Source organism: Bos javanicus, chromosome 8 (genome assembly GCF_032452875.1).
Source record: "Bos javanicus breed banteng chromosome 8, ARS-OSU_banteng_1.0, whole genome shotgun sequence".
Lineage (NCBI taxonomy): Eukaryota > Metazoa > Chordata > Mammalia > Artiodactyla > Bovidae > Bos > Bos javanicus.
Window position 1 is genome coordinate 101,576,983 of NC_083875.1, and position 65,360 is coordinate 101,642,342.

Consider the following 65,360-nt stretch of genomic DNA (forward strand, 5'->3'; position numbering starts at 1 on the left):
GGTGGACTGCCGTCTATGGGGTCGCTCAGAGTTGGACACGACTGAAGCAACTTAGCAGCAGCAGCAGCAGCAGCAGCAGCATGTTAATACTGGTTATCTTTGAGGAATTACATTTTTTCTTTATTCTTCTCTTTCTTAAACTTTAATAATAAATCTTAACTAGATTTTTAAAAATTATAATAAGTGATTATTTATACATCAGTTGGGCTTCCCTAGTGGCTCAGACAGTAAAGAATCTACACCTACAATGCAGGGGACCCAGGTATGATCCCAGCATCAGGAAGATCCCCTCGAGGAGGGAATCTATCCACTCCAGCATTTTTGCCTGGAGAATTCCATGGACAAAGAAGCTTGGTGGGCCACAGTCCGTGGGGTCTCAAAGAGCAGGACACAACTGAGTGACTAACGCTTACACTTTCACTATGTATCAATACTTTAGTTTAAGAAAAAACAGTAATTTGCTTTGCTTTTTGTTGTTCAGTTGCTCATTCCTGTCCGATTCTGCTACCCCTCGGACTGCAGCATGCCAAACTTCCCTGTCCTTCACCATCTCCTGGAGCTTGCTCAGACTCATCTTTTGTGTCAGTGATGTCATCCAACCATCTCATCCTCTGTCCTCCCCTTTTCCTCTTGCCTTTAATCTTCCCCAGCATCAGGGTCTTTTCCAATGAGTTGGCTCTGTGCATCAGGTGGCCAAAGTATTGGAGCTTCAGCATCAGTCCTTCCAATGAATATTTAGGGTTTATTTCCTTTTGGATTGATTGGTTTTATCTCCTTGCAGTCCAAGGGACTCTCAAGAGCCTTCTTCAACACTTTTCTCTAGTCCATCTTCCTTTTTTTTTTTTTATTTGCCATGAGCTTTAATTTTGGATCTAACTGGCACCCCTTCTTCAGTTACAATGAAAGTGAAAGTTGCTCAGTCATGTCCAACTCTCCGAGGCCATGGACTGTATATCCATGGAATTCTCCAGGCCAGAATACTGGAGTGGGTAACCTTTCTCTTCTCCAGGGAGTCTTTACAGCCCAGGGATGGAACCCAGGTCTCCCACATTGCAGGTGGATTCTTTTATCAGCTGAGCCACAGGGAGGCCCAAGAATACTGGAGTGTGTAGCCTATCCTTTCTCCAGCAGATCTTCCCGACCCAGGAATAGAACTGGGGTCTCCTGCACTGCAGGCAGATTCTTTACCAACTCAGCTATCAGAGAAGCCCCCCTTCTTCAGTTAAATTGCCAGTAAAGAAGGTCAGGAAAACAGCTTTAGAATTTGGGTTGGGAGAGACATATGCATGGAGAAACTGGGATAGTGGAGGGAGGTTCAGGGCTGAACCCCTCAGGAGTAACTGCCTGGCCCTCACAGGAAGATGATGAAGACTTAAATGTCATCTCTAGAAGCCATCTTGTTGTTGGGGAGATGCCAACCACAGTCCCGGGTGCGGGGGGTGCCCTGGGCCTCCAGGACCAGACCTTGGGCCAGAGCCGTGTACCTGCTGGGCTCATTGGGCTCATAGACTGACAGTACCCTCTCCACAATTAGCCCTTCGTTTAAGTCAACCTCTTGGCTGTTTACAGTGTGATTACATGAATAAAGGAAAGCAGTTGTCTTCTTATGTTTAAGTAACATCTGGGAGAGTAGTTTTGAAAATGGAATCTAAAACTGTTCTGAGAAAAATTTAGCAGCATTGGTATAAATACATGCCTCTCCCCCCAAGCTGCTTATGTAAAAGAAGTATCATTTAGATGTGTAATTTATTTCAGTTCAGTTCAGTCGCTCAGTTGTGTCTCTTTGCAACCCCATGAACCACAGCTTGCCAGGCCTCCCTGTCCATCACCAGCTCCCAGAGTTTACTCAAACTAATGTCCACTGAGTCGGTGATGCCATCCAACCATCTCATCCTCTGTTGTCCCCTTCTCCTCCTGCTCTCAATCTTTTCTCAGCATTAGCTCTCCTCTTTTCCAGTGAGTCAGCCCTTCGAATCAGGTGGCCAAAGTATTGGAGTTTCAGCTTCAGCATCAGTCCTTCCAGTGAACACTCAGGACTGATTTCCTTTAGGATGGACTGGTTGGATCTCCTTGCGTTCCAAGGGACTCTCAAGAGTCTTCTCCAACACCACAGTTCAAAAGCATCAGTTCTTTGGCACTCAGCTTTCTTTATAGTCCAACTCTCACATCCATACATGACTACTGGAAAAACCACAGCCTTGACTAGATAGACTTTTGTTGACAAAGTAATGTCTTTGCTTTTTAATATGCTGTCTAGGTTGGTCATAACTTTCTCTTCTAAGGGGTAAGTGTCTTTTAATTTCGTGGCTGCAGTCACCGTCTGCAGTGATTTTGGAGCCCCCAAAAATAAAAGTCAACCACTGTTTCCACTGTTTCCCCATCTATTTGCCATGATGTGATGGGACTGGATGAAAAGTCATTTATAACTTACTGGAGGAAAAGTTTTTGACAGACAAAGCCATAATCAATAGCCATGATTTATAAAAAGGTCATGCAGATCAGTAAGGAACCCTGAGTCTGTTAGAAAAATAAGCAAAGAACTTCAACAGATAGCTGACCAGAGTAACTGACAGAAAGTTTAAATAGCTATGAACATGAAAAAAATGTTCCAAGTCACTTGTTAGCAATGTAAATTACATTTAAAGAATAACACTATTTATTATGAATCAAATTTGCAAAGGTTTAGAGAAAAAGCATTTGACCAGAGATGAGTAATCAAGTACTTTTAATCATGTATTGTCTGGTGATATAACTTTTCTACCCTTTGGTTCAGTCACTTTTATGACTCACTTCTGAGGAAATATTAATCATTTGATAAACATTCCATACAGAAATAATTAGTAACATTGATATGATGGATTATTATATAACTCATAAAAATTGTCTTTATGAAGAATTAACCAATGAGATGGGAAAGAATTATGAAAAAAGTAACTACATATTACATATGTAGATTTTCTATCCTAAAATATGTAGAAAATTTCTAGAAAAAAATCAGAATTTTTAATAATGGCTAACTTCCAGGTTATAGGATTTTGTATTTTATCTTCTTTTATTTTTTTTGAAAAGCACTCGCTGGCACTTGATGAACCTCCATCCATGTAGCGTCGAGCTATCAGGACAACACCCTTAGTCTTCTCCTCAGCTCTTCTGCTAAAGAATTTGGCCTTTAGTGTGATAGGCTGCTTTGGGAGCTTTCTCTTCCCAGAACTCAATATAGTAGCCCCAGTGTACCACATCATGTGAAGAGCAACTCCAGTTTTTTTGACAGCATTTACCATATCAACTCACTCACTGAGGTCCATAGTTTATCCAGGCTGACATTTGGGCAAAAGCTCTGGTTCCTTGCTAAGTGGTAATGCCTCATACCAACTTGCCCAAAATTAGTGTAGTGTAACATTTGTCCTTTAGTTGTGTCTGACTCTTTGCTACCCCCGTGGACTGTAGCCCACCAGGCTTCTCTGTCCATGGAATTCTCCAGGCAAGAATACTGAAGTGGGTAGCCATTGCCTTCTCCAGGTGGTCTTCCCAACCCAGGGATCAAACCTGGGTCTCCCACATTGCAGGCAGAGTCTTTACTGTCTGAGCCACCAGGAAAGCCCAACGTTACCTGGGTGATATTTGTCAAAATTGATCCTGTGGTGACGCATGCCACCAGTGTTACCCTGATCTCCAGGAGGTTTCCAGTGTCTACTGTGCCCGTGGCTCATGTGGCCCTTAAGTTTCCAGATCTTCCTTAGTCTGGATGGCGTGTCAGCAACTGACACCATAGAGGGAAGGCCCCCATGAAGTCTTCAGAGCTGCCCAGCGTTTTGTATTTTATAGTTGACTGGTTAAAAGTCAATCTTACGAAAGTGAAACTGTAAGCTCATGATTAAGAGCCAAGATGAAAGAAAAAATAAAAAAGAGCCAAGATGAATGATAAATAAAAGAATTAATAAAGGAATTCAAGGTTCAGACCTTATTTTCTTGGGCTCCAAAACCATTGCAGATGGTGACTGCAGCCATGAAATTAAAAGATGCTTGCTCCTTGAAAGAAAAGCTATGACAGCATATTAAAAAGCAGAGACATGACATTACTGACAAAGGTCTGTATAGTCAAAGCTTTGGTTTGTCCAGTAGTCATATATGGATGTGAGAGTTGGGCCATAAAGCTGAGCACTGAAGAATTGATGCTTTTGAACTGTGGTGTTGGAGAACACTCTTGAGAGTCCCTTGGACAGCAAGGAGATCCAACCAGTCCATCCTAAAGGAAATCAGTCCTGAATGCTCATTGAAAGGGCTGATGCTGAAGCTGAAACTCCAGTACTTTGGCCACCTGATGCGAAGAACTGACTCATTTGAAAAGATGCTAATTCTGGGAAAGATTGAAGACAGGAGGAGAAGGGGACAACAGAGGATGAACTGGTTAGATGGCATCACCAACTCCGTGGACATGAGTTGGAGCAAGCTTTGGGAGTTGGTGATGGACAGGGAAGCCTTTTGTGCTGCAGTCCAGGGGTCACAAAGAGTCAGATTAAACTGAGCAACTGAACTGAACTGAAGATTCAGAGAGGAGCACACACCTTGAGAATATGGTGTTAGAGACTCTGGGACTTGAACCCTAGGCCTTACCAGATTTTTATATTCGTGATAGTGAAGGTGCACCAGGGTCGAATTCTAGGCAGTCTGAAGCATTAAGACTGAGAAAACAGGACTGAAAATGCAGTCCTGTCATGGACAATAAATAGATGCCTGGTTAGAGTATCTGCAAGGTTGGTAGGGGGCTGGTGGCTCAGTGGTAAAGAATCCGTCTGCCAGTTCAGGAGATGCAGGTTTGGTTCCTGGATTGAGAAGATTCCCTGGAGAAGGAAATGGAAACCCACTTCGTTATTCTTGCCTGGAAAATCCCATGGACAGAGGAGCACAGTCCATGGGGTGCAAAAGAGTTAGACACAACTTAGGAACTAAACAACAAGGTTGGTAGGGCCAGATGGGTGGTAACCTTTGAAAGTCTAACATAGGTGGTGTTGCATGTTTGTGATGTGATTAACATTGTCTATAAACTTAGTGGTATTAGGCTGCTTTGAGGAGAGGCAGTGTGGTATATGGATCAAAAGAGTGGGCTTTGATGTCAGACTGGGTGGCTCTAGCACTTACATGTGACCTTGGATAGGCTAATTATATCCACTCTGTGTGATTAGTTGTCATATCTATAAACCAGGGATGATGACAGGTCCTCCTTCATAGGGTTATTGTGAAAATTAAGTGACATTCAAGTAAATTGCTTGGTATGGGACCTGGCCTTTTGTAATTATTCAATAAACACTTGCACTGTCATATTTCTATTTGGAAAGAGAATAAATTGATGTAAGGAGAGTAAGTTTGAACCTATCACAGAAATTTGAAACAAGGGTGAGAACTTGTATTTCTAACTATAAAGCACAAACCTATCATCTTCCTCAGTATTTTTCCTAAACTCTCAGTTCCCCCAGTTTCCCCATGTCACTTTTCCCTTCCCTGCTTTATGAGACTCTGAAAATTTTCCAGGCCCGGTTTCTTAAAGTTTCTGTTGTCTCTGTTCCTAGTCCCAAATGCAGCAGCTTTCTTCATTGCATATAGGAAATACTCTGTTATTTCTTTCAGAGTGTGAACTTGGTGGTGGATTGAAAGAATCTGGCGGAAGTCAAGATGTTCTTATGGAAGAATCGACTTTAGATAAAATAATAGAAAGGTATCTAATGAGTGGCGATTGTGACTCTATGGGAGAATCCTGGAAACGTTATGGCAGATTCGAGGATGGTTGTAGCAATAGGGAACATTCACAAGGACAAATCACACAGAAGAAAACTCATGGGAGAGGCAGTAAGGGTGAGGAGTTTGACCCAGAAAGGAGTCCCTTTGGAAGTAGCTTCAAACCACCTTCAGATCTAATTAAACATCTGAGAGTCTATTTAAGGAAGAAATCTCGGAGGTACAATGAAGGCAAGAAACCCTTTAGTTTTCATTCAGACCTTGTTCCGAACCGCAAAGAACACAGTGGTGAAAAGCCAAGGAAAGGTAACGAAGGCAGGAAGGTCTTAAGTCACTCTTCCTCTCGGACTGAACATCAGAAACATCAGAAAAGCCGTGGGGGGGAGAAGTCTCAGAAATGTAGTAACTGTGGAGTAGCCTTTACTCGAAGCTCATCCCTCAGTAAGAAAAATCCCTCTACATGTGAAAAATGTTGGAAAGGTTTAGGTCAAGGTACATCCATAGATAAAGACGAGGGAACTGAGACTGGAGAAGGAACACATAAATGCAGCAAATGTGGAAAAGCCTTTGGCTATAGTGCCTCACTGACCAAGCATAGGAGAATTCACACTGGGGAGAAACCCTACCTGTGCAATGACTGTGGGAAAGCCTTCAGTGACAGCTCATCTCTCACGCCACACCACCGAACTCACAGTGCAGAGAAGCCCTTCAAGTGTGATGACTGTGGGAAATCTTTCACCCTAAGCGCCCACCTCATTAAACATCAGAGAGTTCACACTGGTGAAAAACCCTATAAATGTAAAGACTGTGGGAGGCCCTTCAGTGACAGTTCATCTCTTATTCAGCATCAGCGAATTCACACTGGAGAAAAACCCTACACATGTAACAACTGTGGAAAATCCTTCAGTCACAGCTCATCCCTTTCCAAACATCAGAGAATTCATACCGGAGAGAAACCCTATAAATGTGGTGAGTGTGGGAAAGCCTTCAGACAGAATTCTTGCCTTACCCGACATCAGAGGATTCACACTGGAGAAAAACCATATTTGTGTAATGATTGTGGGATGACTTTTAGCCATTTTACATCTGTAATTTATCATCAGAGACTTCATTCAGGAGAAAAACCCTACAAGTGTACCCAGTGTGAGAAAGCCTTCCCTACCCATTCACTCCTCAGCCGTCATCAGAGAATTCATACGGGTGTCAAGCCTTATAAATGTAAGGACTGTGGAAAATCCTTCAGTCAGAGTTCATCTCTCAATGAACATCATCGGATTCATACTGGAGAGAAACCCTATGAATGTAACTACTGTGGGGCAACCTTTAGCCGGAGCTCAATCCTTGTAGAACACCTGAAAATTCATACTGGAAGGAGGGAGTATGAATGCAATGAGTGCGAGAAGACATTCAAAAGTAATTCTGGCCTAATCAGGCATCGGGGATTTCACTCTTCAGAATAATTCTTGGAAATATAGTAAGGTGCAGGGTGTGGGTTTACACAGTTCTCCCTCATTAAAAACAAGGTGTAAACTACCACTGCATTAATTAGTAGGAAATTTAGTCACAGTGGTCCCTTATTAAAAACCTGGGGTGTATACTGCCACAGCATTGATTAGTAGCTGCAGCTTTGGTGGGTTGGCAGCTAGGAAAAGTATTGTTTTGTCATTTACCCTTCTTTGCAAGGATGTCAACTTTTGGTAGGGAGTGATGAAGGGTTGGTAAAGTCTGTGGAAAGAAGAGAAACTAGCATGTGAAATAATCCTAAAAGGCCAAATGTGAATATAAAAATCAGGGGAGGGGTGCAGGGGACCCACCTTACTAACCTGTTTTTTTCAGACTTCTTTCTCTCCTAGCTTCCCCTTCTACTGCCATGCAGTGTTACAGAAGGAGGACCTGACTGCAGTCAGGTAACTTGAGTTCTGTCCCAGTTTGCCAACTAACTCACTGTATAACCTTGGACAAATCATTTGACCTTTCTGAATTTTCGTTTCTTTACTGGTAAAATGAAGGAGTGGGACTAATGATTTCTGTGGTTTCTTTCACTCTCTCCCTCCCTCTCTCCCTTCTTTTTCTACCTCTGATAACCTCTGAAGCTGTGGTAATAAGTTAAAACATTTTTTTTTAAGTTAAAACATTTTTGATTCATTGGCATTTCAAGTTTCTCTAGTGTAATAGAAAATAACTCATTTAAACTACTGAACTTCTGGTATAGTGAGAATGCAGTATGCTTTTAAAATATTTGATGCTGGAACTGCTCCAAAGCTATGCATAGAATCAAGTCAGTAGAGGTCAAACAAGTTTGCCATCAGGGAATGTCTTGATTGGACAAAGCACTCCAACCCCTGTGTTTGCTCTGGACGTTGGCCATGGGGACTGGGAAATTAAATGGCATATTCCAGGCTGTCTCAGCCATGAGAGTGTAACTGTCCTAGGAAAACAGACAAAGGACTGGTTGGGGGGGGGGTGTTGGGAAACGGGTACTGAAAACAGCTATTTTGGACGGATTGTCTTTTGCAAGATAGAGTTCTATTTTTAAAAGTTTGTCTATAGTAAGAACAGTTTCCTGTAATCAGAGTGTAAACATTCTGTGTGGCAAAGGTCACAAGCTGAGATTGGGCCTTTTGACGTGTCTTAGTTGGTCTGCGTGGTGTGTGTGTGCGTGCGTGTGTAAGTAGTTGTCACCATTTAAAAATTAGGAAATTTCATACCAAAAAGAAATTTGTCTTGAAAAGTTACAGGGCTGACAACAATGGGCCCATATTTCTGTGGGGCAGTCAATTGGTTTTGGGTATCAGCGGCCACCTTTAGAGGGGGAATCTGTTCTCCTTGCAAAGTTCTGTCATTCATGTAACATGACTTGCCCACTGTAAGAAGCTGATATTATGATCCCCTACCACCTGGAGAGTATCTATCCTAAAACCTTAAGAGATTTTATAGTAAAATTCAGGAAAAGAATGTAGAAATGATACAGAATAAATTTTCAATCACGTTTTCCTTTATGAAATTAGACCTGAAAGGAGTAGATGTTAGTGGGTTCTTCCTTAAAAATGTCAGTGGTGGAATCTGAATAATAATCTTTAACTGTGAAAAAGGAACTGAAAATCCTGGGTCAGTTAGATTTGGGTCTCAAGTTGTAGGATTCTGAAGGAGCCCCAATGACCACGTGGTGCAGAGTTCCTAAAGTTGAAATTTGAGGCAGCTCTTGAGAACGAAACGGGTAAACTTTCAGCTTATGGAAGTGAAGACATGCTTAATGGTCATCTGAGATTCAGCAATATTTGCTGGGATTTAATGGGTTTAGTTTGCAGTGCTACCTCTGGATAATGGTTTTGGTTTCTTCCTTGTCTCCTTCCCAGGGTAGCTCAACTACTGATGAGTGATAAATTGGGTCTTTATAGTTACTTCTAAATGGATCAGCCAGAGACATTCTAGACATGGAAGGAATATGGCTTATCAGAGTTATTCACCCCAGTTGAAATTTTTCTGTGAAAAGATGAAAATCCTGATTTGTTTTCTGGAAAGATGCAATCTGTAGAGAGAATTAAATATGTAAAAATCTTGAGAAGAGGCTTGTTCCAGGATGTTTACTTGTTACTTTCCCCAGCATCCATAAGAGGATGCTTTATAGCTGTACCAGTTGGGAGTCTGAAACATAAACCTGTATTTTGGGTTTTTTTTATAGTTTTATTGAGATATAAATTGCATATTGTAGAAGTCATTCAAGTGTATAATTCAGTGAGTTTTAACAAATTCAGTGAACTGTACAGTTGGCAGCACAGTCTGTCTTTAGAACATTTTAGCACCGTCATAAGATCCCTCACACCCATTTGCAGTAATCCCATTCCCACCCTGATCCCAGGTAACCACTAATCAGTCTACTCTCTGTCTCTGTAGAGTTGTCTTTTCTGAACATTTTATATACACGTAATCATACGTGGTCTTTTTTAGTTGTTCAGTAACTTGTGTCTAATGTTATTTTCTATTTTCATCCATGTTATTTTCTAAATTCATGTGTGTTGTAGCATTTTAATCCTTTTTATTGTCAAATAATAGCTGGTTGGATGGATGTGCCATATTTTGTACATTCACCAGTTGAAGGACATGTGGGTTGTTTCCCATCTGGGGCTGTGAAAAATAATGCTGCTTTGAACATTAGCGTGCAGGTCTTTGTGTGGACATAATGTTTTCACTTTTCTTAGATGCCTGAGTTGCTGGATTATATGGTAAATTTTTGTTTTAACCATTTTAAGAAGTTGCCAAGTTGTTTTCCAAAGTGACTGCATTATTTTATATTCTGGACTTCAGTGTGTGAGGGTTCCTGATGAGGTTATATCCTCACCAACCCTTGTTAATTGTTCATCTTTTAAAAAATTTTTATTACAGCTAATACAGTGATTGAAGTGGTATCTCTTTGGGGCTAATGGTACTGAGGATCTTTTCATATGTTCTTTAGCTGTTCATGTACCTTCTTTGGTGAAATATGTTGCCCACTTAAAAAATTAAGTTGTTATTAACTTACAGATCTTTTTATTCTACAATAAGTCCTTTATCTAGTATGAGCTTTCTAAATACCATGTACTAGCCACAGAAGGCAACCTCAAATCCTCCTGTACAGCTTTTATCAAAAGCTTGGTTTCAGTAATTGTTTATATAAGGTTGCCTAAGGATATTTAATCTGGCCTATTATCTAAATACTTAAATTCATTTTGGAGTTATATCAAACAGTCAAAAGGTTTTAAACGTCTTTTGATTCCTTATAGAATTTTTTTTATTAACCTGTGTCATGCTCTTTATCTGTTACCCATTTTATTTTAAAATGAAGAACTTATATTTAAAAATGTTTCCTCTTTATGAGTTTCTAGTGAAGAAATTTCTTTGTAGTCTCAGGACAAGACAAGGCTTCTCTTGTCAATGAATTCACTTTTATTTACTTTATTTTAGAATTTTTTTCTAATGTGGTAAATATATATAACATAAAATTGACCGTTTTAACTCTTCTGAGATGTATAATTTAGTGGCATTAAGTATGTTCATGTTCTTTCCCACCATACATCTCTAGAACTTTTCCATCGTCCCTAACTGAAATTCACTTGTTAACCAGTAACTCCTCATTCTCCCCTCCCCCAAGCCCTTGGTAACTACCATTCTACTTTCTGTCTATGAATTTGACTATTCTAAACACTTCGTATAAAAGCAATCATTCAATACTGTCCTTTTGTGTCTGACTTGTTTCACTTAGCATCTTTCTAAGGTTCATGTTATAGCATGTGTCAGAATTTCATTTTCTTTTCATTATTTTAATGCTAAATAGTATTCTTTTGTAAATATACCACATATTTGCTTATGCATTCATCTTTCAGTGGTCATTTAGGTTGTTGCCATCTTTTGGCTGTTAATTAATAACACTGCTATGAACAGTGGTTTGCAAATATTGTTTGAGTCCCTGCATTTAATTCTTTGAGATATATACCTAGAAGTGGAATCACTAGATGGTTCATCCATGTCTTAGTGTATGACAGGATTTCCTTCTTTTTTTAAGGATGAGTAATTTCCCATTGTATGTGTATGCCACATTCTGTTTATCCATTCATCCATCAGTACACATTTAAATTGCTTCTACCTCTTTGACTATTGTGAATAATGCTGCAATGAACATGGATGTGCAGGTATATCTATTTCCAGCCTTCTCTTTATATACTCAGAAGCAAGATTGCTAAATCATGATAGTTCTGTTTTTAATTATTTAAGGAACTTTCCTGCTGTTTTCTATTGCAGTTGCACCCATTTCAGACTCTTAGCAACAGTGCTTAAAGGGTTCCTCTTTCTCCACATCCTTGCAACACTTACCATTTTCTGTATTTTTGATAGTGGCCATCCTAATGGTTGTGAGATGGTATCTTGGAGTTTAGATTTGCATTTCTCTGATGATTGGTGATGTTGAACATCTTTTTATATGCCTGTTAGACATTTGTATGTCTTCTTTAGAGAAATGTCTGTTCCAAAGTCATTTGCCCATTTTTTAAATGAAAAATTTCATTTCCTGTTCCACTCTTTTTCATTGTTTTTATTGTTTTCTTTGCTATGCTGAAGTTTTTTAGGTTTGATATAGTCCATTTGCCTGTTTTTGCTTTAATTTTGCTTGTGCTTCTGGTGTCATAGCCAAGAAATCATTGCTAGACCCAGTGTCATGAAATTTTCCCCCTGTATTTTCTTTTAGGACTTTTATAGCTTCAGATCTTATGTTTAGATCTTTAATCCATTTTGAGTTAATGTTTGTGTGTGGTATAAGCTAAGGGTCCATCTTCATCCTTTTGTCTTGAGGTATTCGGTTTTCCAAGCACCATTTGTTTCCACGTTGTGTAGTCTTTGTACTCCTGTTGAAAATCATTTGGTCATAAGTACTAGTGCATTTCTGGGCTCTGTATTCCATTGGTCTATACGTCTTTATGCCAGTACCATACTGTTTTAGTTATTGGAGCTTTGTCATACACTTGGCAATCAGGACATGTGAAAAAAACGCTAGCATTTTTCTTCTTTCTTAAAATTATTTTGGCTATTTGGGGGTTAAGATTCCATATGAATTTGTGGGTGGTTTCCCTTGTTTCTGTAAAAAAATCACTTGGAATAGTATAAATATTTTAACACATTAAGTCTTCAGGCCCATAAATATGAGATGTATTTCCATTTATGTGTGTCAACTGATTTTTCAGCAGTGTTTTGTAGTTTCCAGTATTCAAGTCTTTTACTTACTTGGTTAAGTTCATTCCGTAGTATTTTTTTATTTTTAATGATAGTGTAAATGGAATTGCTTTCTTAATTTCTTTTCTGGATTTTCAGTTACTGTATAGAAATGCAGCTTATTTTTTAATTTTGGTTTTATATTCTATCACTTTTGCTGTATTTGCTTATTAGTTCTAACAATTTTGTGTGTGTGTGTTGGTGTGTCTATGTGATGTTTAGAGTTTTCCACATATGGGATGATGTCTGTGAAAAGAGATATTATTTCTTTCTTCCTAAGTTGGATGGTTTTTATTTCTTTATTTTGCTTGATTGCTGTGGCTAGCACCCAAGTACTGTGTTGAGTAGAAGTGGCTAAAGGAGGTATCCTTGTCTTATTACTAATGTTAGAGGAACAGGTTTCTATTTTTTACCATTGAGTATGATGCTAGTTGTGTTCTTTTCCTTAATGAAATTTGTTATGTTGAGATAATCTCCTTCTATTCCCTAGTTGAGTAAATTTTCTCTCATTTTTTGATAGATTTGCTAGATACAAAATCCTCAACGAACTGTGGGTTTTTTTTTTTTTTTTTTTCCTTTATGCACTTTAACTAAATCAACCCACCCACTTCTGGTCTCCAAGGTCTCTGAGAAGAAATCAGATAGTTTCATTGAGGTTCCTTTTTATAAAATAAGTTTTTCTTCTTGCTTCTTTCAGGATTCTTTGTCTTTGGGTTTTGACAATTTGATTATAATTTGTCTAGATTTTTGTATTTTTGTGTTTACAAGCATACCTTGGAGATAATTGTGGGTTCACTTCCAGACTGCTATAATAAAGCAAATATTACCTAAATTGGTTCACAGGAATTTTTAGTTTGCCAGTGCATATAAAAGTTATGTTTACACTCTACTGTAGCCTATTATTAACAATTATGTGATACCATTATGTCTAAAAAAACAATTGTGCATGCTCAGTTTAAAAAACACTTTGTTGCTAAAAAATATACATCTGAGCCTTTAGCAAATCATAATCTTTTTGCTGGTGGAGGGTCTTGCTTTGTTTTTAGGTGCTGACTGATCAGGGTAGTGGTTGTTGGGTTGGGATGGCTGTGGCAATTTCTTAAAATAAGACAGCACTGAAGTTTGCTGCATCACTTGACTTTCCTTTTCATGAACAGTTTCTTGGTAGCACTCAGTCTCAGTGCTATTTGATAACATTTTACACCACACTAGAGCTTTCAGTGGCACCCCACTCCAGTACTCTTGCCTGGAAAGTCCCATGGATGGAGGAGCCTGGTGGGCTACAGTCCATGGGGTCGCTAAGAGTCAGACGCAACTGAGCGACTTCCCTTTCACTTTTCACTTTCATGCACTGGAGAAGGAAATGGCAACCCACTCCAGTGTTCTTGCCTGGAGAATCCCAGGGACGGGGGAGCCTGGTGGGCTGCCGTCTATGGGGTCACAGAGAGTCAGACACGACTGAAATGACTTAGCAGCAGCAGAGCTTTCAAAATTGGAGTCAGTTCTTTCAAACCTTGTTGCTGCTTTATCAAGTAACTTTATATATACATGATATTCTAAGTTCTTTGTTGTCCTTTCAACTGTCTTCACCAGGAGTAGATTCCATCTCAAGAAACCATTTTCTTTACTCATCCAGAAGAAGCAACTCTTCATCCATTAAAGTTTTAAAATTGCAGCAATACAGCCACATTTTGAGGATCCATCTCTACTTCTAGTTCTCTTCTGTTTCCACCACATCTGCAGTTCCTCCACTGAAGTCTTGAGCCCCTCATAGTCACCCATGAGGGTTGAAATCAACTTCTTCCAGCTGTTGTTCATGTTGGTATTTTGGCCTCGTCCCATGCATCACATGAGGGTTCCCTGCTGGCTCAGATGGTAAAGAATCTGCCTCCAGTGCAGGAGACCTGGGCTTGATCCCTGGGTCAGAAAGATCTCCAGAAGAAGGGAACGGCAACGCACTCCAGTATTCTTACCTGGAAAATTCCATGGACAGAGGATCCTGGAAGGTGGGCTACAGTCCATGGGATCACAAAGAGTCGAACACAACCGAATGACTAACAATTTCATTTTCATGCATAACAAATATTCTTAGTGGCATCTAGAATAGTGAATCCTTTCCAGAAGGTACCTGGATCCATCAGAAACACCCATCTCCCATCAAGTCATTTTCTGTTAATTCCTCTGGTGTGGTGTCTTTTAGCTCTTAAATTTCCCCGAGATTTTATCTTGAAACCTTTCACCCCCCCACCTTTTTGCCATACCCCTAGTCTCTTTCATCATTTCCTTGGTTGGCTCTGTCGTAAGTTCTATGAGATCATGTACATCTGGACAGCAGTTTGCTCCAGCAGGAATTTATTGTTTTCGGCTTGATGGCTTTCATAGCTTTATCTTTAACAATGATGCTTTATCTTTAACAATGATGGCATCTTCAGTGGTGTAATCCTTCCAGACTGTCATGATGTCCTCTCTGTCTAGGTTCTCTTCCATATTGCCAACAATCCTTTCCATAGAGTACCATGTGGAATGAGCCTTAAAGGTCCATATGACACCCTGCTCGAAGGGCTGAATTAGAGATGTTGTTTTGAGGGCAGGTAGACCACTTTGACACCTTCGTTGTTGAACTCATGGGGATCTGGGTGGCCAGAGACATTGTCCAGTATTAAAAAGAATTTTAAATTGCAATCCTTTATTGACAGAGTTCTTCCTGACTTCAGGAATAAAGCACCAATGTAACCAGTCCAGAAAAAGCATTCTTGTCACGGCTGGTGTCTTTTTCCTTCAAGACTTAGTGTTAGCAGCTTCATAGTTAAGGGCAGACTGATCATAAGCTTGACTGCATTTACATAGATAGGAGAGTTAGCTTTCTTAAATCCTGGGGCTTGCTTTTTTTCCTTACCAAAGTGTCCTTTGTGGCTTTTTTGTTTTTTTCCAGAATAGGGCACTTACTCCTACATTAAAAAGCCTGTTTAGGCAGACACACTTTCTCGGTGATTTTTTCTTAGTGGCATCTGGAAAGATCTGCTGCCTCTTGGTTGGCAGAAGCTGTTTCTCCTGTTATCTTGACGTTTTTTTTTAGGCCAAACCACTTTCTGAAATTCTCAAACCATGCTTTGCTGGCTTTAAACTGTCAACCTTTAGATCCTTTACCTTGCTTTGCTCTTAAGTTGTCACATAATGACTTTGCCTTTTCTTGAATCATATTAGAGTCTATAGCTATGTCTTACTTAGAGCAAGCTTGCACCCACATAAAAGCAGCATTTAAAGAATAAAATGGTACATAGTTTTAATTAATTTTTTAAACTTTATTTAGGTTGTGCTTGGTCTTAGTTGTAGCACATGGGCTCTTTGTTATGATATGTGGAATCTTAGTTCCCTGACCAAGGATCAAATCCAGGCCCCCTGTATTGGGAGCATGAAGTCTTCACCACTGGAGCACCAGGGAAGTCCCTTTTTTAAAATTAGTTTTTGTTGGAGTATAGTTGCTTTACACTGTTGTGTTAGTTTCTAAAAGGTACGTATTTTGCAAAAAGAACAAGGTTGAACTAGTATGGCTGTGGCTGGTAAAACAGATCCAAGAACACTCATTATAGGCTATGTTATAGCCTAACCCAATAGATAACATCCATAGGCTTCTAGATACAATTGGCAGTGGTATTTGGAATTCAAAAGAAATTGGTTACAGGTAAGACCAAAGGATCTTGGGCATCAGTCTATTTGTTTTTCCTATACATACACATCTATGATAAAGTTTAGGTACAACAAAATAATAAAAGTGGTTATTACACTGTAATAAAAATTTTGTGAATGTGGCTTCTCTCACAAAATGTCTTGTAATACTGTACTCATTCTTTTTATCATGATGATGATGTTCTGATCATGTGGCTCACAGGCTTGGGTTTTGTGGTGATGAGATTAGTTTCCGGGTTGTCTCTGGCCAATCATTCTGACTCAAGGTACTTCCTGGGGGTGTGCGCATCACTCAGCCAAAATGAATTCCAGCACGAAGGATTCTGGGAGGTTGGGAGGACATTTGGACTGGTGTCTCCTGTCTCCTTTTGACTTTTACTGAATTTTTCTGCTTGGTGGTAGCTTGTTAGTATCTTGGTCTTTACCAGGACCTCCTGTTGTAAAACAACTCATCCAAATGGTTACTATGGTACCTGGCCAGGGTGGGTAGTTTTGATTAGTGGTTCCTCTAACAAAAATGATAAAATGCCTCCTATGTAATGTAGTATAATGAAGAACATAGGCAACGTGACAAAGCATTTAGGCTGCTATTAACCTTTGGATGCTGTCAGAAGGGTCATCTGCCTTGGATATTCTTGGATCATTGAACTATGACAGTGTTGTCATAGTTCAGGAGTGGATGTCAGGAGTAGAAGGTATTGATGGTTGGGTCCCCGGCAGGACACAGCAGGATGATATGAGATTTCATCACGCTATTGAGAATGGCATGCAATTTTAAAACTTATGAATTGCTTATTTCTGGAATTATACATTTAATTTTTGGGCTGTAGTTGACAGCTATTAAACTGCACAAAGCAAAACCATGGATAAGTGGCGTGAGTACTAAAGTGTAGGTAGCTCTGGAAATCAAGTTCTCCCCTTCCTCAGAATTTTTAAAATTGTTTTAGGGTATTTCCGTGCTAGGGATCAGTCTGTGGTGAAAGCCTCAACTTTTCTCAGGTCTTTTCTGAGCCCATCTTTTCCTGGGCAGAGGCAATGGCTTTCTAAATTCTCACATACAGGCTTTTTTTTTTTCCTTTTTGATGTTACTCAGTCGCTAAGTTATGTCCGATTCTTCGCGACCCCATGAACTGCAGCACACCAGGCTCCTCTCTCCTCCCTGAGTTTGCCCAGATTCATGCCCATTGTGTCAGTGATGCCATCCAACTGTCATCCTCTGCTGCCCCATTCTCTTTTTGCCCAGCATCAGGGTCTCTTCCAGTGGGTCAGCTCTTCACATTAGGTGGCCATAGTATTGGAGCTTCAGCATTAGTCCAAAAACCAGGTGTTCTGTTGTCCATTTAAATCCCCTGGGAATCATCTTAAGCCAGTGGCAGTGGGGTGGGGGTGGAAGAATGGCCATTCACCTATGTATCTTTTCTTTCCTTATGATCAGAAGCGATCATCCACAATCAGGACCTCAGACTCGTATTTGGAGAAAAAGGTCTTTATTGCCCATCTTGGTTCCAGCAAGTCCAGTGTTTGGGCTGGCTGATTGTGGGGTGGTAGCTGCTACTGAAAGGCTGGAATCCTCCGCTCTTAGTTTCGGTTTACCAGTTAAGGTTTCCTCTGGACATTGAAATCCTTAAAACAGAGTCCTGCATTCCAAACTAGCTCACTTTATGTACTTCTGTCAGTACAGTTGTTGTCTAGATAGAGATGGATTCCTGGCGCTTCTTACTGCTCCATCTTCCCTGACATCACTCCCTCCATGTCTTCAGTTTTTATCCTGCTCTCTGAAAGTTGTTTGTCAACTTTTATCTTCCAACTCTACTACTAAATGTTTTGAGTGTTTTGTTTCTGTTGTTATTTTTATGTTTCCAAGTACATTTTTGACTCTGCTCTTTTATTTTTTAATCATACTCTATTTCATAAGTGAAATACTCGTTTCTCTGAGGATGCTAATATGGTATCTTTTAGTGTTACTCGGCTCCATGTATTATCTTTCCTCTGAGTTATTTTTATCTGTTTTTCTCTTTCACCTTGGAGGCTTTCCTCAAATCTCTGGTTATCTTTTGACTATTCACATTTAAGAACAGGGCCCTAAAAAGCCACAGGGAAGGTGTTTCAGTTAGTGCAGCACACTGTCCACTAATAGAATGTGAGCCACATAATAATATCAGATTTTTTTCAGGCAAGGCTTTCTTGGGGCCCCTGTTGTTGCAGGGAGGTTCGAGAACAAACAACAGGTTCCCTTGCTTGCTTGCGCCCCTGGAGAGGTGAGCTTCTTCCTTATATGGAGTGAGGGTAGGGTTGTCCAGGGGTCAGGCCAGAGGGGTGGGTTATGTGGTTTCCCAACCCCTTAGGCAGTGTTATGTGCAGAGGGCATGCACAGCATGCTGCTTTTGCTCTGGGCTCTTCAGAAGTGGCAGATGGCTCTTTTGATCTCTTTGTATCTTTTGTCCAAAATTTGCCCTAACTGCACATTTCAGATTTTGTAGTAGCCACTTTAAAAAGGTAAGAGAAGATAGGTGAATAATATATTTTGTTTCACCCAGTATGTCCATAATCTTAAAATTAACATATAATCAGTATAAAAAATTATTCGTGAGCTATTCTATATTATTTTTTGTGCTGTGTCCAAAACCCATTTGTTACAGTTGCAGCATATCTTAATTCATACTCTATCCATATTGATAAAACTTAGAGTTGAAAAGTAGATGCACATAGTTCTTCCAAATGTTCTGTGTTATTAGTCTAGATATAGCTAAAGTTTTTAAGTGTTAGAAAATTATTTTCCTTCGATATTTGCATCCACATTGACAAGATTTGTCATATTTTATTAGAAGAATTGATGTGGTTTTGAATAAAAGGGTATCAGCTTCAAAGCAGTATCTGTTTAAATCAACTCTTCTGTCAATTCTGTTATTAACATCACATTCAATTAAGTATTACATAACTGGAAACAAAATTAAATTTATCAGTATCAACCATTTTTCACATTTTTCTTAAATGTTTTGCAGCCAAATTATACAATGCTGTTGATTACTTTGAAACTCTGCAGGTTGACTCATATTAGAAAAGTGTGTAAAGTCATTATTTTTTGTTTATATTATGAAGTGTTTCAATTTTAACTAATTTTTCTCATCCAAGCCGGAGAAGGCAGTGACATCCCACTCCAGTACTCTTGCCTGGAAAATCCCATGGATGGAGGAGCCTGGTAGGCTGCAGTCCATGGGGTCGCTGGGAGTCGGATACGACTGAGCAACTTCACTTTCACTTTTCACTTTCATGCATTGGAGAAGGAAATGGCAACCCACTCCAGTGTTCTTGCCTGGAGAATCCCAGGGATGGGGGAGCCTGGTGGCTGCCGTCTATGGGGTCACACAGAGTCGGACACAACTGAAGTGACTTAGCAGCAGCAGCAGCATATTCAGTGTGATCCTGCCACTTTTTGTCTTTGATTATTGAATATTTTGCAAGCATTCCTTTTCATTCAAGAAAGATCTTAAATTGAAATTCCCAGAAGAGGAAATTTTTGTAAAATTCTTTTATAACTCAACCAAGGAACATTGGTAAAGAACACAAGATCATTAAAACATTATTTTCAACATTTTCGTAAACTAGCAGTGATTACATCATTTTACATATGTACTGAAGAATTTTAACATCTATTCATGACTCCCGAAGTCTGCTTTGGAAAACTGAACAGATATTTGCAGTAGCTATCATATAGTGAAACAAAGCAGTGAGCGGAAATACCATTCTCTTGTTTTAGAGTTCCAATATCTTTGGACCTAACATAATTTCAGTCTTATCTTTATGAAAGAAACTAATTTTTCTGTCTCTTGCTGAAATTCTTCTTTGTCACGTTTAAAATGTCAAAAAACATGTCATGAGTTTGAGTTTTTAGGCAATGAATTGACATTTCTTTGTAAATTTGGATGTTGAGACAGAATGTACTCAACGTTTTCATTTGGCAGTGTCTTACATTACACACCTAAAGCTAAGTACTTGAATTTTTCTAATTTTGAGCCAAATGATCTTTGATATTATGAGAAGCTTCTTGTATTCTAGGAGCAAACTTAATTAAAGGGTTAGTTAAAATTTTCAATTTGTACGTGTCCTTCTAAGTCTTCCTCATAATTTTCTAGTTAGATTACCATAACTAAAATGGTAATTCCTTCTATCTTCTCTCCATCTGAGATTTGTGTGTGTGTACACGCATGTGCACAAGTATTCAAATCATCTTATAGTTGGCCAAGTATAAACTCAAAATCCTGTTAAAAATTGTTTTATTGTTTTGATGGAAATGTAATTCTTGTTTCATAAGACTTCATGGATTCTTCTTTCACTATTAGGAAAATACTTATTACTAGAGCGTTGCTAAAAAATGGCATAACTATTAGCTGCTGTCTTATGTAGTGTCTACTGTATTGAACACTTGTGTACAACAGCCTTCTCATTTTGCCGTGCCTGCAGTGAGTTGCAGTTGCTACTCATCATGGAATGTGTGCTGTAGCTTCTTGCACTCTGGTTTTCTTTGCTGTACTAGTTGTGGTACTAGCTTCTGTATTGCACTGAATTCTGCCTCAGTAATATGCCTTCATTAAAATTAAATATTTTTCCATGTTTTTTAATCTAGGAAGTAATTTTATTATATTGCAACGAAAATAGTAGTATCTCAACATATGACTATGGTTTACATATAGATGTCGCTGTAACTTGTGCTGTGTGTATAGGTGTGCTCTCACTTGTACTATCTACATAAAATATCCAAGTAAACACTTCTGTGATGTTACTTCAGTGCATAGAAAAAAATCGTCTGAACTGAGTCAAGTCTGTTGATAACTAGATTGGTGGAGTGTTTATCTGTGATACCTAGAAATTATGCACGTTCCTGTACAAACATTACAGTACAACAGCAACATCCTACGCTGTGCAACAGTCGAAGTGAATTGTAGTTCTACCAAAACAATAAAGTTGTGTTTAATGGAAAAATACTCACTCTGCCTCAGTTTTTTGAACCTTGAAATATGGCACTGTGCATGTTTCCAGTACACAGTGGCTTTCAGCGGCTACCATACTGAATAGTACAGAGTTGGAGAACGCAGTGCTCGCCACACAGCCCAACGAATCAGAGTGCTGTAACTCAGTAAAAGTTTATTTTCCAGTCAGGCCTCAACAGTTTCTTTCCAACATTTGCTCGTTATGCCATCTGGAACATACAGCCTCCAAGGTCTCAGAGGTAAGGAAAGCAAGACCTGGAACATTATACAAAGTTTTCAAAACACTGGCCTGAAAAGAGCTTAGAACCATGGGTCCCAGTTTGGTGCCAAGGTGTCCCCAGAGCACTGTAAGGAATGCATAAGAGCTGCCTGAAAGTAAAAGTGTTAGTCACTCAGTTGTGTCCAATTCTTTGCGACCCCATGTACTGTCACCCACCAAGCTCCTCTGTGGGATTTCCCATACAAGAATACTGGAATAGGTTGCCATTCCCTTCTCCAGGGGATCTTCCCAACCCAGGGATTGAACCTAGGTCTCCTGTACTGCAGGCAGATTCTTAACCATCTGAGCCACCAGGGAAGCCCAGGATATTTTAAATTTTAGGGAAATGTGTGTGTATACACATACACACATATACTCGACATCAGGTTTCTGATCTAGTATCATCAGTCTGTCCTAACAATGAAAACATTGAGCATAAAAAAACAACCCTTTGAGATGCAGCAGAGACCTGAGGTCATGGGGTAAACTGCTGCCCCAAGTTGGGAGAGTCAGATACCGAGTCACAAACTACTGGGATTGAAGCCCTAAAGTAAAACCCTCCACGTGACACAGGGTGGGCTCAGGGACCTTCACCTGGAGGGGGCACATTTGCTGGAGGCTCTGTATAGACAAGTTTGAGAGGTAAAAACATGAGGGGGCACCCAGTCTTAGGGGTGACACCTCTCGTATATATGTTTAATTTCTCCCATGTGGAAAGAGGACACAAAAAGGCAGAACTTTTTAAATTGTATTTGTAAATATTGAATAAATAATTTCAGTAGATTCAGAATTCAAAAAGTTCCAAAGGGCATATATTATAGTTTTTCTCTTATCCCCATCCTTTAGGCACACCTCATTTGTCTTCCCTGGGGATGAACCATATAATCGTATTTATTACCTCTCACCGGAGGTTTTATACATGCACACACACACACACACTTTTTTCTCTCGTTTTTTCGTTGTACTACAATTTAATCCCTCCTCTATTTGGTGGCAGAATCAGTTAACAGAATTGACATTTTCCTGATGACTAAACCGTCGAGTCCAAGAACTAGGTAACCTTGCCATGTTCAGTCTTTTGTGTTCCTCAGTGATGTTTTAAAACTTTACTCAGAATAATCTCACATTTTCGTAGGCTTATAAAGATTCCTATGTGTTACTGTTTTTGTAGCTGCTGTGAGTGATAAATTCCTTTCTTGGTCTGTCGTGTTAGACCCACCTATGGAGGACCAGTGGAGGCTGCCCTGAGACCCTTGTACATCAGCAATGATTATTTCTCCTTGTGTAACCATCAGCCATAGCAGTGGTAATCTTGACTTCAAATTCATTACATTTCTGCAGGGAGGTACTTATTGAGTACCTAATATATGCCACACATTATGCAGGTGGTCTAAATAAATATATGATATGTATGTGAAGCAGACATTTTTGTCTGCACTTCACAGATTAAAGATCAGAAGTTTATGGTTACAAAGGCAGGAAACTTTTGGACTCCAGAGCCATTATTTTCTATAATACTCCAGAAGGAACTACAGCAGGCAGTTAAGTTCAACTGGCCATTGTTCAGTATGAAAATTTCATTCTCTTGCTAATCATATACCACTTCAATGTATTTTCGCTTCTCTGGTGGCTCAGAGGTTAAAGCATCTGCCTCCAATGCGGGTGACCCAAGTTTGATCCCTGGGTCTGGAAGATCCCCTGAAGAAGGAAATGGCAACCCACTCCAGTATTCTTGCCTGGAGAATCCCATGGACAGAGGAGTCTGGTAGGCTACAGTCCACAGGGTCGCAAAGAGTCAGACACGACTGAGCGACTTCACTTCAATGTATTTTATTAGGTAGATCAATCACATTACAATTACTGTTTTTTAGATTATGAAAACAGCACAGATTTTACTAAATTATTAAAAAGAAGCTAATCATCCAAATGATTTCTAGATTCCACTAGTGACTTTTGTTCATGCATTATGAAGTTAGTATATATTTTACTAAATGATTAAAAGAAACTAATCATCTAGGTGATTTCTGGATTCCATGTGTCATTTTTGTTCATGCTTTCACTATTGCCTTTCCCAGATTCTCTCCTTTTAGCAATCCTATAAATGCAGCTGGCATGTTTTCAAATCCTTCAGTGACATGTTCATGGTACTGGATTTTACCCTGTATCAAAACAATAACATATAATAGATTAGTTTCATATTCTAAATGATACACTCTTCTCCTTATAGCACCAAATTAATTAGTACATCATAGGAAACTTGAACTAGGAAGAGGAGAGCCTATCCTCTTTGAATTTATAGTCATTTGGGGGGCATGATCCACATACATAGTGTATATAACAGATTATGCATAATAGCTTATAAAAGGCATTAGGTCACAGTAAATAACAAAAAAGTCAGAAGGAAGCAGTTAACCAATTTCTACGTAAATTGAACAGAAAACTCTAATGATGATCTCAGAAGAGGTGGAAGCAGGAAGGAGTAGGGCACACCCTTCCAGGGTATCATCTATGTTCATCACTCCAGTACCCAGTGCTGTTACCTCTATTTGACCCCTGAAGACACAGAACCTGTTCAGGAAATGTAAATACCATGACAGTCTAATAAGCTGTCTTTCCTTCAAGCCAAGATTTGTTCAGTATGTGTTCAACATTCATTTAGCAGTGTAGGAGTGAAGAGTTCATTTAGTGAAGAAGGATTTTTATTTCTCCTATAAGTCACAGTCTCCTAAATGGACCTAACTCACATTTTCACATTTAAAATGTCTTATATGGAGACCTCGACTTTTGAGAGTCCCTTGGACTGCAAGGAGATCCAACCAGTCCATTCTGAAGGAGATCAGCCCTAGGATTTCTTTGGAAGGAATGATGCTAAAGCTGAAACTCCAGTATTTTGGCCACCTCATGCGAAGAGTTGACTCATTGGAAAAGAGTCTGATTCTGGGAGGGATTGGGGGCAGGAGGAGAAGGGGACAACAGAGGATGAGATGGCTGGATGGCATCACTGACTCAATGGACGTGAGTCTGAGTGAACTCCGGGAGTTGGTGATGGACAGGGAGGCCTGGCGTGCTGCGTATCATGGGGTCGCAAAGAGTCGGACACGACTGAGCGACTGAACTGAACTGAACTGAAGTTACCTGATTACATTTTCCCCTAATGTATCCCAGTGATGGTTTAGCATCCTTTATGGATTTATGGAAGAACTTACTTATTTGCTTGAGGTCCCTCAACTACTATGTAAGCAAGCTGGGATTTGAATCCCTAACTAGAAAGCCCTAGCTCATTCCTGTACTTGAGGACCAAAGAACCTGGAAAGGGTCAAAAGCTATAATCAAAACTTTAGAGGTTACAAGTAGAGGATAAGGGACTTCCTTAATGGTCCAGTGGTTAAGACTCCACACTTCCAGTGTAGGGGGCATGGGTATAATCTCTGGTCAAGGAACTAAGATCCCACGTGCCATGAGGTGCAGCCATAAGACAAAAAAGTAGAGGATGAATGCTAATATAAAATGTTAATGATATGGGAAATTAGGATATAGAATACAGGGTATATGGAAAGTCTCTGTACTCTCTTTGGAATTTTTCTTTATTCTAAGGTAAAGAATGGTTTACTATTCTGTATTATTACTGTAACACAAAAGGGGGGAGGGAGAAGAAAAAACAAGTAGATGAGAGAGAAAGACAATTCGCTTGTTAGTTAGAACAAAATTAGTGAACTAGTAGGTTCACTCCGTTAGAAGAAAGCATTAGGGACACCGGCACAGTGGTGTCTGTTGTCAGCTGTGATCATATTTGATTTCACCAACAGAGACAAAGAGGCTACACACTGGGAACTCTAAAAGCATCCTGCTCTTCCCAGATCCCTGGAAAGAGCCCAGCCCAGCACTCCAAGAGTGTTAGACTGGGAGAGATGCCAAGCTCCAGGGGCTGCCAGACGAGCAGTCTATTTCTTTAATTTGGAGACAATCATAAAGCCAGAAGTTAGAAAGTGTGGGACCACTTTTCTCCTTGGAAATGAAAATAATGCACCTTGGGATTCAGATTTCTGTTGACTAAAGCTCCACGTGGTGTTAGGTGGGTAAATGATCACAGCATAGGACAACGGGGCTGGCCTCCTCCTCAGGACCTATGAGGTGTGCCTATGAGAAGACGGCATTCTCGGACCTGGAAGAGCTGTGGCCCAAACACATGCCCCTGTAATGCTCATTCACTCAGCAGTATTCATCTAGTGCCTATATTGATTCAGAATATTCTAGGTGCCGGGGATACATCAGAAAACAGAATGTGTGAACACTGATGCCCTCATGGAGGTTACATTCTTGTGAAAGGGAGGTGGGCGATAAGTATAATATATGAGTTATAGTATATATTATGTCAAAGATGATAATTGCTATGGATCAAAGTAAGATAAGGAAGATCAATGAGTGAAGGTGGATTGCAATTTGAAAATAGGGTCATTTTCAAGGCTGTCTCATTCAGAAGGCAGTTTTCAGCAAAAACTTGAAGGTGTGTGTGAGACAGAATTGAGTAAGCAATTACAGAGAGGTGGAGGAGTGTGGGGATGAACAAAAAGAAATGAAATTAGAGAGGTAATGGAGACCAGACAGTATCCAGCCTTGCAGGGTTTATTCTAAGAGAAATGAAGAGTTTTGTAGGGTTTTGAACATAAGAATGATTTGGTATGAAGCTCACTCTGGCTACTCTGTTGGGAATTGCCTGCAGGGTAAAAAAGTGGAAAAGCTGAGTAGAGGCCACTGCAATATCTGGACTAGACAAGATGGTGGCCTAGAAGGATGGTGGGAATGGAGGAGGGGCAACTGGGCAGATTCTGAATGTATTTCCAAAGTTGGGACACCAGAATTTCCTGACAGATTAGATATGTGTATGAGAGAAAGAAAGGAGTCAAAGATGATTTCAAGGTTTTTGAATTGAGCAACTGAAAGGATTGTCATAACTGAGACAGTGAAGTCTGTACACAGAAAGCAAGTTTGGCAGGAAAAATCAAGACATAATTGGTTTTTAATACATTAAGACAGAGATGAAAAAGTGTGCTACACATCCAAGTGCAGCTATTGAACGGTCCAGAAATCAGAGAAGAGATCTCGACTGGAGACAGATAGTTGGGAGCGAGCAGCATATTGGTGATATTTAAAGCCAAGAGCCTGGATGAGATAACTAAGGGCTGAAAAGAGTATGGACAGAGGTGAAAAGAGGCCCAGGAACCATGTATTGGAAAGCTCTGTTATTAATTTGGAGAGAAGAAAAGAAGCTAGTAGAGGAGTCTGAGAAGGACCGATACAGTGAGGAAAACCAAGAGCCAAGGGAAGCAAGGAGAGAGAGTGATGCCCTCTGTCACCACTCCCTACAGCCAAGTGATGCTAAGAGCTGACCACAGGAGTTTACATGTGAGGGGCATTGGCAACCTTGACAAAAGCAGTGTTGGTGGAAGGGCAACAGTGCAAAACCCGACAGGCATGTTTAAGAAAGAATGAGGAGGGACATCCCTGGAGGACCAGTGGTTGAGACGTTGCCTGCCAGTGCAAATGATGCTGGTTTGATCCCTGGTTGGGGAGTTAAGATTCCACATGCCTTGCAGCCAAAAAAAAAAAACAAAAACCAGTATATTAAAAAATAAAAACCAATATTGTAGCAAATTCAATAAAGACTTTAACAGCCCAGATAAAAAAAAAAATTTTTTTTTTAAATGGAGAGGAACTGCAGACAGTGAGTGCAGACAAGACTTCAAGGTGTTTTGTTATAAAAGGGGGAGAGTGCAATGAACCCATATTCACAGCGGAAGTGAAATCTGCAACCCCCACAGGAAGGGCATCTGGTGTCACAGTGGCTCCGGGGCCCCTCACCTCTGAGACCCACTTCAGCAAGTCTCTCAGAGCCTTCTGGCGGACTTCTCCTTGCCAGCGGTAGACGACGAAGCCTTGCAAGTGGAGTTCCTTAAAGATGATGATTTCCGGGGATGGGCCTGTGAAGAGGAGGGCACGTTTGAGCCGCAGGATGCAGGGAGGTGGCCGTGATGAAAATGTGCATGGTACAAGGCATGTCAGCATTCCCCTAGTGCTCTCCCTCCTGTGTCCTCCACTCTTCCCGACCCACAGGGCTGCCCCAAAATCAATATGCACTCTGTGCAGGCAGAGTAACTGCCCCAAGACGTCCATGTCCTAGATCCCAGAGCCTTAACTATGTGACCTTATGTGGCAAAAGGGACTCTGCAGATAGGACCAAGTTAAGAAGCTTTAGATGGCAAAATTATTCTGCATTACATAGGTGGGCTCACATGAGAGTCCTTGTAAGGAAGAAAGGGATACAGGAAAATTAGAATTGAGAAAAAAATATGTGATGATGGAAGCAGAGATCATAGAGATGGAGGGAGATTTGAAGAATCAGTGCTGCTGGCTTTGAAGACGGAAGAAGGGACCATGAGCTAAGAGATGCACGTGGCCTCGAGAACTTAAAAAGGCAAGGAATCTGAGCCTTCGGAAGGAAAGTAGCCCTGCTAACCCATTTCGAGTTCTAGAACTGTAAGAATAAATTTGTGTTGTTTCAAGTCATTAAGTTTGTGGTAATAGACAGGACTGAGCACAACTCACAGCTGGAAGACTCACCCCAGCTATATTTCTCTTGGGTTAAGGAGTGGAATCCTCATCTCCTCATCTTGGAAGAGGATGAAATACTATTCCTGGGATTGTCCACGCTACTGGGGATGTCGTTTCTTTATTGTGAGCGGAAAACAAATATGGCATGAAAGCCGGGGGAAACAATTACTTGTCTCTGAGCTCCCCTAATAGTGAAACATGTTAGAGTTCCTAGAGATCACCGGCAGGCAGAATGTCACCTGCTTAAGATGGAATGGACAATACCAGCTGACATCTCATAACCTGTCTGAGCAGATGAATTTCAAAAGGCTAGATCAAGTTACTGTATCCAAAATATTTGGCTGTGGTCAGGAAAATGCACCCTGGAGCTCTGCTCAATTGGCAGGAGAAGGATTCCCCAGGATTCTAGCTTAGCATCAATTAGAAAAATATGGAGGAAAAAAAGTCCCTAATAAGATTCCCCAGTGCCTTGGAGTGTCCCCTTTGACCTTTCACAACCCAACAGGGAATCTACAAGTGATCCTTCCTCAGACCCTTCGACTCCCACCCACCTCTCTCAGTGCAGCCAAGGTGCTAACTAGCACAGCTATAAGGTTTCTTCCTCACGAGTGAAGCCCATCATAGAACAAATAACGCATTTATTTATGGTTGTTAGGATCCTGATGGTGATCTGGATGATTCCTTTTTGTTTTTTTCCCTCCTCTTTTTTTTTTTTTTTTGACCACAGGTAAATCTGTAATCTCTTCAACAGCACAGAATTCTTGTAGCAGAAAGGGGTTCTGTATGAAGTGTTCAGAAGATCAGCCTTTGTTTTGAGTCTATCACTAATGCTTCCCTTGTGGCTCAGCTGGTAAAGAATCCACCTGCACTTCGGGAGACCTGGATTCGATCCCTGGGTTGGGAAGATCCCCTGGAGAAGGGAACAGGTACCCACTCCAGTATTCTGGCCTGGAGAATTCCATGGACTCTGTAGTCCATGGGGTCACAAAGAGTCAGATGCAACTAAGTGACTTTCACTTTCTGTCACTAATAGGAAAGAGTCTCTGGTCCTTTGGCCCATTCATCTCCCCACCTTCAATAAGAGACCTGGGCCTGGAGGTGGGAGGGGGAGGTCTCAGCATAAGAGTGGAGAAGCAGGAGCGGAGGGCATGGCAGGGCAGAGGAGAAGCAAAACAAGGACATTCTAGGAATGTAGAGAAAGGACACTCCTTTCCCTTTTAGTGGAAATTGTCAGTGTGGTGAGGCCTGGCTGTTCTGCTGCTCCAGGAAGTTCTGCCCACTACAGTCTGAAGGAAATGGCAGCCCGTTTTCCCTGTACCCACATCAAGTCTACCCATCCCCAAACCTCCAGCACATCCCCAGTATCCTGAAGACCTCTAATATTTTACCAGTCAGACCAATGTGTTCTATTTCTAAATGAAATCATGACTTTTTACAGCTTTTTAGAATACAGTAGGTAAAAAACCTAAAACTTAATAACTGTTTCGTCCATATTTTCAGATCCTGTTTTTTCTCTATGTCAAAATCCAATATAAGCTGACTTAGCTCAAATATACACAATTACATATTTTTGGTTAATAGCATTTAATCAAGAATATTAGGAAATCTTTTAAAATATTTCAGTAGTCACTGGCCTGTACCATATCTGTGAATCATCTCTTCCTCCCATCTTTCTACACCTCTGATCGTGTGCATGAACTCATTACCTGGGGGAAGTGGGCTGGTTCTGTTGTATACAGAGATGGCCCCACATATAGCAATTCTTCCAAATTTCTTCATCTGGGTGATAGCAACATTGGAAAACTCTCCACCCACCTAGCAGACAGGGAAACAAAAACCAAAACCTTTAAATAAACTCTACCAAATTCAGGGGAATCATTAACTCACAATCATCATTTCACGATACTTGTTTTAGCAGCAATAACACTGATTAAGTTAGTACGGCAGGGCTAAAAACTGAATTTAGAAAAAGACATTTTTAGAAACTGGGCATTTTTATTTGACTGTAGGAACATAACTTATATAACTTATACATTTTGCTTTTTTATATTTTGGGGTTTTCTGATCAGTTCAATAATCTCATTTCCCTTATCCAGAAGTACGGGAAAATAACTCAGAAGCCATATAAAGAACAAAGTTGGAGGACTCATAATTTCCGATCTCAAAACGTACTGCTGCTGCTGCTGCCACTGCTAAGTCACTTCAGTCGTGTCTGACTCTGTGCAACCCCATAGACAGCAGCCCACCAGGCTCCCCCGTCCCCGGGATTCTCCAGGCAAGAACACTGGAGTGGGTTGCCACTTCCTTCTCCAATGCATGAAAGTGAAAAATCAAAGAAGTCGCTCAGTCGTGTCCGACTCTTAGTGACCCCATGGACTGCAGCCCACCAGGCTCCTCCGTCCATGGGATTTTCCAGGCAAGAGTACTGGAGTGGGGCACCATTGCCTTCTCCAAAAACATACTACAAAGCTATATTAATCGTACTACAAAGCTATATTAATCAAGACAGAGTGAGAACAGAAACAGATCAACAGTACTAAACTGAGAGTGTTGTCAATTGATTTCTGAGAAAAGTGCCAAAATAATTCAACAGGAGAAAAAACATCTTTTTAACAAATGGTGCAGAACAACTGTAGGCATCTACAAAGAAAAGAATGAAATCGGACTTCTTCCTTACAGGATACACAAAAAGTAACTTAAAATGTGTTATAGACCTAAATGTAACAGCTAAAACAATTAAGCTCTTAGGGAAAAAAACATAGGAGTAAACCCTTTGTGACCTTGGATAAGGCGAAGGCTTCTTAAACATGACACCAAAAGCCCAAGCAACAGAATTTGGACTTCATCAAAATTTAATACTTTTGTGCTTTCAGGATACCATCAAGAAAGTAAAAGAAAAAAAAAAAAGGTAAAAGCAACTTACAGAATAAGAGAAAATATTTGCAAACCATATACAGGAGGTATTTTAATTAAAAATATACTAATATATTCCATATTTGAGAATTAGATTACTTGCTAAAATTTATTTATAACTCCAGAATCAATACTCAGAGCTTTCTCTGGTCATTCACAGACATAGTTCCCAGCTAAGGTCAAAAAAGGCCAAGGGTCTGCTTTTTTTTTTCAACTCATGCAGAGATTATCAGAAGATGAAGACAGTAGAGGGCAGTGCCAAGTGGTTCAAGAAGCTCCAGTTCAGGGGCTGGTTGGATGGGGTAGGCATCTCAGCTGTGGGAGGATTAGTTGTGGCAGAGACTCAGACAAGTTACTTAACACTTTTTAACCTCAATTAAAAAAAAATAATAATAAAATAGAAGCTATGAGAAGGACTTAAGATCATAATCCATGTAAGATACGTGCATGTATGGGTATGCTTCCAGTTGGATCAACGGTTCAGTGTCTGTAGCAACTTTGTAGAATATAACAACCAGGAATACTGAGCACTGACTGTATCTGATAAGGGACTTGTATTCAGAATATATAAAAATCTTTGACAACTCAACAGATAACCCAACTGAAAGTTGGTGAAGGATTTAAGCAAACATTTCTCCAAAGAAGACAAACAAATGGCCACTAAGCACATGAAGACAAATTCAATATGATTACTGACTGCTGCTAAGTTGCTTCAGTTGTGTCCGACTCTGTGTGACCCCATAGACGGCAGCCCACCAGGCCCCGCCGTCCCTGGGATTCTCCAGGCAAGAACACTGGAGTGGGTTGCCATTTCCTTCTCCAATGCATGAAAGTGAAAAGTCAAAGTGAAAAGTGAAAGTGAAGTCGCTCAGTCGTGTCCAACTCTTAGCGACCCCATGGACTACAGCCTACCAGGCTCCTGCGTCCATGGGATTTTCCAGGCAAGAGTACTGGAGTGGGTTGCCATTGCCTTCTCCGTTAGTGACTGAAGAAATGCAAATTAAAACCTCAACGAATTATGACTCCAAATTCACTAGAATAGCCACAATCAAGATGACAGATAATAAACACGGTAAAGATTTGGGAAATTGAAACCCTCATGATTGCTGGTGAGAATGTAAAATAGTGCAGCCATTTCGCAAAATAGTATGTCAGTTCCTCAGTCACTGCAGATTGTGACTACAGCCATGAAATTAAAAGATGCTCCTTGGAAGAAAAGTTATGATAACCTAGACAGCATATTAAAAAGCAGAGACATTACTTTGCCAACAAAGGTCCATCTAGTCAAAGCTATGGTTTTTCCAGTAGTCATGTGTGGATGTGAGAGTTGGACTATAAAGAAAGCTGAGTGCCGAAGAATTGATGCTTTTGAACTGTGGTGCTGGAGAAGACTCTTGAGAGTCCCTTGGACTGCAAGGAGATCCAACCAGTCCATCCTAAAGGAGATCAGTCCTGACTATTCATTGGAAGGACTGATGTTGAAGCTGAAACTCCAATACTTTGGCCACCTGATGCAAAGAACTGACTCGTTGGAAAAGACCCTGATGCTGGGAAAGATTGAAGGCGGGAGAAGGGGACAACAGAGGATGAGATGGTTGGATGGCATCACCTACTCAAAGGACATGAGTTTGAGTAAACTCCAGGAGTTGGTGATGGACAGGGAGGCCTGGCGTGCTGGAGTCCATCAGGTAGCAAAGGGGGTTGGACACGACTGAGCGACTGAACTGAACTGATGGCAGTTCCTCAAAATGTTAAACATGGTGCTACCATATGACCTGACAGTTCTACTTGTAGTCAAGAGAAATGAACATTTATATCCACACAAAAACTGCATATGAATGATCAAAATAGCCTTATACTTAATAGCCAAATGTGAATGATTCATTTGCCGATCAACTGATGGATGACTGATAAAACGTGGTGTGTCCATACAATGGAATATTTTTGGCCATAAAAAGCAAGGAAGCAATACTGAAAATCAACTACATTTCAATGAAAAATGTATAAAAAGGAATGAAATACTGATAAACATGCTACAACATGGGTGGGTTTTGAAAACATGTTACGTGTAAGAAGCCAGTCACCAAAGAGCACTTTAGGGGGAATAACTAATACTGAGCACAGCATTTCTTTTTGGCTTGATGAAAATGTTCTAAAATTGTGCAAAGAGGTGTACAATTCTGTGAACACACTAGAAATGATCAAATCTTATACTTTAAATGGGTAAATTATATCTCAATAAAGCTTTAAAAAATTTTTTTTGTTGTTAAATGCCTTCAAAAAATTTTTTTAATTATTTATATATTTGGCTGCACTAGGTCTTAGTTACGGCATATGGGATCTTTAGTGGTGGCGTGTGAACTCTTATTTGTGGGGTCCAGTTCCCTGGCCAGGGATCGAACCCAGGCCCCTGGCACTGGGCGCAGGGAGTCTTTGTCATTGAGCCACCAGGGAAGTCCCAATAAAGCTGTTTTTTTTTTTTTAAAGGGCATATGGGCTTTCCTCATATTTTTAGATGGAAACTCTAGAAGTAGATTTCCTGGTACAGTACTTTGTTCCTAAGTCAGATAGTAAGTCTAATTTGTACTTACATTATCAAAATAACAATCATAACCCTCGGGAGCAGCTACTTTCAGAGCTTCTTCCAAAGACTTTACTGTTTTGTAGTTAAGGGCAACATCAAATCCATGCTTTTTAAGCCAAGCAACTTTTTCATCAGACCCTGCTGTTCCAACAACTTTGCAGCCCTAAATGGGGAGAAAAATGGTAACCATTTATAAACCACAACCAGGGCAAACTATATCCTCCTAGACTGGAATGGCCAGGTTCCCCCAGAACACCCTCCTAGGTGCTGAGTCACATATATAATGGGTCAATAGACCCTAGAGGTTAGATTAGTCCCTAAACCAGCTTATGATACAACCCAAATGTAACTTCAGCTTGCCTCTGCCCACCCAACAGATCCCTCCTACGTTTAGGTGGTTGGCAGCTCTTTTCAACCTGCTGGCTTGACAGCCCACTCATTTGACTCTCCTGTTTCTTCGTGTCGGGGCTTCTCCCTTGCAGTGACTTCCATGCTATCTCTTGGGGCAGTGGCACTTTAGACTGTAATTTTGGCCCAGCCCTGTAACTCTCATATCATAGAGAGACCTCCAGGTAACTGCCCCATATTCTGTGATTTGGCCCAAAGCATTGGACTAGATACTGCCTAATGATAGAGGAAGCAGAGTGCATTCAGCCTGAGAATAGAGATTATATTGGCACATAGAGAGTAGCTCTTTAGAAAGTTCTATTCTGAATGCATTGTGAAGACCAGAATATCAGCCTCTGTTCACCTTCACCTGGATTGGGTGCATACATGTATATATCTGCACAAACAGCTGCCATATAGTTTTTCCACTCATTCCTGATTCAAGAAGAAATGATTTTGCACAGTCTATCCTTGGTCCTTGTTCCTTCTAAGCATACACTCTCATGGGATGATCTCATTTACTCTCACCACCTCACTGCCACCTTCCTGCAGATGATTCCCTTGTCTCTTAACTCCAGCCAGGCCTCCACCCTGAGTTCCAAATCAGTATTTCTAAAGACCTCTACTAATCTACACATGGATAGCCTGTGGAGCCTTCAGACACATATCAGTGTGTCTAAAGTGGAATGTATTTTTTTCCTTGCTTTTTACCTGGTGTTCCTCCTCTGTTCTCTATTGTAGTGAGTGATACTCAGTTACCCAGTTAACCAGACCTGAAACACCTGGGTTGTAGGAGATGCTTGCTTTCCGCCCTCTTCTATCCACATCCAATCACCAGGTTTTATTCTTTTTCACCAAATATCCTTAAAAGCTACTTCTGACTTTCTGTCTTCACTGTCAGTCTATCATAATTTTCATCTGGATTATTGTAAGAGCCTCCTGATTTGACTTCTTGTTCCTAGCATCATGTCCCTATGAACTGTTCTCCAAAGGCCAAGGTGATTTCTCTAAAATGAAGGATTAAGCATGTCACTCATCTAAGGATTAAGCACTGACTTCTTAACATGGCAGTCGCTAGTCAAGTTTCTAAAAGAACAGGTTTAAGGACAAGTCATATCAAACTTTTGAAATAAAAATGCCTTTAAAAAAATTATTTTTTTAGCCATACCATGTGGCATGAGGGCTCATACTTCCCTGACCAGGGACTGAAGCTGTGTCCTCAGCAGAGAAAGCACAGAGTCCTAACCATAAGGCCATCAGGGAACTCCCCCCCCCAAAATCCCCTAACATTTTAATAAAACATTTAAAATTTGAAATTTGGAAATATTACTAATTCATTTTATAAGGCTAGTATAACCCAAAGCTAAACACTGATAGGTTCCAAACTTTAAACCAAACTCACCTATGAATATAGATGCAAAAATTCTATGTATAATGTTATTAGATCAATTCCAAAAGTATAAATTTAATATACACCATAGGTAAATAAAGATTATTCCAGAATGCTATTATGGCTTAAGATTAGGAAACTAACATAATTCTTTAACTGCAAAGTATGATAAAATTCAACATTTATTCTTATTTACTTATTTAAATAAATTCTTCCTGCAACCACTATGATAGCCTCATCTATTTGTATTCCAAGTGCCCATCAGCACTGGATACCAGCCCCAACACTTGGCTGTTGGTTATAGCCCTGTACTCATCTGTATTCTCCCTGACTTTTTCACTAGAAACTAGGCCCTGGAACTAGGTCCTACATCCACCCTCTGGCAAAGGATCAGCCAAACCAGATCACCTTGGAACATTTCTATAAAGTGGTACATCCTGATCACATCTGAGCTGCCTGATGTCTTGTACTCCCACCATCAGATCAGATCTCAAGTACAAACACCTGTCCGTATCAGAGCCAGTGTTTCCAAGGCCTGGGTGCCTCCCATGAGTTAGTTCCCAAGCTAGGGCCCCACTTCTCTGGGCTGAGTGCAACATCCTTTGAAATGGGGCCATAGGGGCAGTGACTCTTGGTTGGCTGATCAAGTCCCTTTTTCAGTTGTTTGAGGCAATCACAAAGAAAGGAGATTAAGCTGTAACAAGAGACATTCAGTAAAAACTACGAGAATAGTTCACAAACTCGCTACTGTAGCAGAGTCCATTCCTGATGTGATACCTGCAATGTTATCAAATAACAACATTCAGGTCATCATTGCTGCACCATTTTCCCTGTTCCCCCCATTTCTCAGCCATTCCCAATATCCAACTTCTACAAGAGGTCAACTAGACCAAACTCCCAGAGATGAGGCAAGGTCTGCTGTGTCCACTGCTACCTTCCCAGTGCACACTGTGGGTGTCAAGTGAGTGGTTGTTATGGAGGAAGCCACTTACCTTGAGCTTAGCGATCTGCCCCACAATAGAGCCCACTGCTCCTGCTGCCGCACTAACCAGCACTGTTTCTCCACCCTTCACTCCACAGATGTCCAACAGGCCAAAGTAGGCTGTTAGGCTGAGGGAAGAAAAGCAAGACTATGTGGATAAATGTGTTTCTTTCCTCTGTATCTCATTTACTTATACCCTGAAGACCTTCTCAGCAGCCCAATGCCATGGGTCCAGGTAAAAGACAGAAAATACAGGAAATGGATGTTACCAGCTACCAATGGTCCACTTCCTCCTTCCTTACCTCTAGGAGAGGAATAAAGATGATGGGAACTATGGATGGAACAGTGAGGTGGCTCAAAAAGAGCAGTATCTTGTCCATCCCCATGAGAGAGTCAGTTCCTAGGCAGGTTGATAGGGAGTCTAGGGGTCCCCAAAGAGAGAGGGGTCTGGAATTCTCAAGGAGGAAAAAAGGACAAACTTTTTTTCTTTCTCCACATTCCTTAGGATTATATACCAATAATGTATCCTGCCTAAGGACAGTCTTTGGATTCAACCTTCTGTTATTTTAAAATGTTAATTATGGGAGTATACCTGGTCTTTACAAGGATGTATCTTGCCTGAGGACAGTGTTATCTTAAAATGTAAATTATGGGAGTAGGTCGGAGGAGGTCTTTACAACCTCCAGACATTCTTTGGATTATATAACCTCATTGTTAACACTAGCAAGCGGGTACTCTTTCTGCCCCCTTCTGATGCCTATGTCAGAAGCTTTCTCTATCTCCTTTATACTTTAATAAAGCTTTACTACACAAAAGCTCTGAGCGATCAAGCCTCGTCTCTGGCCCCGGATTGAATTCTTCTCCTCCGGGGGCCAAGAATCCCGGTGTATTCGCGTGATTCAACAACAACCTTTCACCCAGGCCAGGTTTCAAGGGTGAAGGAACCTTAAACCTTAAACCTTAGGGATCCCAGAACAGAAAGCGTATGCCTCATTCCCATGTACGTCCTAGGGAGATGATGAGCTTCGTGGGGAAAGCCTCCATGTCATCATGGTACCCTAGTCCCAGAGCAGAGATGACTGTATGTGGATGGTATCTAGGCCTGAGGGGGTCAGGGAGAAACACATTGAGTTTCCCATGCTCTGAAGTGTGGGGAAGAACTCCTACAGTCCCCGCATCTTGTTTGAAGTGAAATGCCAAAGTCAGCTGGCGGGGAAAGAAGTAGTGGGCCTGCAAAGATGCAGCTCAGACGGCACCAGCGGGGACGAGGAGAGGAAACCACCATGCCTCAGTAGGGTCCCAGCTCAGAAGGGATGCGGCTGAGGACTCAGTCGGAAAAGTTACACTTTGAAGTCTCAAAGCATAAGACTTATGACCAGCATAAGACTAAGACAGATCCAGAGCAAGAAGTTGTTCCCCGCCTCTACTAGCACTGGGTTTGTGTTAGCCCTAGGACCTTTGCATCTAACCTAGGGAGAAGACAAAGGAAATTATGAGTATGATCCTGAAACGATGTGAGAAATCATTGGTTTAACTAAGGTTTATTTTACTATATCAGCTGGAGATAGAAATGAAACACAGGAGCAGAAAATTTTTAAGTTCTATTTTTGTACCCCTGAGTCTGAGCCCACGAAACCTGTTCCATCATGGTGATTGTTGAGCCACTGGCAAAATTTCAGACAGATTCTTAGAAAGTCATTTCTGTGTAAAACAAAGCTACACGCTGGCATAACTTAAGCTTACTCAGCCTCTGATTACATTTGAGGGCCAGATACAGTTGGGCATTGAAGGGAAAGCAAAGAAGGCAGAGAGCACTTTTTCTGAGGACCCAAAAATCTGAAGTCCCCTTGACCCAGTGTTTTTCAAAAGATGGATGGAACAACCATCTGCCTCAGAATCAACTGAAGTTTTATTAAAAATTTAGATGCCCCGTCCCACTGATTTAAAAATACTGGGACATGGAAATCTGAATTTAATAGGATTCTAGGTAATTCTTATGAATGCAAACAACTGGGAACCACTACCTTAATGGACGCTGATACCAGAGTGTATGGATAAGTTAGCCTAACTCCCAGAAAGAAGCAGAAGGTATATTTCAGATAGGATCATGCCATCCACAACAATCCTTAGGCTCCCTCCTCCAATATCCCTTCTAGATATTTGCAAAATCAGCCTTTAATTAGATATACTGACTTAAGACATACAGGGTCTTTCCCAAACATCATCTTTTAAAAGTAAACTGGAGAACTTCCCTGGTGTGACAGTGAATAAGTATCCCCTGCCAGTGCAAGGGACGTGAGTTCAATGCCTGGTCTGGAAAGATTGCACATGCTGCAGAGAAATAAGCCCGTGTGCCACAGTTACTGAAGCCCATGCACTCTGGGGCCTATGAGCCTCAGCAACTGAAGCTCCTGTGCCTGGAGCCTGTGCTTCACAACAGGAAAAGCCCCTGCAGTGAGAAGCCCATGCACCACAAGGGACAGCAGCCCCCACGTGCAACTGGAGAAAGCCTGAGTGCAGCAACAGAGACCCCGCACAACCCCCCAAAAATTAATTACAAAGTAATAAAAGAATAAAAGTAAACTGGAGATAAGATGGAGACGCCAACAATAAAGAAAATTTAAGGTATACTTTGGATGAAGGGTGACTGGATAGAATCAACATGTTGGAGAGAAAAACACTTAAACTCTTTCAGCCAAAGAGGAAGACAGAGGTCCCATTGACAGAAATAATGCAATACTTTGGGAGGATGTGAAATCTTTGGAGACAGCTGAAAGAGACAGACTGGACAGCTGAAAGTCCCTAGGTTTCAAAGTTCAACTTCTTTCATAGATGAGCGGAAGCTCCTGGATTCTGGAAGTGTTGATCCATCCTGTTGATAAGCGGCTCATCTAGGCAAAAATTCTCAAAGAATGGGTGATGTGTTGCTAGGGGAGGCTAGAAATGTGGCTTGTATAACCCCTCCCACCCAGTCTTTGAGAACCACTGTATGAAGTTGATTGGAGTGAAAACGTACTCCTTAGGGACTTGGAACAGGTGAATGAGAAATGTACCCACAAATGAATAAATCGTCTTCTGTTTTAGAATTCAAATCTCCTAATATTTTATGAATTACCTTCTCTCCAACTAAGTCATGGGAGACTGACCTTGTGGTTTCCTCATGTCTGCCTTCACCCCTGTGCTCCTACCCCTGGGTCACAATTTAGAGAGAAGGATGGGTGGAATAATACGGTGAGAGGAAGTGCTGTCACTGTAGAGGGCACAGGCCTGCCAGGAAAGATCGAGAAGGGCTGTCATTCTGTTTAGTGCCCACTATTTGTATGTAAGAAGGCATCGCTAAGTCACTTCGGTAGGGTCTGACTCTTTGCAGCCACATGGACTGTAGCCCACCAGACTCCTCAGTCTATGGGCTTCTCCAGGCAAGAATACTGGAGTGGGTTGCCATGCCCTCCTCCAGGGAATCTTCCTGACCCAGGGATCAAACCTGCGTCTCTTAAATCTCCCGCATTGGCAGGTGGGTTCTTTACCACTAGCGCCACCTGGGCGGCCCAAGAAGGCATTAAGCGTCCTCTAATTTCACAATGTTGTCTCCTGATTGTGGGACTTCTGAGGAGTTCAAATTCTGAGTGTTACATGAACTTGAGATGTAAGGGACTGGTTATGCAGGAGGCTGATCATTCATTTCATTCTCTAGAAGTCCTCCAAAAGGTTAAAAAGAAGGAGGGCAGAAGACTGGGAAGAAGGAAAGAAGGGAGAAAAAGATCACATAACTTAAAGAAACTCTTCAGCCTAGAAATGTTTTGGGGACTCCGAAAGGAATTCTGTCAACCTTGCTTCTCCAGGGCACGAGAAGAACCTTGAGGTGCAGACAGCAGCTGGGGACTGGAGAGCAGATGCAGGATCAACTGACCAGGAGTCTTCCTGAGCGCCAGGCCAAGAGACACTGGGCTATTTTAAAGCTATCCACCCTGAGTGACTGTACAACTATTGTGATTCATCTCAGTTATTAAATTTCAGATCCCCTGACACCTCTGGAAACTCAGATGTCGAAAGATGGTGAGGAATCAGAGGTGATACAGAAAGGCCAAGGTACATTGAACTTTCTCTCCCTTTTAAGCTCTGAAACAGAGGCAGATGAGTGAGGGGTGAAGGAAGACCTTTCCAGAGACTGAAGGAGCTGGTTTCTTTGTGTCACCACTTGCCAGAGGCTTGAGAGGGACCATGCTGCATGCTGTTCCTCACTGGCACTTCCTCCTTGTACCTGAGCCCTCCTCTCTCCCCTCCAGCCCCTCTTCTTCCCTTCTTAGTCCCATCATCCTCTCTAATCCACTCCTGAGCTTAGAATGCCTCAAGTCTCTTCTTGTTATTCAAGCTCTGGACCAACCATTTTGGAAAACCAAAACGTCAGGGATTCAAACGAGTGAAATATACCCATGAAACTCACCCGGGCATGCCAACCGTTCCCAGAGCCAGAGACAGTGGTAACGTGTCTGGCCACTCTGCAAGCACCTTTTCCAGTTTTTCCCCATTAGAAATGGAATGCGTTGTCCAGCCAGAAGGAGCCAGCACAATAGTTCCTGTTGGGAAGGCTGAATTTTTACTTTCCACAACTCTGAAAGAGAAAGCACATTCAGATGCGTGAGACCCCTTTCCTTTCAAGGGAGTCTGTATGCTGCATGGTTAGTGTCCACAAAGGGCACTGAGTTTCATAGTCCTTGATCAAATAGCCTACCACATCTCTCCATCAGAATAGCCACTGGTCTCTCCTTGAGAAAACAATATGGGCCATCAGAGAGGAATTCTCAACTGGTCCAGCATCTGTCCCTGTCCTCACTCACTCCTCTCTAAGCATGAGAAGTTCATCCTCTGGCTCAAGGTGACCCAGACATCATCTCTTCTCTTCTTCAGAGGCTGCCCTTCATCTCTCAGCCCTTCCTCTCTCTTGAGTCCTCAACATTTCCTCTCTCACTGTCCCTCTCCCTCAGCATGGAAGTATGATCTACTTCACTATTATTCAATCTCATCCTATATGAAGAAAACTTTAGGCCATGAGACAAAAATGGATAAATGAAGAGATATATACCTTGTGCTTGGAGAGAAATATTGTAAATAAGTTTCCCCTAAATGAATCTATAAAGTCATTACAATCCCAACAAAAATCCAAATAAGATTTCAATAAATGGTATTATAACTTGCTAGTCATTTGAAGCATAAACACTTTAGTCCTTGCTCCAAAATAAAAATTAAATTTCTAGAAGATAAAATATAACATACTATAAGGAAAAGTGAATAAATATTCTAGCAATTTTGGAGGGGAGAATGCCATTCTAATCATGAAATTTTATCACATAAAAATTTTCAGCTATAATTGGACACAAAAGAAAGATAAACAAAGGCCCAAATGTTGTCAGTACTAATATTCATAACACACAAGAAGTTTTACAGATCATTTTAAAGGATGAAAAGACTTAAAAGAAAAAGGCAAATGACATGAACAGATAATTCACAGAAGAAAACCATTAATTTTCAAAGAGAATGTCAACATCACTAATAATGAAAGAAATGCAAATTAAACTAAGCATCGAATAAGCAAGATCAGTTAACTATCATTTATTCACTTCAAATTGCCAAGAGTGATAATTAGCAATGATCATAGAGTTACCAAGGAAATAAGTTCTTTAAGACACTCTTGGTAGGAATGGATATAATCTTTTTGAAGTGAAATCTGTCATTATTGCTTCAAATGAAAATGTACATCTTCTTTGACCTAGAATTTACACTTCTGGGGATTCAATATAAAGCAATAGTCATCCAGGTAGGCAAAGAATACAGAGACATACTCAGATCGATGTATGCATATTCCTTGCAGAACTATTTTCAGTAGAAAAAACCGGAAAGAGCTGTTATCAGGAGTAGATAAGTTAAATGTCAGGTATCAATGGAATGGGCTTCTCAAGTGGCTCAGAAGTAAAGAGTCTGCCTGCCAATGCAGGAGATGCAGTTTTGACCCCTGATCTGGGAAGATCCCCTGCAGTAGGAAATGGCAACCCACTCCAGTATTCTTACCTGAGAACCCACAGACAGAAGAACCAGGAGGACTACAATCCATGGGGGTTGCAAAGAGTAGGACTTAGTGACTGAACAACAATAAAAGCAATGGAGTAATCTGCAAGCCATTAAGAGGTAAGTGGTATATTTATACACTGTCAACAAAAGATAGCCATGACATATTGAGGAAAAGCAATTTGCTGAAGGGCTTTTAATTCCCTTAAAGATTATAAATATTAGTACATGTACTGAACAATTTTTGAAATAATAATACATTAACGACAGTCATCTCTAAGGTTCAGATGATGGGGGAACTTTTAGTTTCCAATATATAAATTTTTATCTTATTTGAATTTTTATAATAATCAGGAACTGCATGAATACACTTTTTTTTTTAGTACTTAAAAGTAAGGATAGCAAAGCTAAGTTGCAATGATAAGAATTTCACCTTCTTCCCTCCCCATCCCCATTTCACTTTCTTTCTCCAAGAAAGTGAAGTCGCTCAGTTGTGTCTGACTCTTTGTGACCCCATGGACTGTAGCCTCCCAGGGTCCTCTGTCCATGGGATTTTCCAGGCAAGAATACTGGAGTGGGTTGCCATTTCCTTCTCCAGGGGATCTTCCCAACCCAGGGATCGAACCCGGGTCTCCCTCATTGCAGGCAGACGCTTTACCATCTGAGCCACCAGGGAAACCCTCAAAAGTAAGGATAGCAAAGCTAAGTTGCAATGATAAGAAGTTCGCCTTCTTTCCTCCCCATCAGCTAGTCAGGAAAAGGACAGATTTCCCAGGTAATTTCCAAGTTGAACAGTGAGTGACCCACGCAACCTGAAGAGATTGTAAGAGTGATGGACAGAAACAGGGCCCAGCAGGAGGTGAAGGGGAGACATATTTTCCAAGCAGTGGGACAAAAGGATATCACTACCTGGCCACTTGCTCTCCCATCATCATGTCACCCTCCTTCAAGCTTTTTGCCATAATTCTGAAACAAAACAAAACCATTCTTAATATATAGGAGCATCTGGGAGGAAATTGTCTTAAGTTTCAAGCCAAATGGAAAACCACTGGGGAAGTGTATATAAAACTGAAACCAGCCACATGAGGGCAGTACCACTAGGTGGAATTGGGGAGGAAAGCTGTAACAGGCAGTTTTGATCTGGTAGTATTTTTCTATGAAATGAACGTGAGAATCTTACCATCACGCTCAATTGTGGCTGAATTTCTACCAATGACTTTGAAAACATAACCCAGGTACTACTGGGCACTTGTTACCCAAAACACTAGACATGCAAAAAGAAATGCTAGTTAACATCTGGAAATACATTTTTCACTTTAGATCTGAATCTCTATCAATCAACTGTGAAAAAAATTTATTTAAAAGAATGATGACTGCATTGTCCACCTAGGCAAAAAGTTATTGACTCAGTGGCCAATGAAAGCTTTTATTCCCTCCCCACCCCGAATTGCTTACTAAGTACACACAGTTCAGTCAGCTGCAGATTACCTAAATTACAAGAATATATGTAAAGGAAAGGCAAGAAAATCTAATTTTAGTCTCAGCCATCTTCCTATACCCAAATCATTTGCCAACAGTGACATGGAAAAACTGGAGTTTGGCTTATTTCTTCTTTTATTGTTTTGGGAAGCAATTCTGATAAATGATGAGGGGCAAATTGAACACAATAAGATAGGGGATGCTTGTAAAATAAAGGGGCCAGTGTTGTCTACCACCATTCTGCTCAGACTTTTGCCTGAAAAAGATGAGCATCTGTGAATCCCATCACTGACATCATACTGGGAGAAATGAGAAAGTGACAGTGGATTATTCTAAGATTGCCCATGGCAAGGTAGTATCCAATGCACAACATAAGAATTTTCCAGAGGAAAATAATACCTCATGTAAGGATCCACAGTCAAGTACAAAGCTTCCAGCAGGACCTCTGCAAAATAAAGCATTCCACAGGCAATTAGAAACCTTGGCCTTGTGCCTTATCTCTGGCCTTCTCAATGAACAAAGACAGTCTTTCTGCTTCAAGCTTATGCTCTCATCTGTGCTTTCTGGATGTTTTTTTGTTTTAGAATTAATTTTGAACATTTATTCTCATCATTACAGTTGGACATATAAAGAGATTAGACACAAAAGTAAACATTGGGAAGCACACATATATTTCCATTCTGAAAGAAGTCATGTTATAGTTACAGAAAAAAATGCAGCAAATATTAAGGTATTCAAAGTAGTTTTTTAACAATTCAGATGTGGCATACTTACAACAAAAGTATAAGTTTTAAAATAATTAAATAATTTTCATAGAATCATAAAAGTACTGAGATAAAGAGACCCTGAAACTCACAAGAACATTTTCCTATGCTATTGAATACAAGGGTAGTTCTATAAAAAGTCCCAAAATAAAGCTAATATTTTTCCACTCTGAAGTATATTAAATTACCAAAATATTAAAATGAACACGCAATATGGAAGCTGTACCAAAGAAAACAGTATTAAAGTCCTGAATATTACCAACTGTCTGCCCAATATGTCTTAGGTGTGTTCATGAAAAATGAGCTTTCTAAAAGAGCCGATGTAATGGATATATCTGCAGAGAAAGAGAATAAATAAAGCTTTTTCATTCTATCATTTTCAAATGTAACTGCAAAAAAGAAAATCTAATATAAGTTTTCAAAGTATTAGCTTATGAATAAAAATGTGAGTGGTGCATTCTTTATGCATTTGGATTTTTAAACTGATGCTATGATCATTGTAGTAAAATAGATAGTAACATCTAGACCCCAAAACTGTAGTAAGAAATCCACTCCCTCTTTCTCTTTCTCAAACAAGAAGTCATCTTAGAAAATGGAAAGGAGAAACAGTGACATGTGTGAATTCAAAACAACACAGTACTATAATGTGGCAAAAAATCATAAAAACAGCAGCATGTGAAATTCAAGACTATTTTCTTAGAGCAAATGTTTAAGACTGAACCATAAAAACACTACTTGGTCATACTGGTCTATTATTCAACTCCTGAAATAATGACTTTTTAGAGAGGTGCTTATATTTATGATATCCCCATGATTAAATGTATACTCAAATTTGTGTTTTAAAACATATATTGAGGGGCTTCCATGGCAGTCTAGTTAAGACTTAACCTTCCAATGCAGGGGGCTAAGATCCCATATGCTTTGGGGCCAAAAAACCAAAACATAAAACAGGCAACAATGTAACAAATTCAATAAAACACTTTAAAATTGGTCCACATTAAACAAATCTTTAAAAAAGACACATTTAAAATATAAATATTACACAGATAGTAGAATAACAGTATTCCAGTATCTCTAACACAATATGGCATGTTATTTAGCACATTAACCTATGCTACTGAAAATTAATTTTATCCCAATTGTATAAAACCCATCATGTAGGACTTTTGAGTACATTAATCTCAAAACAGTCCTAAACAAGATTAAAAAACACAGACACTTGAATACAGATTAATAGTGACAAAAAGCAGAGACTATGATCACGTGACTAAGGGTCTTTACATAGAAACTTGAGGTCCTTACATATAAATTTGAGGTCTTTCACTGACCCGAATATAGAAGAAAGAGCCGAAGAGCTGACACACTGGAAAAGACCCCGATGCTGGGGAAGATGGATGGCAAAAGAAGCGGGCGACAGAGGATGACAGGATGCCATCCAAGCATGGCATCACTGACTCAACGGACGTGAATTTAAACAAACTCCAGGAGTCTTTACATATAAACTTGAGGTCTTTCACTTACCCAAACATGGACGTAAGGACTATTTACAAAACTTTGACAAGAAAATCAAATCTCCAAGAAGTTTCACGGCAAAGAATTTTCACAAAATGCTGTACATCTTGACTAAAGTTTTACAAATGTCCGAGTTATAGCTTATTTGAATTCTAATTCTCCCCCCTTTCTCCACTCCAGTATAACCCACAACCCTTACTGCTAGTCCAATAATATCCTCTATGCAAAACTCACTGCTCACCTTGAGATTCAGAGCATCAAAAATGGTTATAATTTCAAAACTGTCCAATTTATAGTGTACATTTTACAGCGCCACAGATGATGTCAAGAGTTTGGATATCTTTGGCACTATTTCATTCAATAATATTAACCAATAAGAATGCGTAGAGTTTGAACATCTGATAGGAAGTCACAGTGGCATTTTAAAAATAACCAAAATACTTAAGAAGCATTTTCATGTTTTAAATCGTGAAACATTTAAACTGTCAAATTCACTAGGAAAAAAATGTCACACACACACTTTTATTACCGTGTGAAAACAAAGCATCAGACAGTTGCTACTGAGACACATTAGGGCTTTTCTCTTTTCTTTTTAAAAGAAACTGTTACTGAGCCCAAGCTCGTTCTGCTCGCCAGAGTGTGGAGGGGCTCACTCTGGCACTGGCCGAGGGTGCAGCAAAGCCACTACTGCACCCTGAGTAGAAAGATGCGACCTAAGAAAGCGGCCGGGTCTCAGGAAGTAACGGGCTGCTCGAGCAAGGTCATCCTCAAGCTCTCAAGGAGCAAGACATGTGGGCAGCGGAAACCGCGATGGCCGCACAGGAGGAGTTGACATGCCTGTTACTGGGATCCTGTCTGACGTGGCAGGCACCCTGGACTCAGCCTGCCACTGGCTTCCCCGGTCAGTTTTGACCTATGAAGTGGCCGGGGAGCTGGCATCCCTGGAGCGGAGCTCCCACCTGGCCGCTTGCACAGTGGGTGGGCAGTGGGCACAGGCTGGTCTGGTGGGCTAGAGCTGTGGCGGAGTGGTCTCTGCCTTAGATGCCCATGCCAGCTGGCTCCAGGGAGAGAGCAAGAAAGGGCCCATCACACTTTGGGTAGGCCACTATTACAAAACTACATTTAGTTAGGTTACTCCCTAGCTTCTTGGCTTGCTGTTGTCTGACTCTTTGTGACCCCATGAACTGCAGCACACCAGGCTTCCCTGTCCTTCACTATCTCCCTGAGTTTGTTCAAATTCATGTCCATAGAGTCAGTGATGCCATCCGGCCATCTCACCCTCTGCCAACCCCTTTTGCCCTCAGTCTTTCTTAGCATCAGGGTCTTTTCCAATGAGTCAGTTCTTTGCATCAGGTGGCCAAAGTATTGGAGCTTCAGCTTCAGCCCTCAGTCCTTCCAATGAATACTCAGATCGATTTCCTTTAGGATTGACTGCTTTGATCTCCTTGCAGTTCAAGGGATTCTCAAGAGACTTCTCTAGCACCACAGTTCAAAAGCATCAATTCTTCGGTGCTCAGCCTTCTTTATGGTCCAACTCTCACATCCATATGTGACTACTGGAAAACCATAGCTTTGACTAGATGGACATTTGTCAGCAAAGTAATGTCTTTGCTTTTTAATATGCTGCCTAGGTTTGTCATAACTTTCCTTCCAAGGAGCAAGCATCTTTTAATTGCATGGCTGCAATCACTGTCTCCAGTGATTTTGGAGCCCAAGAAAATAAAAGCTGTCACTGCTTCTACTTTTTCCCCTTCTATTTGCCTTGAAGTGATGGGAACAGATGCCATGATCTTAGTTATTTGAAAGTTGAGTTTCAAGCCAACTTTTTCCCTCATCAAGAGGCTCTTTAGTTTCTCTTTGTTTTCTGCCATTAAAGTGGTATCATCTGTGTATCTGAGGTTGTTGATATTTCCCCCCGGGCAATCTTTATTCCAGCTTGTAACTCATCCAGCCTGGCATTTCACATGATGTACTCATGATGTTAAATAAACAGGCTGACAATACAGCCTTGTCATACTCCTTTCCCAATTTTGAACCAGTCAGTTGTTCCATGTAAAGTTCTAACTGTTACTTCTTGACCCGCATACAGGTTTCTCAGGAGACAGGTAAGGTGGTCCTGGTATTCCCATCTCTTTAAGAATTTTCCACAGATTGTTGTGATCCACACAGTTAAAGACTTTAGTGTAGTCAATGAAGTTGACTGGAATTCCCTTGCTTTCTCTATGATTCAACAAATGTGGGCAATTTGATCTCTGGTTCACCTGCCTTTTCTAAACCCATTTTGTTCTTGGCTTACCAGCTTATAAGAGAGGATGGCAATGATGCAGGATACTATATGCATTAAAACCCATTTCCCCTTTATGACTGAGGAGAAGCCTTGTGAAAGAACACTGAGGGCGGATGAGGCAGGTCAGGCTCCACGTGTTTCCGCCTGACATACACATCACTGGCTGGAAGGCCCATGTCCTCCAAGTCCACAGGGTCACAAACTTGTTCCTGAGGACCATTTTTACTTTGACGTTTTAGCAGAGCGTGTTCAGTCACTGTGGAAGCTGGTTCTCTTGGAAAAGACAGTCAAGCTTTTGAAGTTCCCTGGCTTGACCTTGGCAAGAGATTCATAAAATCCTCCCTCCAAAGGGTTGCTGCGAGAGGCTGTGGAATGTGGGGTGGCTGCTGCAGCACTGGCAGAGCAGAGTGCATGTTCGGATTCGGAAGGACTGTTGGAATGCTCTTCTGTATACACAGATTTCACAGCCTTCTTCCTGCAGCATAGAAGATGCAGATCTGCGGGTCCTGCAGCACTACAATGGCACCCAAAACGGCTTGCATCCAACTGTGCCATCAGCCTGCACATAGAAAGTTCAGGACGATGTTACAGTGTCAAAGAGGGTGTCCCTGATCATCATGTCACTTTGCCGACGTTCCTGGACTTGATGAAGCTCTTTAAGTGGTTGTACGCGGAGAGGTTCCTTTTTCAGTTCAGATCTGAGTAGGCTATTGTGTTTCCATCCAGCTGAAAACATCTTCTTTTTCAGTTTTTCATCACTGCTCCTTGTTCGACACAATAACCAGCTTTGATCACTGCACTGTCTGAAGGCAGTTTGGGAGTAAAGTAAGGAAGATGGCTTTGTGACCGCTTCACCTTATTTCTGTCAATAGTTTCACCACATTCGTTTACTTCTCTTTGCTGAGTTGGGGTAACAATGGGCACACCTCAACAGTGTCAGTTCTGTAAGACGTTTGCTTCTTTCACATTCACCTTGGCGACTTGGGTTATCAGAATGAGGCTGTGGTGGGCAGCTGGATGGGAGAGAGGCTCAAGAAGGAGGGGATATATTATACTTGGTGGCTCAGTGGTAAAGAATCCGTTTGCCAGTGCAGGAGATCTGCTGTCCAATCCCTGGGTTGGAAAGACTCCCTGGAGAAGAAAACAGCAACCCACTCCAGTATTCCTGCCCAGGAAATCCCATGGACAGAGGAGCCTGTTGGGCTACAGTCCGTGGGGTCGAAAACAGTCAGACAGGACTTAGCAACTAAACAACAAATAGCTGATTCACATTATTGTACAGCAGAAACCAACACAACATTGTAAAGAACTTACCCTCCAATTAAAAATAAATTAAAAAAAAGAAAAAGATTAATACCTCATTTGGTACTATAATTTTTATAGCTTTGTTTACCACATTTACTCATTCTACTAGATCCTGCTGATCACTGACTTGTAGGAAATATTTTCTCCTCCCTGCATTCACAGCAAAACAGAACTCAGCCTTTGGCCTTTGCTTAGCTGCATTCTTGACCTTTGAAATGTGGGTAAGTTTAATGACTCCAACGGTGATGATGGATCCAGAAAGCAGGTTCTGTGGATGATCCCCGTACCAAACAAAACTCTCTTCTCTGGGATCCAGTGTGAAGTACCTTGGGAAAAAATGTCCACTGTTTGCACCTTCTTCACTGTCTAAGAAACCACAAATGTGGTTCTGACAAGCCACGTAAAGCCTTTCCCAGCTTGAACATTACACAGCGCCCCGCCTATCCCTGAGCTGCCCAGCGGGCTTCAACGAGCTCTGAGCTCTACGGCGCCTCTCCCTGACCCGGCGCCGCCGCGATTATCGATTATTGCACCAGTCTTTATGTCTGTCCTTGACCTGGAACACCCGGGTAGGCCTGCCCCGCGTCCCACAGGTACCGAGCTTCGGGTTGGGGAGCAGGGGAAAGAGATGGCCCCCACGAAGGCTCACCCGCGCACTGCGCACAGGTGACCACGCAGCCTCAGCCCCGCCAGACGGCAGCCAAGATTCCGGAGCGAGCACTTCCTGTGCTTTCTCTTATGTCTATTTACTCAGCATTCACTTCATGCTTTACATAGATTATTTCCTATGATGTTCTGAACAATTATTGTTTCCATTTTATTAAAGCTTAGGTTGAAACTCCAGTACTTTGGCCATCTCATGCGAAGAGTTGACTCATTGGAAAAGACTCTGATGCTGGGAGGGATTGGGGGCAAGAGGAGAAGGGGAGGACAGAGGATGAGATGGCTGGATGGCATCACTGACTCGATGGACGTGAGTCTGAGTGAACTCGGGGAGTTGGTGATGGACAGGGAGGCCTGGCGTGCTGCGATTCATGGGGTTGCAAAGAGTCGGACATGACTGAGAGACTGATCTGATCTGATAAGTATCTTGCCCAGGGCCACATTTGTAACTGCTAGGCCACGGGGGTCACATAGGGTTTTATTATCAGCCCATTAGTATTTTACAATGCATGCATTTTCCTGGAGTGACTCTCATGCACCCATCCTCTGGAATTTTGATTCTGGGTTTTGGCTATGGCAACCTAGATGGATGGATAACAGTAACCCTGTTAGTTAATTGCATGCCTGTTAGCCAAAGCTTACCTGCCTGAAAACAGCCCTTAGCAGATGTTCTGCAAAGCTCATCTCCAAACACGTGATGGGGTGCCTTGCCATTTCTCTCCCTCCAACTTCCTCAGGCTTGCCTCATCCTTCCAGTTCCCCCAAGGGGATGGGAGGCCCCTCAGTGAAGAAGCTTTCCCCTCCTTGTTTGCTCCAGGGATAAGTCTGAGCTCTGCACACAGCTGCTAGCAGTGCAGCCCCACTGTTATCATGGGACAGAGAGGAAATCCTCCCCCATGGCTGGCCAAAGTCAGGAAGAACCATGCCCCCAGGAGTGTGTTGCAATTACCAAGGAAAGAAGAAGAATCCTCCAACATGACATCGAAGCTTCACAGAGACAACCTTGGAAAGGTCTCAGCCGTAGATGTGAAAGGGCCACAGATACTACCCATCGCTGTGTGGGAGCGTCTTTGCCATCTTCCCACCAAAAAGTCTACGGTGGGACCTCCCTGGTGGCCCAGAGGTTTAGACTTCAGTTCCAGTGCAGGGGGTGCAGGTTCGGTCCCTGGTCAGGTAGCTAGGATCCCACATGCCTCTTGGCCAAAAAAACCAAAGCATAAAACAGAAGCAATATTGTAACAAATTCAATAAAGGCTGAAAAAAATAGCCCACATTAAAAAAAAAAATCTTAAAAAGGAAAAAGAATTCTGCTACTGCTGCTGCTAAGTCGCTTCAGACGAGTCCAACTCTGTGCGACCCCATAGACGGCCTCCTACCAGGCTGCTCTGTCCCTGGGATTCTCCAGGCAAAACATTGGAGTGGGTTGCCGTTTCCTTCTCCAATACATGAAAGTGAAAAGTGAAAGTGAAGTCGCACAGTTGTGTCTGACTCTTAACGACCTCATGGACTGCAGCCTACCAGGCTCCTCCGTCCATGGGATTTTCCAGGCAAGAGTACTGGAGTGGGGTGCCATTGCCTTCTCCAAAAGGAAGTCTGTGGCCATACTTTGAATTTGGGCTTAGCTATGTGACTTGCTTTGATGAATAGCATATTAGCAAACAGTCCTTGCACATTGGAGCTTGCCAGTTCTAGGCAGCAGCTTGCCTGCTGCTCTAGATTTATGAAATCACAGAAAATAACAAAGAGCTCAAACCAGCATGTTAGAAAGGCCACAGAGAGGAGAACTCAGGAGTGCACCCTCAGAAGGACAGTTAACATGACATATGAGTAATGTCCATCCTGAAGGAACCATTTAGCCCATATAAGATGTACAGAATGCTTGCCGACTTAATCCTGCCTAAACCGCCAACCTACAGAATCGTGATCTAGTAAATGATTGTTTTAAGTCTCTAAATGTTGGGGTGGTTTGTTATTCAGCAAAAGTGAACTGACACAGTCTCTTCCAACTTAAATCTCATGAGTATGACTTACCTCCATCTTTTAAGGGTGGGAGTTCAACTGTCTTCAGTTCAAAGTCACTGTTAGTAGGGTAACCTACAAAATGTTTCTTCAGGGTCCAGCTCTTTGCATGAACCATCCTGAAGCTCCTAGAATCAGTAAACATGCAGTCAGTGTCATGATGTGACTTATTTCTTATGGCTTCTGAGTGTTACCCGAAGGCAAACAGAGGGTTTACCCATCATCAACTTTATCATTTAACCTCAATCATGTTTATTTAGTATTCACTGTTCCTGCTGCTGTTCTAAGCACGGCATACTTATCTCATTTTACCCTCATAACTTCCCTGTAAGAGGGGTATTATTATCATTGCCAGGGCACAGTGTACAGATGAGGAAATGAGTCTACCTTAGAAATTTCCAAGGCAAGTAACAATATTAACCCACACAGACTTTTCCTAGCCACTGCTAAGGCTAGGAAGTGAACAGATACCTGGAGTGCAGATATTCCATTTCTCTCCTCATATGAAGTGAATTCTAAGAAAAAGCATCAAACACAAAGAGCCTACTAGAAGTCCATGCACGTCTTTCAGACAGAGCGCTGCGTTCTAAGACAAGCAGTCTCCAAAACTGACAGCCACTGGGTGGCGATGCTGCTCAGCCTCATTTTCAAACGCGCGTTTTCTTTGGCAGCAAAGAAGAAATCAAGAGCACATTTGCCAGCACCCAAGGCCAAGAGAAGAGAATTCAAGTGACCCCGAGCTCTTGGGTCAGAATATTTTGCTTGGAGCGATGTAGGTGGTTCGAGCCGCAACCTTACTGTGCCTAACTGTCTTCCCCCTTCAAAAAGGCAGCCGCTGAGAATTCTGGATTCGCCGTTAAGTCCGGAAGCACCCCTGCAAGGCGGACGACCACAGACGCAGGCGAGGATCAAGAGAAGTCCCACCCGCCAGAGAATGGGGTCCAGGATCGCTCACCCCCGGATCCCACCCCCTCGCCTTGCCCATACGCGGGCGTTAAACTCCCGCCTTTCTTCTTCCACGCTTGTGCCACTTTCGCTGTCCCACAAGTTCCTTCCTAGCCCCCTGCCCGCTGCAGGGGCCTACGCCTGCACCCCAAATGCTGCCAGGCCATGCCCTTCTCTTAGGCAGCCATCTGCGATCTCTAAGAACCTGCAGGGAGCAGGAACATGGCCGGGACATCCTGCTTTCAAGTTTCCTCTGAGTGCAAGACGCAGAGGTTACCCAGCATTAGGAGAGGGCGAGCACCGGGCAAACGCTGTGCCATGGCGGGTCCAGGTACCCTAGAGGTGCGGGAGCAGACGTTTACTTACGAGTCTGCAGGATCCACTTCCTGAAGCCGGAGGTTGGGACTGCGGAGCAGAGTTGGGGGAGCAGGAATTTAGGGCTGGTCTCAACAGAGGGAGGGGCTTCTTCCAGGGCAGGACTGTTGGGAGAGTTTACAGGAGGGAAAACCAGGATTCCAGGAGCGAGAGCGATAGCGAGTGAGCGAGCAAGCGAGAGAGATTGTGTGTGTGTGTGTCTGTGTGTGTGTGCGCGCGCGCATGCGCGTGTGCGTGTCTGTGTGTGTGTAGGGGGTTCTTGCAACATTAAAAGCCTCCACTGGAGCCCTGCCCGGGTAGTACTGTGTCTGCTTCAGTGTCTTAACTGGAAACCCACTGCAAGAGGCTGCCTGGGAACCAGCTGCTCCCCAGCCTCCCAGGCAGGGAGGAGGGGCACAAAGCCGGGTCCCCCAGAGGCCTGAGCCAGAGAGCTCCTCCTCAGCCTTGCCGCTTTCAGTTCAGTTCAGTTCAGTCGTTCAGTTGCTCAGTCGTGTCCTACCCTTTGCGACCCCATGGACTGCAGCACGCCAGGCCTTCCTGTCCATTACCAACTCCCGGAATTTACTCAAACTCATGTCCATTGAGTCGGTGATGCCATCCAACCACCTCATCCTCGGTCTTCCCATTCTCCTCTTGCCTTCTATCTTTCCCAGCATCAGGGTCTTTTCAAGTGAGTCAGTTCTTCGCATCAAGTGGCCAAAATATTGGAATTTCAGCTTCAACACCAGTCCTTCCAATGAATATTCAGGACTGATTTCCTTTAGGATGGACTGGTTGGATCCCTGTGCAGTCCAAGGGACTCTCAAGAGCCTTCTCACACACCACAGTTTAAAAGCATCAGTTCTTCGGGGCTGGGCTTTCTTTACAGTCTAACTCTCACATCCATACATGACTATTGGAAAAATCATAGCCTTAACTAGACGGACCTTTGTTGGCAAAGTAGTGTCTCTGCTTTTTAATATGCTGTTTAGGTTGGTCATAACTTTGCTTCCAAGAGGTAAGCGTCTTTTAATTTCATGGCTGCAGTCACCATCTGCAGTGATTTTGGAGCCCAAAAAAGAAAGTCCGCCACTGTTTCCACTGTTTCCCAATCTATTTGACATGAAGTGATGGGACCAGATGGCATGATCTTCGTTTTCTGAATGTTGAGCTTTAAGCCAACTTTTTCACTCTCCTCTTTAACTTTCATCAAGAGGCTCTTCAGTTCTTGTTCGATTTCTGCCATAAGGGTGGTGTCATCTGCATATCTGAGGTTATTGATATTTTCCCCAGCAGTCAGAGAAGGCAATGGCACCGCACTCCAGTACTCTTGCCTGGAAAATCCCATGGATGGAGGAGCCTGGAAGGCTGTAGTCCATGGGGTCGCTGAGGGTCGGACATGACTGAGCGACTTCACTTTCACTTTTCACTTTCATGTATTGGAGAAGGAAATGGCAACCCACTCTAGTGTTCTTGCTTGGAGAGTCCCAGGGACGGGGGAGCCTGGTGGGCTGCTGTCTATGGGGTCGCACAGAGTTGGACTCGACTGAAGTGACTTAGCAGCAGCAGCAGCTTGATTCCAGCTTGTGCTTCATCCAACCCAGCATTTCTCATGATGTACTCTGCATAGAAGTTAAATAAGCACGATGACAATATACAGCCTTGACATACTCCTTTCCCATTTGGAACGGGTCTATTTCTCCATGTCCAGTTCTAACTGTTGCTTCCTGACCTGAATACAGATTTCTCAAGAGGCAGGTAAGGTGGTCTGATATTCCCATATCTTTCAGAATTTTTAAAAATTTTCTTGTGATCCACACAATCAAAGGCTTTGGCATAGTCAATAAAGCAAAATAGATGATTTTCTGGAACTCTCTTGCTTTTTCGATGATCCAACAAATGTTTGCAATTTGATCTCTGGTTCATCTGCCTTTTCTAAAACCAGCTTGAACATCTGGAAGTTCATGATTCACATACTGTTGAAGCCTGGATTGGAGAATTTTGAGCTTTACTTTGCTAGTGTGTGAGATGAGTGCAATTGTGCGGTAGTTTGAGTATTCTTTGGCATTGCCTTTCTTTGGGATTGGAATGAAAACTGACCTTTCCCAGTCCTGTGGCCACTGCTGAGTTTTCCAAATTTGCTGGCATATTGAGTGTGTCACTTTCACAGCATCATCTTTTAGGATTTAAAATAGCTCAACTGGAATTCCATCACCTCCACTAGCTTTGTTTGTAGTAATGCTTCCTAAGGCCCACTTGACTTCACATTCCAGGATGTCTGGCTCTAGGTGAGTGATCACACCATCATGATTATCCGTGTCATGAAGATCTTTTTGGTATAGTTCTTCTGTGTATTCTTGCCACCACTTCTTAATATATTCTGCTTCTGTTAGGTCCATACCATTTCTGTCTTTATTGAGCCCATCTTTGCATGAAATGTTCCCTTGGTATCTCTAATTTTCTTGAACAGATCTCTATCTTTCCCATTTTATTGTTTTCCTCTATTGCTTTGCACTGATCATTGAGGAAGGCTTTCTTATCTCTCCTCGCTACTCTTTGGAACTCTACATTCAAATGGGTATATCTTTCCTTTTCTCCTTTGCCTTTAGCTTCTCTCTTTTCTAGGCTATTTGTAAGGCCTCCCCAGACAGCCATTTTGCTTTTTTGCATCTCTTTTTTCTTGGGGATAAAATGGATCCCTGCCTCCTATACAATGTCATGAACCTCCATCTATAGTTCTTCAGGCAGTCTATCAGATATAATCCCTTAAATCTATTTTTCACTTCTACTGTATAATCATAAAGGATTTTATCTAGGTCATACCTGAATGGTGTAGTGGTTTTCCCTACTTTCTTCAATGTAAGCCTGAATTTGGCAATAAGCAGTTCATGATCTGAGCCACAGTCAGCTCCTGGTCTTGTCTTTGCTGACTGTATAGAGCTTCTCCATCTTTGGCTGCAAAGAATATAATCAATCTGATTTTGCTATTGACCATCTGGTGATGTCCATGTGTAGAGTCTTCTCTTGTGTTCTTGGAGGAGGGTGTTTGCTATGAACAGTGCATTCTCTTGGCAAAACTCTGTTAGCCTTTGCCCTGCTTCATTCTGTATTCCAAGACCAAATTATCCTGTTACTAAAGGTATTTCTTGACTTCCTACTTCTGCATTCCAGTCTCCTATAAAGAAAAGAACATCTTTTTTGGGTGTTAGTTCTAAAAGGTCTTGTAGGTCTTCATAGGACCATTAAAATTCAGCTTCTTCAACGTTACTGGCCAGGGCATAGACTTGGCTGATGGTTACACAAGGAGAAATAACCATTGCTGATGAACAAAGACCTCAAGGAAGTCCCCACTGGTCCTCTGCCGATGGGTCTAACATGACAAACCAAGGAAGGAATCTATCATTCACAAGAGTCATAAAAATGATAACACATGGGAATATTTATAAACCCAACAAAAATGTGATAGATTATTATGAAGAAAGCTTTAAAACATCACTGAAGAATATAAAAGAAGACTGAACACTTGGAAAGGTTACCATGCTGGAAGATTCACTATCAGTAAACGTTATTTCTGTATATCAATTTCTACCACCCCATAGAGGAGGGATTAATTTGCAGTACAATGGAAAAGATAGAGGAAAAAGTGTGTGATTGTGTGTGTCTGTGTGCATATAAAACCTCTGGAAAGATGAAATAAACTACTGATAATATGGTTTATTCCCAGAGAAGAGCAATAGTGGAAGAATTTAGAAAGCCACTCAGGGAAAGACAGGCTGAGAAAAGACCTGAGAAAAGCTTAGGGTTTCATCACGGGCTGATCCCTGGCATGGAGATGCCCTAAACCATTTTACACATTCTGAGAAGAGGGAGGACCTGATGTCTAGAGCTGCCACACTACACTAGTCCCCCATTTATCCATGGTTTTGCTTTGTGCAGTTTGTTAATAGCTCTCAACTGCAGCCCAAAGATATTAAATGGAAAATTTCAGAAATAAGTACTTCATAATCTGAATAGTGTGAAATTTCTGTTGTATCCTGTGGGAATCCCCAACCATTAATTAACACCTTCTACTACCAACATTCGCCCATCAGCATCATCATGATTCAATGATCCAGGATCACTGAAAGCAGATGATCCTTCCTCTGACACAGTATCCAAAGGTTAATAGTAGCCTAAATGCTTGGTCACATTGCCCACATCTTTCACCTCATTTCATTACATAGGTATTTATCACTTCACATCATCATCATGCTAAGAAGACTGAGCATATTATAAAAAGATATCTTGTGAGAAAAACCACATTCACAAGATTATTACAGTATATTATATACTACAGTATATTATAATCACTCTGTTTTATCATTTTATTGTGTCTAATCTATTTTTTTAAGATTTATTTATTAATGGTTGTCCTGGGTCTACCTTACTGCCCACAGGATTCTCCAGTTGCAGTGAGTAGAGGCTACCCTTCATCGTGGTACACTATAGTTGCCCCATGGGGCAAAAACAAGGCCAAGCGTTAGTACCACCAGAGGACCCATTTCACTCGGTACCGTGCGTGGATCATAGCCCATTGGCAGGTCGGTGTGGGAGGGTTACATATACCGAGGCGGGCAGATGCAGCCAGCCCCAAGTGCACCGTCCATCCAGTATCCGGGCAGGTGTGGGCACCGTACAGCCCATATACCCACAGGGTGCTATGAGGGACAAGGAGGCCATATAGGCCTCTTGATAACCCTACTCAAGACTAACTTTAGCACAGAGGGACAGGGGGTTCCACACTGCTGGCTCAGTACCATCCCTCGTCTCTACACAAAAAAATGCAATTTCCCGTAATTCAGCCCATGCAAGCAGGAAAGCCTTTCCACAGTCCATGCTCTCCCTGGGGGTGAGGCATGTGCTGCTGTTTCTTCCATCTTGTATAATCAAGCGCTTAGTCTCATTGCAGTCAGCCATCTTCTGATATAACTGGAAGGTGTTTTGTTTCTGGGTCCAGTTAGTCCCAGTCGGAGGCTGAATATGCCAGGGAAGCCCCAGTGCAGCCCCCACGGGGAGTTAGGTGCAGACCCAACATGCTAACGCATTCTCTACCATCGCATAGATGTGTGCTCAGTGTACAATCATATCGGTCACGACACACGTGGAACTCATGTTGCAGAACCCATGGGGCCAGAAGAGCCACCCACCGCATGTGGGGTGCCTTTATCTTCCATGGCCAAATCCATTCCACCGTCTGTCCCTGTGAAATCCTGGTCGGAGCCGGCAGCAAGATATTGCCTCAGTTTCGGTATCCAGGCCTTAACAGAATGTCTGTTTTTACTTGCAATTGTATAGGTGTGGCATCACAGTGCAGGAGAGCCTCCACAGGGGCAACTCCACCCCTGTAAGGTTTCTCATTAAGGACCCGCACAGGGAGTTATCCGATTTCGAAAGGCAAGGACAGTCTTCAACTTAACTCTTTGGCCACCATAGACATCAGTGAGTGCACTTGGACCAGGAAACTGCTCTGACTTGTTGTAAAGAAGGCTGCATTCGGCCCAGCATCAACCAGAGCCACTACTCTCTGTACACTGGCCTGTGACCAGTGAATTACAAGCTCTACATGGGGCCTCAGGTCCCCACCTGGGGTCTTCAGGCAGACACCTTAAGCCTGAGAAGGTTAGAAGAGTTGAGCTCCAAGTCCTACATTAACCTTTCATAGGAAGAGAGACACTTCCTCCATCATTGAAGGAAGAAAAGAAAATATGGATATAGATGCAGAGTGTGTTAGTCGCTCAGTCGTGTCTGACTGTTTGTGACCCTATAGACTGTAGCCCAACAGTTTCCTCTGTCCATATTATTCTCCAGGCAAGAATACTGCAGTGGGCAGCCATTCCCTTCTCCACGAATCTTCCTGACCAAGGGATTGAACCTGGGTCTCCTACATTGTGGGCAGACTGTCTACCATCTGAGCTACCAGGGAAGAAGCTACCAGATGCACAGAAGCTGGTAGCTTTGACCACAAAATGACAAGGTCTCCAGTCTAATGGCTTCTATTTTCTCAGTGAAGCATAATGTAAGTGGATCTCTTGAGGGCTGAAGTGTGAGGAGGGCTGAGGTGAAAGTATAAAATTGTCACCAGTGTGTGTGAGAAAGCAAACATACTGGAGAATCCTGGAGTTGCTGGGCAGGGTTGAGTGTGCATACACATTGTCTGTGATAATGAAAATAAAACCAGCTAGTCTGGTTGTGGGTTTTTCACAATGTTTAGCTGCTTATGGGGAGGAGTTGAAAAGTCAATGATTCGTTTAATTTTGGGGTTTATACCACGATGATTGGTGGTCAAAGAAAAAAGCAAAGAAGCTGAAAGCATTTACCAGGGAATAGTTTCATGGAGCATGTTGGAATCTTGTCTGAACTGGATGAAAAATTAATGTCTACTATCATTATGGTCATTAAGTCCCAAAAATCAAAACCAGGGAAAGAAGAGCACATTAAGGAACTCCTTGATGGTTCAGGGGTTGGGACTCCAAGCTCTCAATGCTGAGGGCCAGATTGAATCCCTGGCCAGGAAACTAAAATCCCGCAAGCCATTTTGGGGGGTGGAGCACCCCCCAAAAGAAGAGCATATAAATAAAAGAAACACACACGATCCTAAACAAGGATATTAAAATTGAGTTTTGTGCTCTGACAGCTCCTGATTACTTGTTCCTTTTTGGGAAAAAAGCATTCCAACAAGCCTGACAAGTGCAGTGAGGCTGTTAGTAAAAAAACATGCACATTCCATTTCAGCTTCACCCAAAACAGGCATGCCTAAAAGTGTCCAGGGAGAACCCTCAGCCTCTGCTATGAGGACCAACCAAGAGATGTTTCCTCTCCCAAGTCTTTCAGAGAGATCAAAAAATATAAACCACTTTCTTGTTGCTATTGTTTAGTTGCTAAATCATGTCCGATCTTTTGCAACCCCATAAACCATAGCCTGCCAGGTTCTGTCCATGGGATTCCTGGGCATGAATATTGGAATGGGTTGTCATTTCCTTCTCTGGGGGATCTTCCCAATCCAGGAATTGAAACCGCATCTCCTGCATTGGCATGTGGATTCCTTACCATTGAACCACCAGGGAAGCCCAAACCTCTTTCTTATTGACTCATTTTTCCTGGCCAAAAGCTTCTATAAATAGCTGAGCATGCAATAATAGGAGACGTGGGTTCGATCCCTGGGTTGGTAAGATCCCCTAGAGAAGAGAACAGCTACCCACTCCAGGATTCTGTCCTGGAGAATTCCATGGACTATTCCATGGGGTCACAAAGAGCTGGACATGACTGAGCAACTTTCACTTCATGCAGTAATCAGGCAGACAGATGGAGGCTTGTTATGAAACTCCATCTCCACCCATGCAGAATTTGGGAGGGCCAGCCCAGAGCTTGTGGAACACAGGCAGAACGAGGTTGTCTCATGGACATGTGGAGATAAGGAGATGATGCAAAGGTGGAAATGTGTGCAGTAGACAATTAAGCATCAGGTACAAGATAAGGAGATGGCAAGCAGAAACCTCAGGCTTCCCTGGTGGCTCAGATGGCAAAGAATCTGCCTGCAATGCAGGAGATCCAGGTTCAATTCCTGGACTGGGAAGATCCCCTGGAGAAGGGAAGGACTACTCACTCCAGTATTCTTGCCTGGAGAATCCCAAGAACAGAAGAGCCTGGTGAGCTACAGTCCATGAGACCGCAAAGAGTCAGACACAACTGAATGACTAAGCTCACAAGCGGAGACCCCAGAACAGATTTCATGGCCTCAGAATGCCATGCAGGGGGATTCCCTGGTGGTCCAGTGGTTAAGAATCTGCCTGCTAATGCAGGGGACATGGGTTCGACCCCTGGTCCAGGAAGATTCCACATGCTGTGGGGCAGCTAAGCCTGTGCTTCACAACTACTGAGCCCACACACCCTAGAACCCATGCTCCACAACATGAGAAGCCATTGTAATGGGAAGTCTGTGACCCACAACTCAAGAGTAGCCCCTACTCACTGCAAGGAGAGTCTGCATGCAGCAATGAAGACTCATGGCAGCCAAAAATACATAAATAAATAAATATTTTAAAAAAGAATGCCAGGCAGGAGCTGGGAGACATTTCCTGGGATGCTGGAGTCTAGTCCACAGTGATGTGGAACGAGAGTATCAGAGGCCATTTAGATGACCTTGTGCACACTCACATACAGCCTCCTACCCAGATCAGCATTAACAAAGCAGAACTAGATTTCCCTGAGTTCCCTATACTGAAAACTTTAACACTGTACTTCTCAAACTGTACAATGTTCATCTGAATCATCCACAGATCTTGTTTAAAATCTAGTTTCTGTAAGAGTAGGTCTCAAGTGAGACTTGAGATTCTGAATCTTTAACAAGCTCATAGCTGATTCCAGTGCTACTGGTCCAGGGACCACACTTGGAGGAGCAAGGCTCCAGTACCCTTGACAGTGACCCATCTCCACAACCATTCCTCTGTGTCCCAGGTTTTATGGTGAGTTCAACTCCTCCTGAGTAACATTCTCTTCTTATTTAACATGCCTTCATTGACTTTGGCATGCCAAAGAATAGCCAGAGATGGAATAGATGGTCCAGAGTTTTAGCCTTAGCCTGACAATTTGCATCCTTTGAGAGAACCCAAGTGACTGTCCTCCAGCTTCAGACTTGGTCACCATGTGTAAATCATGGTGGGAAAATCATGTTCACCACTTGGATTTTCTCTCTGGAGCTGGTACTGGTCATCATTCTTCCAACAGCCTTTGTCCCTCTGCAGGATTTCCTACATGTCCTACTCAGTGATCTATATTCTCCTAAGAATGAGTCAGTCATCAGGAAGTCAGTGATAGTGAGTGGGTTGAGGAAGTAACGGGACAATAGAGATGCTCTGGAGGAAGATAGGCATCACATGCTGTAATGGTGAAGAGGGGGTCAACTGAGATCCTGCAGGAAGTTCAGAAATGCAAATATGCTTCAAACCTTCTGTGGCTCTGCCGTTTGGCCACTGGTATGTGATTTTGAGGGCTTCCCTGGTGGCTCAGTGGTAAAGAATCCACCGGCAATGCAGGAGATGTGGGGGTTTGATCTCTGGGTTGGAAAGATTCCCTGGAGAAGGAAATGGCAACCCACTCCAATATTCTTGCCTGAGAAATCCATGGACAGAGAGGCTAGCAAGCTACAGTCCATGAGGTCACAAAGAATCAGACATGGCTTAGCAACTAAACAATAACAACAAAAACAAGCAGTTTTGTATAATGGCCAGGTGTTTATAGATTCCCAAAGTCAATAACAGTGCCCTTCAAACCAGAAGATAGGATGGAGACCATGGCTGCATGAGGGAGACGCTGCGTGATGCTGTGGTTGTGCAATAAGAGAATCATGCATTGAATGCTTTCAACTATTCCTTTAGAGATGCAAGTGAAAAATGAAAGTAGCTCTTAATTACTTGAATTAAGTCACTTTTGGTTGCCATATTGAGCTTCTTTAAACATGACTGCATGTTCTGTACTCAGAATTGTCAAGAATTGTGAAGGGGCTGAGATTTATACCTCCCTTTGCTAACTGGTTACCCAGCCACATGGATGGTGGTAGAAGACACAAAATTCTTGGGTCAGAGATGAAGAACTTTATTACTCATGGCACAGCAAGCAGCATGCAGTTCAAGTTCATGTTGATTTCCTCTTGCAACCCCAGTTCCACAGAGACAAGACAGAGGGGACCATGGGAATGCCACACTTGCAGAGGATTTGCATTTCAGCTGAGAAGCTCTGGACTTAGGGAGCCCAAATCTTTTATAAAAGACATTTGCACCAAAAGGAGACATCATTCCACCAGATAGAAAACCAACCTTCCCCCTGCTCTGGAGGGAGACGCTTTATCTTCCAAGGCCATTTGCCATACAAGCATCCTGAAGAAAATAGGCCAGAGCAAAAGTGGTCAGTGCCCCTGCTCGCAAGATGTGCAGAAACATGGAGAATTGTCTTCAGACAAAAAGAACATTAGCTACCCTCCTGTATTACTTTCTGCACGCTAAGAACTGCTATAAGAGCATTAGTGCTTTATACACATTATATCACTCAGTCCTCACAACGTTTCTCGGAGGTTATCCCCATTTCACAGATCAGAACATTCATTTTGTGATGATACAGAATAGTAGAGTCTATAATGATTCAGATACTGGGGATTCTGTCTCCCCAGGTTTGGAAGGGGCATGGTGGTTCTTTTTAATTGGCCTCACAGGTGATTTTTACAGACACCAAACCTTAAGAATGTCACTAATTTAAAAGATAAGCATCTTTTAAGTTCTCTTAAATATTTAGCCCAAGTTTTTACTCTTCTCTATATTTATGCTTACTGGCAATGGCACCCCACTTCAGTACTCTTGCCTGGAAAGTCCCATGGATGGAGGGGCCTGGTGGGCCGCAGTCCATGGGGTCGCTAAGAGTCGGACACGACTGAACAACTTCACTTTCACTTTTCACTTTCCTGCATTGGAGGAGGAAATGGCAACCCATTCCAGTGTTCTTGCCTGGAGAATCCCAGGGACGAGGGAGCCTGGTGGGCTGCCGTCTATGGGGTCGCACAGAGTCAGACACGACTGAAGTGACTTAGCAGCAGCAGTAAATAACTTTATTTCCTCTTGTTTGAAACATAGGACTTTGAGTTCTTACTGTGTAAGGAAGATCAGAGATCAGATCAGTCGCTCAGTCATGTCCGACTCTTTGCGACCCCATGAATCGCAGCACGCCAGGCCTCCCTGTCCATCACCAACTCCCGGAGTTCACCCAGACTCACGTCCATTGAGTCCGTGATGCCATCCAGCCATCTCATCCTCTGTCGTCCCCTTCTCCTCCTGCCCCCAATCCCTCCCAGCATCAGAGTCTTTTCCAATGAGTCAACTCTTCGCATGAGGTGGCCAAAGAACTGGAGTTTCAGCTTTAGCATCATTCCTTCCAAAGAAATCCCAGGGTTGATCTCCTTCAGAATGGACTGGTTGGATCTCCTTACAGTCCAAGGGACTCTCAAGAGTCTTCTCCAACACCACAGTTCAAAAGCATCAATTCTTTGGCACTCAGCCTTCTTCACAGTCCAACTCTCACATCCATACATGACCACAGGAAAAACCATAGCCTTGACTAGACGAACCTTTGTTGGCAAAGTAATGTCTCTGCTTTTGCATATGCTATCTAGGTTAGTCATAACTTTCCTTCCAAGGAGTAAGTGTCTTTTAATTTCATGGCTGAAGTCATCATCTGTAGTGATTTTGGAGCCCAAAAAAATAAAGTCTAACACTGTTTCCACTGTTTCCCCATCTATTTCCCATGAAGTGGTGGGACCGGATGCCATGATCTTCGTTTTCTGAATGTTGAGCTTTAAGCCAACTTTTCACTCTCCTCTTTCCCTTTCATCAAGAGGCTTTTGAGTTCCTCTTCACTTTCTGCCATAAGGGTGGTGTCATCTGCATATCTGAGGTTATTGATATTTCTCCTGGCAATCTTGATTCCAGCTTGTGTTTCTCCCAGTCCAGTGTTTCTCATGATGTACTCTGCATACAAGTTAAATAAACAGGGTGACAATATACAGCCTTGACGAACTCCTTTTCCTATTTGGAACCAATCTGTTGTTCCATGTCCAGTTCTAACTGTTGTTTCCTGACCTGCATACAGGTTTCTCAAGAGGCAGATCAGGTGGTCTG

At 42.1% G+C, this 65,360-nt stretch overlaps 2 protein-coding genes and 1 pseudogene across 2 annotated transcripts in view; 1 reads left to right on the top strand and 2 right to left on the bottom strand.

Annotated features, from left to right (window-relative positions):
• The window catches only part of ZNF483 (zinc finger protein 483), a 15,952-nt gene extending 7,761 nt beyond the window's left edge, over positions 1-8,191 (top strand). Inside the window, exon 7 of the mRNA XM_061427091.1 lies at positions 5,626-8,191. Coding sequence (XP_061283075.1) covers positions 5,626-7,193 — 1,568 coding nt within the window. The 3' untranslated portion in view covers positions 7,194-8,191. The remainder of the gene's footprint in view (positions 1-5,625) is intronic.
• Positions 8,192-23,219: 15,028 nt separating this feature from the next.
• PTGR1 (prostaglandin reductase 1) lies at positions 23,220-53,906 on the bottom strand. Its single transcript, XM_061426483.1, has 10 exons — positions 53,674-53,906; positions 52,375-52,490; positions 44,212-44,257; positions 43,243-43,299; positions 40,715-40,882; positions 36,281-36,398; positions 33,519-33,674; positions 29,721-29,829; positions 27,265-27,383; positions 23,220-23,564 (listed from the first exon to the last, which is right to left on the bottom strand). Exons 2-10 carry the CDS (start codon positions 52,478-52,480, stop codon positions 23,454-23,456), a joined length of 990 nt encoding a protein of 329 aa, XP_061282467.1. The 5' UTR covers positions 52,481-52,490; positions 53,674-53,906; the 3' UTR covers positions 23,220-23,453.
• On the bottom strand, positions 44,264-51,027 carry LOC133253354 (pleckstrin homology domain-containing family A member 1-like; annotated as a pseudogene).
• Positions 53,907-65,360: the final 11,454 nt, after the last annotated feature.

Excerpts from the sequence above, each read along its gene's own strand:
- PTGR1 (XM_061426483.1), bottom strand. The coding sequence starts at position 52,480 with ATGGTTCATGCAAAGAGCTGGACCCTGAAGAAACATTTTGTAGGTTAC. Across the intron at positions 43,300-44,211 it reads ACTGTGGATCCTTACATGAG|AATTATGGCAAAAAGCTTGA; the intron begins GTATTATTTTCC and ends GTTTTGTTTCAG. Across the intron at positions 23,565-27,264 it reads TGCTGAAGTGGGTCTCAGAG|GGTAAAATCCAGTACCATGA; the intron begins GTGAGGGGCCCC and ends GTTTTGATACAG.